The following is a 60,948-nucleotide window of genomic DNA, read 5'->3' as shown; positions in this document are numbered from 1 at the left end:
GTTGGGAGCGCTGTCAATTGGCTGCTGTGCTCCTTTAGACATACCTCATTGTAAGTTTTTTTTAAATATATTTTTTTCTCTTGAGCACTTCCTTATTCTCTGTACTATCGATATTTGGTATTTCTTGAATATTTCCTGTCCTAGTCGAACACTCAGACATTTCTTCTATATGTTTTAGTTATTCTGATCACAGTATGTAATAGAAACCAACATCTGAAACTAAGTTGCTTAGGATTCTCTTCTTGTTAAGGACAATCTTCCTCACTAGGTTGGTTAGCAGACTGTTGACTAAGTGGCATTTGCAGCAATGTCTCATAATTGTGCTCCCAAATGAATTCTCCTTTTTCCATTGTAGTCAAAATTTAGCTTAGCATATAGTCCTCCATAATAAAGAGCTCATTCCCCAGCCTCCCTTGCAGCTAAATGTGGCCAAATGACTAAATGCTGGGGTCAAAAATAAATCAGTGGAAGTATCATCCAGGAACATTCCTTGAGAACCTCTTCCTTAGAGACCACTCCTTTTATTCTGTCTTCATTGATCCCCCCCCACCCCCATACTTCATACAAGAATTCCTACTGACCATCCTGGAAAGTGAGGAAGAATGATGAGTTTGGTAACTGAACCCTCTTTACAGTCTGGCTCAACAAGGTTCTATACTTTCACATGGTAGAGAAATGAATGGCTGCCACTTGTAGCTTACCCTAATATTGTTCCATTGGCTGAGTGAGTCACATGGCTATATTTCTATAGGAGTCAGGATCTCCTTGTAGGGCACTCCTGGGACAAAGTACACTGCTTAGCCATAACTGCACAAAATCAGGTGAATTACAGGAGAGCAGAGAGATGGATAACTATTGATGAGAATCCAACTCTGCCTATGTTGACAAGTGCATAGAGAAGTGGCACTTATAGAGCTGGACTGGGACTTATGTAATCTATAATATGTAAATATATAAGTGGTGTAAGGAAATCTGTTGTGATTACCTCAGGGCAAGGGGTGTAGAGATCTAATTTATTGTTACAAGAAATAAAACATTAACAGGGTAGTTCAGATTTTGTTTTTGGTTTTGGGTCCGGTTGTGGGGCCTGAACTCTGGGCCTGGGCACTGTCCCTCAGCTCTTCAGCTCAAGGCTAGCGCTCTACCACTTGAGCCACAGCACCACTTCCGGCTTTTTTTCTTTTTGCTTATGGGGTGCTGAGGAATCAAACCCAGGGCTTCAGGCATGCAAGGCAAACACTCTACCACTGAACCAACTTCCCAGCCCCGGGTAGATCAGATTTTAAAATACCACTATGCTTCTATACACAAAAAAGTCATTTCTGGATTATTATTATTATTATTGTGTGTGTGCATGTATGTGTGCCTGCCTGCCTGCCTGTTTGCCTGTCTGTCTGTCTGTCTGTGCTGGTATGGGGACTGGAACTTAAGGCCAAAGCACACTCACTTAGCTTTTTTTTGCTAAAGGCTGTCATTCTACCACTTAAGCCAAATCCTCACTTCCAGCTTTTTGCAGGTTAACTAAAGATAAGAATCACACAGACTTTTCAGCCCAGGCTGGCTTTGAACCAAAATCCTTAGATCTTATCTCTTGAGTAGCTAAGATTACAGGGATGAGAATTTCTACTGTTTGGAATACATAGGAAGTTTTCTGAGTATGTGCTATATGGTTTATCCCTGCCAAAACTCATGTTGAAATTTAATTGCCAGTGTAACAGTGTTGAGTAGGGCCTGGTAAGGGTGTTTGGGCTGTGGGAGCTCCAAGTTCTTGAAGGGATTGAGGTGTTTCCCTCCAGCATCATTTTTTTGTTGTTGTTAATAAGCTACCGCCTCCACTGTCTCCTGTCCTGTCTCCTGCCCTCCCACATTGCCCATCCAGAAGCCAATCAGATTCCAGCACCAAGCTCTTGAACTTCCCAACCTCAGGACCATAAACAAAATCTTTTTTTCTTTGTAAATTATTCTGTATTTCAGTACAGCAACAGCAAATAAGGTAAAATGCAAAACTTGATAATCAATGAATGGAATTGCTATAAAAATACTGAAAATGGCAAAATAATGTTTATCAAAATGAACTCCAAGAAATAGAAATGTGTTTTTTTTCTTTTTTGCTGTTTTCTTTTCTTTTTGTCTTGTTTGTTCTTTTTTCTGTCCTTGGAAGGGTAAAGGGATACAGAAATGGGGGGGGGATGATGAACAAATGTAGCAGTAGTACTTACTAGACAGTATGTGGAAAATGAACTTTACAACTTGTATGTGGGAATGAGAGGGAAAGCGGGAAGAAAGCAAGGGAAAAGGTGATATTGTTCAAAAAGAAATGTACCTATTACCTGACATGTAACTGTAACTCTTCTGCATATCATCTTTATAATAACAATTTTTTATCAGAAAAAAATACCTAAAATGTGGGAGTGACTTTGGAACTGGAAAATGGCAGAAGTTAGGACAGTTTGGAGGAGCAGCTAGGAAAGATGGAGATTTCTGTGAGTGGCCTATGAAGGACAATGTTGGTGTGAGCTCAGAAGACAAAACTAGCAAAGACTGGAGCTTCTCAGCAATTACTTCAGTGGCTGTGATCAGAATGCAGATAGAAATATGTACATAAAGACAATTCTAATTAGGTCCCATATACAAATGAAGAATCACTTACTGGGAGCTGGAATTAAAGTTATCCTTGTTGAACAGCTGCAAAATTTTTGGCTGCATCATATCTGTGCCTTAGGGCTTTATGGAAGGTGGAATTTAAGAGTGAGGATTGCTTCAATCCTCTAATGAATTAGGTAAGAAATTTCTAAGCCAAATATAGAAGGGCTTTGCTTTTTTTTTTTTTTTTGCCAGGGCCTGGGGCCTAGGTGCTGTCCCTCAGCTCTTCAGCTCAAGACTAGCGCTCTACCACTTGAGCCACTTCCAGTTTTTTCTGCTTAGATGGAGGAATGGAACCTAGGGCCTCATGCATGCAAGGCAAGCACTCTACCACTGAACCACCTTCCCAGCCCCTTTTTGGTTATTTTTAATCATTTATGCTGATGTGTTCAAACAAAAGAATGACCTAAAGAGAGAATTTACAGCTAAAAGAAGCAGATCAAGATGCATTATACTCATTAATTGATGTGTTGGATTAAAACCCCTTTGTACAACTACTTAAAGATTTTAAATAATTAATTAGAAAGTTTTTAGCCTTCTCATGTAAGAAGTGGGAAAGATATTCAAAGAGACTAAGAATGTACAAGTTATTGTTTGTTAAAGAGATTGGCATAAGTACAAGAAAGCACAAAAGAGTGGGTGCTGTTCATCAGGACAATTAGAAAAACCCCAAAGGCACTTCAGGTATTTTCAAGGTGGTTCTTCCGGTCTCAGGTTCAGAATAATCAGCCCTAAAGGGCAGAAAAGACTCACTGATCACTGCTCAGGGCTACCTTGGGCTCCTACTCCCCAGATTCCAGTCATGACTGGGCAGCCCCAGGTGCAGGTGCAAACAGAGGACACGCAAAAACCAAGTGCTGCAGAGGCACAGTGACCTCCACCTAGATGTCAGAGGACATACTGAACTATTTGGGAGCACAGACCACCAAAGCATGCCACCAAAGAAGAACCAACAGATATACCCAAAAAGGTAAGACTATCACTGAGACCCTAAAATGGTCATGCTACCAATGGGGTACAACACCTATCTAAGAAAGCTGCAGACACCAGGATGAAAACTCCAGCCCGAGAGTAGCCAGATAATATCTGCCTAGCAAAGCCACTAGGCAGATTTGCCTGAGGCCTTGCAGGCCCAACCCCTGCAGCAGTGTACAGGAGGCATCCAAAGACTGGATGACTCCCAGATTGAAGACTCAGTGTCTGGCTCACTGGGTTTCGGACTTGCTGTGGGCTACTACTGCTTTGTTCCTGCCTTTTGGTCTGGAGGGAGCTGAGGCTTGAACTTACGTCTTTGCGTTTAGTGCTTTACTACTTGAGCCATACTTACAGTCCTTTCAGGTTTGAAATAAACACACTATTGCTGTCCCTGTGTCTCATCTTGGAGATAGATTACTCAGTTTAGTTTTACAGGCTCACAGATGACACCTTGAACTTTGGAGTTTTGATGGGTTACAGGAATGAGTCAAGAGTTTGGAACTTCAGAGATGAAATAATTAAACTTTGAATTTAGGGGCCCAAGTGATGGAATGCTATGGTTTGGAAGTTGTCCTTGAACAAAACTCATGTTGAAACTTAATTGCCAGTGTAACAATACTGGGGGTGGGGGGGAGGCTTTAAGAAGTGTTTGTGTCATTTGAGCTCCACCCTTGTGGAAGGATTCATGCTTTTCCTCCAACAGGTTGTTACACAGCCACCCTTTGTTTCCTACTGTCCTCCACATACTTCCCCTTGCCCTTCTACAAGGAGGCCCTCATGAACAGCTGAGCAGATGCTGGCACCATGTTCTTGAGCCTCCCAGCTTCCAAGAGCATAAGCCAAAACAAACCTCATTTCTTTATAAATTGCTTCATCTCAATTAGTCTGTTATAGCAACAAAGAAACACACTAGCAGTGTAGAAAGAGGCATTGGTGACAAGGTTTCTAACAGAGTTGCCTTTAATTCTCTATGATTTCTTTAATTCTTTAATGCTTTCATTTCTTTAATTCTAATTCTTTCATCAGTTACTAGTACATAAACTTCTTTAAATTTTATTTATTGTATCTAGATGCAGATGAGTCATACTAATCCTAGCTACTCAGGAGGCTGAGATCAGAGGATCTCAGTTTTAAGTCAGCCTAGACTTCACCAATTAGCCAATAAAAAGCCACGCTGGAGGTGTGGCTCAAGTTAAAGAACACCTTCAGCTATGAACAATAAAGCTGACTAAATATGAGAACCTGACTTCAGTCACTAATACTGGCACAAAGAAAAAATTCCATTTGCTCCATATTTTTCATGTAAGACATATTTCTAATAGAAAATATGGAAAACATATTTCTGCAATTTTAATGCATTGATATTTCATATACATTTTAAGATAGGTTTTAGGTATTTGAGTTTTGTTCTGTGCATACACTTTTATGTTATTCTTTTTTAACTTAATATGTAAAAGTACTTTCACTTATTTTTGCATATATAGGTGCATATATGTACACATATATGTATATACTTATATATGTTGAAAGGTTTGGATGAGGTCATGAGGATGGGGGTCTGTGATGTTATTTGTGGCTTTATAAAAAGAAGAGAAGAGACTTGAGTTAGCCTACTTACTCTTCATGTGATGCCCTCTGCCATGTTGTGATTTAGAACGTGGCCCTCCTCAGATGCCAGCGGATGCCAACACCATACTCTGGGACCTCCCAACCTCTAGAACTGTAAACCAAATGAATTTCACTTTTAAAAATTAGAGAATACTTCATTGGTTTCTGTAATTAAACCCATGTAGTTACATATTTTATACAGTGAGTTACCCCTGTACAAATGAAAAGGAATTAAGTTTGACATTTCTACACAAATAAGGTTATTAATTTCTATTCTTCATGAATTTCTCAGCCTCCAGTATTTTGTTATAACAGTGGACTAGGCAATTCCAAATGGATCAAAGACCTTGAGGTAAAAGCAGATACCCTGAAATTATTACAGGAAGGAATAGGTAAAACACTGGGGCTCCTTGGTACAGGTCCAACCTTCCTTAATAAAGACCAAGAAACACAACAAATCAAAGAAAGGTTGGAGAGAGGGGCTGGGAAGTTGGCTCAGTGGTAGAGCACTTGCCTTGCACGCCTGAGGTCCTGGGTTCGATTCCTCAGCACCACATAAGCAAAAAGAAAAAAGCCAGAAGTGGCGCTATGGCTCAAGTGGTAGAGCGCTAACCTTGAGCTGAAGAGCTGAGGGACACCGCCCAGGCCCAGAGTTCAGGCCCCAGGACCGGACCCCCCCCCCACAAAAAAAATGAAAGGTTGGATAGATGGGATTGCAATAAACTGCAGAGTTTCTGTATGACAAAGGACATAGCTGGCAAGATAAACAGAAAGCCCACAGAGTGGGAGAAGATCTTCACTAGCCATACAATAGACAAGGGCCTTATATCTAAAATATACTTAGAGTTCAAAAATAAAAAAATAAAACAAAACAAATACCCAAAGAAACAACCACCTATTAACAAGTGGGCTATAGACTTAAAGAGAGACTTCTCTGAAGAGGAAATAAGAATGGCCAGGGGCTGGGAAGGCGGCTCAGTGGTAGAGTGCTTGCCTTGCATGCATGAGGCCCTGGGTTCAATTCCTCAGCACCACATAAGCAGAAAAAGCCAGAAGTGGTGCTATGGTTCAAGTGGTAGGGCTCTAGCCTTGAGCTGAAGAACTGAGGGACAGCGTCCAGGCCCAGAGATCAAGCCCCACGACTGACAAAAAAGAAGAAGAAGAAGAAGAAGAAGGAGAAGGAGAGTACAAAGTAATTGATCAAAACTAAGTAGGAAATCTAAATGATTTATACGATATTAGTTCACTAGTTTTATTAGCATTCATAATTCTTTGGGTCAGAAGTTTGAGAAGGGCTACATGAGAGTTTCTATAGTGAAGGCAACTGAACAAATTCAGTGCTTTTCTGCTGACAGCTAGCAGTTCAGAGCATTTAAAAAAGCTTTTATCTCACAAGTGTTGCTTCGGTTGTAGCAATTGAAACGTCAAGTGGGCCTCTTCCTGTCCACTAGGTTTTTCAGCAAGAAGGTCAGTCCTCTCCTTAGGTGCTCAGGGTTTGAGACTAACCATTTTTTTATGACTTAACTGCAAATGTCCATGAACAGAATAGTCTGTCAAAATATCCACATACTACCTGGCACTGATGGATCACACCTGTAATCCTAGCAATTCAGGAGTCTGAGACTTGAGAATAATGACTTGAATCTAGCCAGTGGAAGGAATGTCTGTGAAACTCTCATCTACAATTAAACACACACAAAAGAAGCTAGTAATTGAGCCATTGGTCAAGTGGTAGAGCAGGGCTAGACTTGATGGATAAAAAAAGAAAAACCCTTGGCTGGGAAGGTGGCTCAGTGGTAGAGTGCTTGCCTTGCTTGCATGCCCAAGGCCCTGGGTTCCATTCCTCAGCACCAGATAAGCAGAAAAAGCTGAAAGTGGGGCTGAGGTTCAAGTGGTAGAGTGCTAGCCTACAGCTGAAGAGCTGAGGGGCAGAGCCCAGGCCCAGAGTTCAGGCCCCAGGACCGACCAAAAAAAAAAAAAAAAAAGAATGGCCAATAGATACATGAAGAAATTCTTAATATTTCTGGCCATAAGAGAAATGCAAATCAAAGCAGCATTGAAATTCCACCTTACCCAAGTTAGAATGGCCATTATCAAGAAATCTAATAACAATGGATACTGGTGGGGATGTGGCCAAAAGGGAATGCTACTACACTGTTGATGGGAATGCAAGCTTGTTCAGCCACTCTGGAAAGCAGTATGGAGGTTCCTCAAAAGACTAAACATAGAGCTCCCCAGCAATCCTACTCCTGGATTTTTATCCAAACAAACACAAACAAGGCCATACTAAAGCTACCAGTGCTTCATTGTAGTATTATTTACCATAGTTAAGATATGGAACCACCCCAGATTCCCCTCAGGAGAAGAATGAATCAAGAAGATGTGGTGTATATACACAATGGAGTTCTATTCTTCCATCAGAAAGAATGATATTGCCCCATTCATAAGGAAATATAAAGAACTGGAAAATTTATATTAAGCAAAGTAAGTCAGGTCCAAAGAAAAGTAGGTTGCCTGGTTTCCCTCATTTGTAGTAACTAGAATATGTCTATGATATTCTTTACAGGAGATCACAAAAGCCCAATTGCTAAGTGCATAGGACCATATATAATGAAGCAAATCAACATAGACTCCAAGAATTGGAAACAAGAAGTTTCTTATTATGTCCTCTATGCAGTTATTTCTATTTTTTTCTGTTATAGTTTTCTGTACCCTTTGTCTTGTATATGTTTATCTGACCTGATCAGTGGAAGGGAAAGGGAATCACATAAACAGCAGGATAGAGGATGAACTAATTGCAACAATGATACTCACTTGACACTATGTTGGAAATGAACTATTCAGCTTGTCAGGGGTTGGGGTGGATAGTAGGGAGGGGTAAGTGGGAGAACATAAAGGGGGGAGAGGTTAACAGTTTAAAAAGAAATGTACTCATTACCTTACTTATATAACTGTAACCCCAATTCATCAACTTTACAATAAAAATAAAGAACAATACCAACCAATGGATTAGGGCACTCTCCCTAACAGAAGACTGCAACTAATAATTATAAAAGGAATGGTGGAGTTAGGAAATCCATAATGGATATTCTCATGAATGGGTAAAAGGATTTTTTTTAAATGAGAAGCAAGATGTTTACCCTCAAAGTTTCTCATCCCAAATTAGTAATTGCAAGGGAACATATTGAGGAATCCTGTAAACAACATATTTACAAAACTAGCAAATACATGCCATCTGCAGCTGAAGCTTCCAGAAGCTACTTGCTGAAATGTCCTCAGAGAACAATCTATGCCCTAGCTGTACTCAGCAACTTGTATGCAATATTTTGTTTATTCTTTTTTAATGACAGTTGGGGAAAAGATTAGGGTTTCAGCTCAGGGCCTGGTGCTAGCTAGTCTATCACCTGAACCATGTCCCAGCCCTTTTTACTTTCATTTTTCAGAGTCAGTCTGGACTGTGATTCTTCTATTCATGTGTCCTGCATAACCAGAACCACAGATGTACACCACAAGATCCACCTTTTTTACTGGTTGAAATGGGGCTTGTCGCCTTTTTTTTTTTCTCCTCCTGGGGCTTGCTTTGCACTGCAATCCTTCCACTGCTACGAGGAATTAAGACTAACGTCTACATACTCATACGTGTACATTCCCAGCCTCTATTGATAATAGTGCCAATAATTCAAATGTTGTACTTAACTCCTTAGCAAGAAAAAGAAACAACCAATTATAACATGAATGAATTTCAAAGGCATTTCTGATAGCTTAAGGAAGCTCTTTAAAAATTATACCTATCACAATTCCATTCATAGGAAATTCTAGTAAAAGCAAAATGTATAGCCAGAGCTGGGCACTGGTGACTCATGCCTGTAATCCTACCTACTCAGGAGGTTAAGATCTGAGGATCATGATTGGAAACCAGCCAGGGCAGGAAAGTCTGTGAGACTCTTATCTCCAATTAACTACCCAAAGGTTGGAAGTAGAGGTGTGACTCAAGTGGTATAATGCCAGCCTTGTGCATAAAATCTAAGGGACAGGTCCCAGGCACTGAGTTCAAATCCCAGCACCAGCACCAGCACCAGAAACAAAAACATGATAGCCAGGGGCCAATGGATGTCCTGTAGAGGGGCAGATGGGAACTCTTGGCGGTGAAGGGACTATTCTTTCATCAGTGTGAGGTAGGCTTAATGATGTGTGATTACATTACCACATAACATGGACAAATGTGTACTTTAAACTTCAATTTAACAAAAATAATAGAATATCTACATTACACAGTTGTGTTGATACGTAGAGTGATATCTATTCAACCCCAATTCAATGCTGGCCCCGAGAGGCATCCTAAAATGACGTTCTTGCCCATATGCCCAGGGCCAGGGTGCAGGCCTGCGCCCCTTCATCTGCCAGGCCCTCAGGTGAGTAACTAGTGACGCCCGCCGGGTGAACGGTGAACAGGGCAGGTGCCGGGAAGCCTGCCCCGCCCCGCTCCCTCCACCCGGAGGGAAAAGGGCAGCAGCACGTCCTAGAGTCTGAGGCTCCTCCTCCTCGTCCACATTCAAATCTAGCAGCCAGCCCTAGCCCTCACCACTCCCGCCCAGCCGGCGGTGGTAAAGTCCAGCCGGTCCGCCCCACCGCCCGAGGAGGTGGGGCGCCCGCAGAGCCAGGCGTCCAGGCTGGGAGGACCCCGCCCCGCCCCTCCCCAGGAGGCTGCTTTGGGGAGTTCTGATCCCCCCCATTAAACAAGTGCACCAGGAGAAGCTTGGAAGGGGAGGTTGGGGAACGGAGAGGAAAAGTCAGGGAAAGACAGCAGACCTCACTGCTGCAGCAAGAAATTGCATTTTATTTACGTGTGTTATGTCTCATTGCTCAGCAACCAGAGCTCGCCTGGCGCGGCGGCCGGGAGGAGGGTCTCCTCCGCCGAGGCTGCGGTGACTCATCGCTGGGCCCAGGTTAACAGACATACTCACGGGGTTCTGGGCAAGGCCAGTCCCTCCTGGCCTGGAATTCCTGGCTGGGACGGTGCCAGCTCCCAGCTTCTCACCTGGCTGTCAGGGAAGGCTGAAGGAACGTGGCTCCTAGCTGTACCCATGCCAGCTGTCACATCACCTTTCTGCCTCCTGCCTCCTTGTTTTGTAAAAAGTCATTTTTGAAGCCTTATGATACTTAAAGTGTACTTATTTCTTCACACAACCTCTTTTCCCCTCCCTTTGACAATCAGGACCAAGTTAAACTTCCCCCAAAGTCCCCTGACTTGTGCTTAGAAGCATGTTGTCTAACCAAGAGCCTTGTCAGTCATTTTACCCTTACAACCCGCCTAAGGGACTTGGAGCACCTACCTTGCTTATCTGTGGGGTTCAGACCTGAGTTCTTGGTGGGATTCTGCAGACCAAGCTCTGGGGGAGGGTGTCTAATGTGAGGGTCTGGTCTTCCTTTTAGAATGGCCTGGAAGGTCCCAGCACAGGTGAGTTGCTGCCCTCCTGCCCTCAGCTTGTCTGCTCAGACCACTCATTGGAAACCCCAGTGGCCCTCTTGTAGCTTGGAGTCTCTCAACGAATGTTGTCCAGTCACCACATGGTGTCAGATTTTGACTATAGTTTCCCAGTGGCTACAGGTATTGAGTAACCCCATTGATCCAGATCTGACTGTGCCATGCCCCTACTCTCCCCAGAGGACAGCCCTTGCTATCTGTTACTCATAGGGTTCTTCTTCCCTTGCTCCCCTCCCCCTCCTATTTCCTTCACTCCCTCCCTTCCCTCTTCTTCTATCTCTCTCTCTCTCCTTCCTTCCTTCCTTTCTTCCTTCCTTCCTGCCTTCCTTCCCTCCTCCTTCCTTCTTTTTCATGTGTGTTCCAGGATGTACTAGGAAAGTACTCAGCTTCCACTGCTACCATGGCCCTAGAGGACTGAATTTAAATTCTGAATTGTGGCAGGCAAACACAACCACCCTTTGGGGCCTCTTAGTCCTTAGCTCCTCTTGTCATTCTCACTAGCTCCTCACGAGTTCCTTGAATCCTGTCAGGCCTAGTCTACTGTTGAACACTGGTCCTCTCCTACTCTTCTTACAGACCTCTGTACCAAGCTCTCTGAAGACCCCCACTCTACCATTACTGCTCACTACAACTCAAGAACCACTCACAATACCCATTGTATGGGAAGGAAACCAAGGCTAAGGAAGATAGCTTTCCTAAAGTCATTATTATAACAAAATGCCCGAGGCAGAGTGATTTGAAAAGAGGTTAATTTTGGCTTATGTCTCTGTTGAAGTTCTAGGAGCCCTATCTGGTGATGCTGTCCTTCCTGTATTGTGTGGTTCAGGGCACTACATGGTAAGAGGGGTAGCAATGAGTGTTTAGGCATAAATTCTCTTTTCTTTTGTGGGTTGGTCCTGGGGTTTGAACTCCTGAGCTTTTGCTCAGGGATAGCACTCTATCACTTGAGCCACAGATGTACTTTCAGCTTTTTGGTGTTTAATTGAGGATGAGTCTGTAAGACTTCCTATTCCAGCTGGCTTTGAACTGTGATCCTCAGATCTCAACTTCCTGAGTACCTAGGATTACGGGCATGAACCATTAGTGCCAGGCTGAAACCTGACTTTCCTAAAAGAGCCACCAGGATTCAGTCATGGGGACTTCCCCTGGTGACCTTCTCCAATCTTCAGCTCCTCCCAGAGGCTTACTTACCTCCAGATACCACAGTCAGATGCGCTATACTTACATATACTTATATACTTTAGTACCTCACAGTGAAGCTTAAGCTCCAATATGTGAGCCTTAGGGGCTACTCCAACCAGACCCAAACCCTACCAGTCACACTCCTGCTTTTTACACTACCTTGTATATCCACACTGTACACATCTTGTAGGGTCCTCACATCCCCAGGGCTGAGGGGACCTCCAGGGAATCTCTGCCTTCTTCAATTCTGCCTCCATCTAAGGGTACTACCTCCATCTAAGGGTAAGTACAGGAAGGAAGGGCAAAAGATAAGACATTTATTCCATTTATTTATTTATTCATTCATTCATTCATTTATTTTGTTGTTCATGGTGCCTGAACTCTGGGCCTGGGCGCTGTCCCTGGGCTCTTCAGCTCAAGGCTAGCGCTCTACCACTTGAGCCACAGCGCCACTTCCAGCTTTTTCTGCTTATGTGGTTCTGAGGAATGGAATCCAGGGCCTCATGCATGCAAGGCAAGCATTCTACCTCTGAGTCACCTTCCCAGCCCTATTTATTCCATATTGAAGAGCCTCAAGTCTATCAAATTTGTTTGCTCCAACTTTGAACCAGGATCCTCCGATCCCAGCCTATTGCATAGCTAGGATTATAGGTATGAACCACTAACTCTTGGCAACAGTACTATTTAAAAAATCATAGGTGCTTGTAGTTAGAAGCCCCAGGAGCTCCCAAAGTGTGCATGAAGCCCCTGAAGCAGGGGTGCAGCTGTATCAACTCCACACTCACAGCCACACTGTCCTTGCACAGTGTGTGCAGACACTACTCCCTGCCAGCCAGCTTGGATCTGCTTTTTAAAAATTATTTTTATTTTATTATTTACCAAGTCTGACTAGCACCTCATCTCACTTTTTCAAAATCATCCTGCAATAACAGGCTGGTTCCAGGGCTGGGGTGGGACAAGGACTAAGGGAGGCAGGGGCTTTGCTTTGGGTTTTGCAGGGGTTGGGAGGGTACTGGGGTTTGAACTCAGAGTCTCACAGATGTGCTATCTTTTTTTTTGCCATGCCTCAGGCATCTTGCGCCAGACAACAAACAAAAGCGAAAAGAAGGACTGAATGGGTCCAGCAGCAGGCTCGCAAGAGCCAGGTCTGGTACAATGTGAGGAAAAAAATCAAATAGTAGTGGATTCTGAGCCATAGCAGGAAAGAAATAGCCAGAAGTCCATACAGACCTCCTAAGAAATTAAAAACAAAAACAAACAAACAAACAAATCAGGCACTGGTGGCTCATGTTTATAATCTAAGCCTGTAATTCCAGCCTCCTGATATCTGAGGATTCAAAGCCAGTCTGGTCAGGAAAGTCCATGACTGTTTAGTTAGCCTCTAAAAAGACGGAAATAGAATGATAGCTCAAATGGTAGAGCATTAGCCTTGAGCAAAAAAGCTCAGGGACATTGCCCAGGACCTGAGTTCAAGCCCAAGTACTGGCACAAAGATTAAAATGGAATAAATGGGGAAAGAGATAGTTATTTTCTACAGAAGGATTACAATTAAATATTGTAGGAAGAATGATATAAATAGAAAATCCTCATTTGGTAAAAATCACAGTAACAGTCATTGCAGACAACAATCAACAGATGCTAAAATTAGTGTATAAAAATGCTATAAAAATAGTCATAAAGCAGCTCTCCACAGGACATCCATGAACTAGTAAGGAAAATAGTAAGTTTACAACATAGAAAGCTCAAAAAGATACTGCTTAAACAAAGTAACCACAGTTCACATGACCTACCCACTGGTACAGTATCCTGAGCAAGACCCAGCACCACATTGTGATGTTTTTGCCACAACCTCAACATAGTTAAGAGAAATCATCTAACGTGTCACTGTGGCAAGGACAAACCAAGGAACTGACCCAGACGGTGAGGTGTAAAAGCCAGTTGAGATTCTCAATGGCATCCTGGGCTAGACATCAGTAGAAGACGAGAGGAAATGGGACAGAGAGATACATGTCCTACTTGGGACAGGCCCCACCTTGGAATTGTGCTTTCTTTCCCAGATGCCCTCAGAATTACAACTTATCATGTTTTCACTCATCCAGATTTGAGACCTGAAAAATTTAATGGTAACGAGTCAGGCATTGGTGGCTCACAACTGGCATTCAAGCTCGATCCAAGCTTCAGAAGGATGGCAGTTCCAGGCCTGCCCGGGCAGAAAAATCTATGTGAGTCCATTACAACTGATGAAACTTAATGTGGTGGCCTGTACTTGTTATTACCGCTACAATGGGAATCCTAAAACGGTACATCTCAGTTCAAGGCAGGCAGAAAGTGAGATCTTATCTCAAAAATAACCAGCATCGTGGGGGTGGATGGGATGTAGTTGAGGTGGGAGGGAAGGGATGGTAGGGGAAAAACAAGGGAGGAGGCCACAATGCTTGATAAGAAATGTACTTATTACCTTACTCATGTAACTGTAACCCCTCTGCACAGTATTTTTACAATAAAAAACGTATTTAAAAAAATAACCAGCATCAAGAAAAGGATGGAGATGTTGTGCAGTACAAAGAAAGGGAGAGAGATGTGGCTTAGCAGTAGAGCATCAGCCTAATAAACATAAAGCCAGGATTTCAAATCCCACTACTTCCAAAAATAATAATGATAATATGACATGATTGTAAAAAAAAAAAAAAAGACTGTTTTTGAAAGAAGCCCACAGGGGTAAAGAAAGGAGAGGGTGATATGAAGCACATTTTGATCAAAATTTACTATATGTTGTAAATATCACAGCAATTGTAATGTATGATTTGTGATTATGTTAATAATCTTATGTTATTTTTTTTTGTCCGGTCGTGGGGCCTGAACTCTGGGTCTGGGCGCTGTCCCTCAGCTCTTCAGCTCAAGGCTAGCGCTCACTTCCAGTTTTTTTCTTTTCTGCTTATGTGGTGCTGAGGAATTGAACCCAGGGCCTCATGCATGTGAGGCAAGCACTCTACCACTGAGCCACCTTCCCAGCCCTCTTAAAATTCTTATTAGCATAAATTGAGTGTACAAATAACATAAGATGGGCTGGGAAGGTGGCTCAGTGGTAGAGTGCTTGCCTTGCATGCATGAGGCCCTGGATTTGATTCCTCAGCACCACATAATAGAAAAAGCTGGAAGTAGCACTGTAGCCTCTACAAATTACAGGAGAGCCTCTGTGAACAGAGGAACAGGCTTGGGGTCAGTATGATCCAGCAACCCTGGTGTTCTTTGCTTTCTTCCAGATAGTCAAATGGTTATAGAAATTTCAGGCTCTACATCTGCTTACCATAGTGGATGAGAGTAGGGTCTTTCTGGTGGCTGCTTATTTAAAGAATAAGAAAGAACACTTGTTCCCAGAAGGTTCTAAACTTGTCCTCATATTCCATTGGCCTGAATTTAATTACAAGCCTAGTCCTGAAGTAATCTGTGCTCCAGGAAAAGCCAGACTCACATTGGCCAGAGCAATGGAATCCTTCTCTGATATATCAGATTCCACAAACTCCACTCAGGAACTGCAGGCAAGGGCTGGGCTTCCCTGACGCACATGTGCAGGGAGGGATGCCTGGACAAAATCAGGGTGCTGTTAAGAGAGAAAGAAGAACACTGCAAAAGCAGTGTTCACAACTCCAAGTAATGTTCTCATTTGTAATAGTTGCCTTCCCTGGTGCAGTTTCCTATAGAGCAGAGAATGTATCTGGCAAAGATGATGCTTACTGTTCCTCCTGACGTATTTCTTGTTGTCAAGGAGCCAAAGGCATAAATCCTGTTTATACAGTAGGCTCTCAGCATTGATGAAGGCCAAGACAGGTCTATGAGAGCCCTGACAGCATTAGGTATTTCCTTCAGGGATCCATAGTAGCACCCGCAAATTGGAGATTTTTCAGGCTCTATGTCCTGAAGGAGACACCTACTCTGTCAGCTTCTCTGAGGAGGATACTGTAAGGATCCTGATGACTAAACACTTCCACCTGACAAATTAGCACTCTCACTTCTGCTACTTTGCATTGGTCTCTAACTTCCTTAGCATTTTCTTCAGGACATCTAACCCCCATCTAATTGCCTTGGGATTTTAGTGTGTTGTCTCCCCCATGGAACCTTAAATGCTGTGTAGATAGGAATTAAAGAGGCCCTGGGAGACAGCTCCCTGGAACTCAATCAGATCTGCGTCTAACCAGATGCCCTGGCCACAGCGGTTCTGAGGGTGTTTAATCCTTCAGTCTTTCTGTGATACTCTGGGGGCTGCTAAACAGCATCAGAGAACAGTCTGCAGGATCACAAACCACAACTCTCCCTCCCTCCCTCCCTCCCTCCCTCCCTTCCTTCCACCTACCCTTCCTCCATCCTTCCTTCCTCCCTTCTCCCCCTCTATCTTTGTGCCTGTACTGAGGCTTGAACTCAGGGCCTGGGTGCTATCCTTAACTTTTTTGTGCAAGGTTAGCACTCTGTCACTTGAGCCACAGCTTCATTTCCGTTTTTTTTTTGGTAGTTAACTGGGGGTAAGAGTCTCACAGACTTTCCTGGCTCAGCTGGCTTCAAACCAAGATCCTCAGATCTCAGCCTCCTAAGTAGTTAGGATTCCAGGCTGGAGCCACCTGTTCCTGGCTTAATTTAAACATTTAATGTTGCTCAGCGATGGTGGCTCATGCTTGCAATCTTAGCTACCCAGGAGGCCGAGAGCTGAGGATCCTGGTTTGAAGCCAGCCCAGGCAGAAAAGCCCCCGTGAGACTCCGATCTCCCATTAACCACTGAAAAACCGAAAATGGCACTGTGGCTGAAGTGGTAGAGTGCTAGCCTTGAGCGCAAAGAGGCTCAGGGAGGGACAGCGCTCAGGCCCTGAGTTCAAGCCTCACTACCAACAACATAAAAAAGTTTAATGTATTAGTGACCAAATATCATATGGCAACAAGATCCTCCCCACCCATATAATCACTTATGCATCAAGGTCCAAAAGACACATAACAGATGTTTATTGCTGGATGAGGGGAGGGGCCAAAAGAAGGGCCAATCTAGCTCAAGTTCTAAGGGGTTAAAGTAAATCGTGGAGAATGAGCACAAGCAGCTGCTAGATGTCTAGGAGGCTGCTTCTGCTGAGAACCATCTTAGTTACAAAGACATAGTTGTTGACTGCAGGTTGGAACTTATTAGGTGGTGACATCAATTAGTGCTTCATGACTATTACCAAAAAGGAGAAAGAAAGATAGAAAGAGGAGGAGGAAGAGGGGGAGAGGGGAGGAGAAGGAAGAGAGGAAGGGAGGAGGAGGGGTGTGGAGGAGGAGGGGGATGGAGGAGGAGGAGGAATAAAGAAAGGAAGAAGGAGGGGGAGGAAGGGAAGGCAGAGAGGAAGGGGAAAGGAGGAAGACAGGAAGGGAGTGTATCACCATAATAAGGTAAGGTGTTGTGTTTTGGAGTGGGGTTGTGATGTACAATGTATGTCTTACGAAGGGTTCCGCTTCAAAGGAAAAACAGGCTTTGTAAAGCATCGCCCTGAGCCTCAGCGCAGGTTCTGCCAGGGCTTGGCGCGTTCCTGCCATCGGCGTCAGGCCTGACTTCCGCGAAGCTTCCTGCGCTGCCACTGGCCCCTGGCGGGTGAATGGCCAACCTCCTCCGGTCCCTTCGGTCCCCTCCGGCGGGACGCGGCGCAGTCCGGGCGCTGACTCACCGCTGACTCAGCGGGCGCCGGGCGGGCTCCCGGCCCGGCTGCTGGCACGGGACGCGGCGGGCACCGCGAGGGCACCAGGCGGCCCCCGCCCCTCCGCATGCCATCGCGGGGGCCTCGCCAGGCCGGGGCCTCGGGGAAGCGGCCGCCGCGTTCTCCGGGAGGCCGGGACTCGCCTAGGGTCTGCAGCCCAGCGACCGCACCTGGGACCATGGCAGGGTGGGGCCGCTCTCCCATCTGGAGCCGCCAGGTCCCCTCCTCCGGGAAGGCCTCTCGGGAGAGCGCTGAGAGCCCCTTCCGCCCTGCGTCCTGTCTGCTTAGGCTCTGGCTTGTAGCCGAACCGAACCCGAGCGCGCCCGCCTGCAGCCCCGGGCGGGAGGGACCGCGCGCTGGCAGAGGAGACGGGCACGTGTTCAGGGACAGGGGAGGTTACAGATTCTACCCAGATTGTCACTCAGGCCCGAACCCCCAACGTCACGTTCAGATTGTAACGCGGTGAAAATTGTGTATTTTAAATCATACATGATCAAGGGCATTAAAGCTTGAGAAACTGGTGTTTACACGACATTACATACACGGTGTTCTTTTTTTGCTAAATGGGATGACTTACATAATAGGATTAGTTCACAATGCCAATGGGTAATATTTAGTAGGATTAATAAAACAATGTGAGAAAAACATGATTGGTGTTTCCTCCTCTGTGATAAGGCACCTTATTTTATCTCAGTATTCACTTTATACTAAGGCATGGTGGTGGCCTGGCCCTGTAGTCCTAGCAACGGGGAGGCTAAAGGCTAAGGTGGGAGATTTGTTTGAGCTCAAGCAAGGTCAGCCTGGGCACATGATGGGACATTCTTTAAAAAAAAGGGGGGGGGGAGGTGGAAGAGAAAAATGGGAGGTGTTCCCTGATCAAGATGTCGTTGTACTCATTAATTGACATATTGAACTGAAACCTCTTAAGCCTGTTATCCTAGCTACCCAAGATAGAAGGATTGCAGTTTGAAGACAGCAAGGTAGGAAAGTCTGTGAGATTCTGAATCCCAAGATGCTGGAAGTGGAACTGTGGCTTAAGTGGTAGAACACCAGACTTCAGTGGAAAAACCCAACTGAGCATGCCCAGGCCCCAAGATCAGGCCTCAGGACCAGTACACACACACAAAAGTATTCTATTCTTTTACATTTATTTTTTATTTTACTTTTTGTTCTGGTCCTGAGGCTTTTTAAATTAAGACTTTTCTGGATTTTAGGAATATACAGGGTAACCAATCATACCAGTTTACCTGCCATTGTCTTAATTTTAGCAGTAAAAGTCCTACATCTGTTAAACACCATCTTGCGATGACAAATTCCTGGATTTCTAAGATAGATGGTGAGGGATAGGGAAGCAAGGTAAACTGGTTGCAGTGATACATGTTTATAATCCTAGCAACTGGGAAACCAAGGCAGGATTGTAAGTTTAAGACCAATTTGAACTACATAGGGAGACCCTACCTCAAAAGAAAAAAAAGGGGCTGGGAAGGTGGCTGAGTGGTAGAGCGCTTGCCTTGCATTCATGAGACCCTGGGTTCAATTCCTCAGCACCACATAAGCAAAAAGAAAAAGCCAGAAGTGGCACTGTGGCTCAAGTGGTAGAGCGCTAGCCTTGAGCTGAAGAGCTGAGGACAGCACCCAGACCCAGAGTTCAGGCCCTATGACCAGACCCTCCCCCCCAAAAAAAAAAGAAAAAAAGAAAAAAAGGAGACAGAGTGAGGGCAAGTTAAAGAGAAAGAAAGAGGAGAAAGAGATAGGAAGATAGGAAAAGAAGGGAGGAAGAAAAAAGGGATGGAGGATGGAAGGAAGGAAGAAGGGAGGGAGGTGGGGAGGAAGGAAGAAAGGAAGGAAGGAAGGAAGGAAGAAAAAGAGAGGGGGTGTTATTATGGGTTTCATTTTAAAGATGTAGAAAGACTTAGGATGTTAAACAAACCAACGAGGAAGGAATTAAGTTGAGACTTAAACTTCTCGCAGCCTGCCTGTAAAGATGAGGCTTTCAAAGTACCCCACTGCTAGTGCCATTTGAGCATTTTGACCACTACCACCACCCTTCATTACTTTTTATTTCTTTACATGAGTACTTAGTCATACTGTGTTCTCGATCTTAATATGTCCTTCTGCCCTTGAGACTAGAGGGCCTTAGCTGCTCAAGTCCTGCTCTGGTATTTAGGGTTGGCCTGGCTGAATTCGGGGGACCCATCTGGCCAGACAAGACCAATTAGTCCTGTTCTTGAAGCCGCTGAGAATCCATTTGGGACTGCAGCGGGCGCCCTCTGCTGGAAGCCTGCAGGTAAACGGGGCGGGGCGAGAGCGGGCCCTTCGATTCCAGGAGGTGCTGCCTGCAAAGCTCCGGAACTCAGGCATGGCTAGTTGCTTACACCTACCCTTCCGGGGAAGATGGCGTGGGGAACCGGAGTTTTGCGCTGCACACCGATGACATAGTCCGTGGTGCAGAACCCCAATTGGCCGACATCTTCCTCGTGAAAGAAAGTCCTGGAAACTCCTCTGGGCAGCCTGCCAGACATTGCAATTTCCTAGCACTAGTCATTTGGAAACATTGCAGCAGCTCTAGTGAGCAGGGGTGTTAGGGCTCTGAGCATCCGGGCTTCTTTGGGCGTGTCCTCAGATACAACTCACTATTCAGGTTTAGGATCCATACCTGCCAAGGTAGACTTGACATGGAATTGATCACATGCTAAGTTGGGCAACAAGGCAGAGAGGAAGCAGCCCCTGATGAATACCCACAACACCTTGTTCTTGGTAGGTAGGGCAGCTAAAGGACGGCTGTAGACTTGTAGGGGAGGACACCTGGGATGAGAACATGGACAGGAGGCATTTTTACAAGATCCTAGGAAGTTAGGGTGAAGCTCAGGGCTAGAGCATTTACCGAGTGAATAGATGAAATTAGTTCAGAAAAATAGTCAGGGCTTTGGACCCCTGGAAAAGCCTTCCAATATAAAAGTACTGTTAACCTAACAAACCAAGACTAGACCTCAGAAATTGTAAGTTTACTTCAAAAACTACAGCAGCAGGGAATTGAATATCCTCCCTTCATTAATCCTAATTAGCTTCCCCATGATCCTGTGGGAAATACAGCAGGATGGACTTGATTGAGGACCACAGTTTAAAGCACCAATTGACGTCACAAGTCTCTTCTTAGTTGTCTTATATCTCCTTTGCACAGGGTACAATCAATTAGCCTAATATATATATGCATATAGGTTATATATATATATATATTATACACAGCCACTTCATTAGCAATGTTCTATCGGAACCCATCTCATCCAAGGAGAGCTCTATTTCTTCTTACCTGAATAAATTCCAGACCTTCATATTTACCCTTTCTTGTCCATAGATGCTGTTATTTGAGTTTATGAACAAAAGCCCAAGAAGAATCAGTGGTGTACTGCTGTAGAGATGTAACTCTAGCAAATGTTGCCTGCTGCAGACCAGTAGTGCAACAGGCTTTATAGAGATCACTGTTTTTTATTACTAGTGACCAAGCACTGCAAAAACTAATCAAAAAGTTCCTCAAGCATCTACAAGTTCTTGTGTATTTCTGGTACCCTTGGCCTTCATGCTTCCCCCCTGAGTTGCCAGGAACTCATTCTCCCTTCTCCAGGCAGCCCTTTACAAACTGCTATTGGCTGTCCATGTTTTACAGGCTCAATTCTAATTACTACATCCTTCATCTCCCTCCTATCATCACCTACCCAACACTTCTCCAGTACCTGTCTTCAGAGTTTCTGAACCTGGTGTGAGAACAAACTTACCTCTGGGCCCTGGCTTCAAACTTTTGCATCGAGCACTTACAGAGCAGCAAGGGAGCAAGGAAGGCTCTACTCCTAGGGACTGCAGGACACAAGCAATGACTCTAACTTGGACCTTTCTTTTCTGCCATTCTCCTCTCTGACCTCCCATCTGTGGACTCCTACAGCTTTTCTCAGTTCTGTTTTTCTTTTCTTGCTTGCTCACACAGAAGCCAAGTACTGCCAGAAGTTTAGAGTTCTTTCTGATGTATATCTGCCACAGGCCAGCTCACTGAATTTGAGCAAGTGACATTGATATTGGTCTTTTGTTTCTATGGTCTCAAAGAATGAATCTATGAACACAGGGGGAGAAATAAAATGGCAAAGATATATTGAAGAAAAGATAAGTAGAGCTCCCATTAGCCAGGAGTCCCAAAGGAGGGTACTGCCTAGGGTGTGTGGCTCAGTGTTAATAAGGTGTCTTAAAGAGAAAGCTACAGACCATGGATCATATCAGTCCCAAGACCTAATCAGAGGCTCTGTGCAGTCAGCATGAGCTCACCATGTGTAGATTAGCCCCTCTTACCAGGTACCATTCTGGTGCACACTTCTGTAATCCAATCAATTCACTGCTCATGTGTCATTCAGGGCAATGGGCCATGGTATTATGCCCATAGGCCCACCTATTGATATCTAGGGGCCTGCACAGAAGACTGTTCAAGGCCTCCAAAGGACCTCCATAGGAGGAGGCCTTTGTCCTGATAACCCAGCCAGGCCCTTTTTCTGTTCTCAACATAAAACACTCATTAGAGTGTCCTCATCAGCAAAGTAGCCAGTGCAGTGGGTGCAGGGGTCACTCAAGTAATTAGAGTTGAGGGTCCAACCCAGTGTCCACACAAATGTGGTTGGAACCCATGTTAGCAATTGCAATGGTATGTCATTGTGTAATCAACACATGTGTTGATTTTTTTAAAGAAAACCCATAATGTGTTTTTATATAATGGCACATAAATAAGTGTGTTTTATAATTAACAGCATCCTAGATTTGACAAGATTGCTATACTAATCATGGACAAACCAATTATCTTGGGTAGAAATATCCCCGCCTGCAAAATAGTAGCAATATCTTCCCTACTAGCAATCATTATGAGACTAAAACAAGACCCATTATGCCAGTGATTTTGAGTGGGTCCAAACCTTACTTCCCTCCTTGCTGATCAGCTTCCATGGTGAGCAGAGATGAGCTTTGGCAAATGAACTCATTAGGAGCCAAGATCAGGAATGTCATCAGCACCATTTGTTTGTCTGGGGAGAGGGAGACTCAACACTGAGGGCCAAGCAAATATTTGTGGTTACGGATTAACCCAACTTCCAGGCTGTCATGGCGGCAGGAGGGCGAACTTGCAGTTTCTCTACGGCTCACCACTGTAAGTCCCCCTTCAAGGCAACACTGTGAGAGAGTTTGGAGGGAGGAGGAGAGAGCTGATCAGGTAAAGGGGTGAAATTCTTGAACAAGGTTCTCCCAGTCATCTAGAGCTCAGGGTCAAAGGAAATGAGGGCCCTGACACTGGTTAGGCCAAGATGTGGATTGGCACTTACAGGCACAAGTAGCATAGTCTAAGGGTCCTCCTTTCCAGACTGTGGGTCAAGTAGAAGTCAGCCGGGGGTTCCCACCAGCCCTTGGCTATCCCCACAGGCATCTTGGAACCAAGACCTTCTATCCCCACTTTACCCCCACTTCTAAACACAGGATATCTGATTTAAAAGTCTGATTGAACGTCACACTGACCTTGAGGAAGTTGACAAAGGGAGAAAGTGAGGCCAGGCAGCGTATAGCTGGGGTAGTGAGGCCTGCCCATCCAGTCTTGGGGATAAATCGGTTTCCAAAGGTAGAGTAGCCTCTGTGGCCTTGCAGGGCAGGGCATCCAGCAGTTTGGGGAAGAGGTTAAAGTTCCAGGTCTGGAGCCACATAAATGTACAGACCTGGCTTGAGTCCTAGATCTGCAGATCTGCCTCCTCTTGTTTGTGGACTTGACCTCTTCTCTTCTCTTTTCTCTTCTCTTCTTTCCTTTTCTTTCCTTCTACCCTCTATTCATCCCTCCCTCCTTCCCTCCCTCCCTCCTTCTCTTCCTTCCTTCCTTCCTTCCTTCCTTCCTTCCTTCCTTCCTTCCTTCCTTCCTTCCTTCCTTCCTTCCTTCTTTCCTTTCCTTCCTTCCTTCTCTCTTTCTCTTTCTTTCTTCCCTGAGTCTCACTATGTAGCTCAGGCTTCCCTCTTTAAGGCAGACCATAGACTATGCATTTTACAAAGGAGGAAGCAGATGCCCAAGCAGATGCGCTTCTTATCACTGCCATAGAAAATGCATAGAAAATTTCCCTAGGTCATCTAGTTTCATGGCTTGCACTGAGTTGTGTGCCGTCAGTATCTACTAGTATTTCTAGTAGCTCAGTTATCAGACCAACAAAGGCATAGATACCCTACCCTGCCACCATCACCCCCCCCAAAAAAAAGAAGGGGCACATCTCATTTCTCCACTTGGCCTTTTGAACTGAGTCCTTGATCTTCACAAGGACTCTGCAGCCTTTTTTCTTTATCAAGTGCTGTGACCCTAGCCCATACAGAGAAGGAGATGGAAAGCCAGATAGCTGTCTAGTGAACAAGCAAAGATGCCCAAAGGAAACTTCCACCCTGACAGTGATCCTAGAGAGCTAACCATTTCATTCAACTTCCTGGTTTTTTTTTTGGGGGGGGGGTGGGCATAGCAGCACTGGGGCTGCCAGAAACTTAGACGTTCTCTCAGACAGGTGTCAGCAACTCCAGAATGTGGCAGCTCACAAGCCTTCTGCTGTTCGTGGCTACCTGGGAAATTTCTGGCATGCCAGCCTCTACTGGTAAGGCCATCCTCACTCCATCATGGAACTCTCAAAGCCTGCATAAAGCCTTACTAGAACCTTCCACCTTACCCATCAACTCTGAGCCTTGGTAGGATTTGGAACAGGCAGGAATGGCATGAATCAATTACCAAGGCCTAGATTGGCCAGCTGTGGGGCAGATGGCTGGTGATGTTATGGTTTGGGCTGTGTAACAGGGTGTCCTGGGCATTCCTATTCTACCCACTTCCTCCCTCAACAGTGAAGGGCCTAGCTACAATGCCTTTCTTTCTACAATGTACATCTGTACCTCCCTGCCCTGCCCCATGCACTTCCTGCACCCTCATGGCAATAGAAAGCAGCAGATGTCTTCTAAGATGAGACTGATGGTCTGTGCTAGAGCCACTCCAGATTGCTCTTGCATATGTGATTTCTTTGTGCTGCTTGTCTGCCTAACATGCCATTTCTTGCTCCCCTACCCTGCCCATATCTATGTCTTCTTCCTTAGTTGGCTCAGCTAGGTACATCTTCTGGTTGCTTTTCCCCCCAGTCCTTTACTCTTCTAATGTGATCCTTTCCTCTAGTCATCTCCCTAACCAATATGGACATGTTTCAGAGTCTAGATGATACTTAGTGATACACAATACACACTGGATAACAGAATTCAGTCCTCCAGGTGTTGCTGCTCAAGGGGAAGTGAAGGGAGAGAGGACCAAGTGACAAGGAAATAGAGGGTTGTAGAGTGAACTAGGAAAACAAATAGGGCCAGTTAAACTCTACAGACTCAGCAGCAGCAATTGGGATTTGTCACTATGGGCTTTCACAGTCATCTCGCCTCCAGTTTCAGATGAGTAAACAGGTATAGAGAGCTGAAGTTAGAGGTCAGTTGGTGTTCAAAGAGAAGTCTGTCTCAGAGCTCTTGCTTGGAATGGTATAAGCTCCTGTCCTTCAGTGAACATCTTTCTTGTGTGGAGAGACAGAATCAGGGCCAAGTATTATAATCAGGAATTACAATTAGTCCTTATAGGCCAGAGACAAAGCCTCAAAGGCTTTCTCTAGCTCAGCTTCCTTAGATCCTCTCATGGCCCCTCTCAATTCTCTCTACCACAATGAGCCCCCTTATCCCCATCCAGACTCAGTGTTCTCCAGCAGTGAGCATGCCCACCAGGTGCTGCGGATCCAAAAACGCTCTAACTCCTTCCTGGAGGAGGTCCGGCCAGGCAACCTGGAGCGGGAATGCATGGAGGAGGTCTGTGACTTCGAGGAGGCCAACGAGATTTTCCAAGATGTGGACAAAACAGTAAGGCCACCACTGGGGCCAGAGGATGAGGCTCAGGGGTGGGCTGCTGGCCAGCTAGGACCTGGAGGAGCAGGTGGGCACCACTGCTGAGGCCCTCTTTGGAATCTGGAGTAGGGTGGGCACCAACCTGTTCTCTTCCTAGCTTGTTGTGGGGATGTAGACACTTGTTCTATGGTTTTTGTCAAGGCACACAGGAGTTTAAGACAGAACTCTGCTATGAGCTTCAGGAAAAGCAGAATTCACAGCTCTAGACTGAGATCTCATCTATCTACATCAACCAGCTCTAGACTCAGTTCTAGGCTGAAATACTATTTACCTACTGTGTAAGAAGTTCCCTCCAATGTTTACCACTGTCTTCCCTCTCTGGCTCTTTCTCTATGTGGCTAAAAGGCCATAATCCATTATTTCTGACCATGTACCTGCTGGTCAGGATAATAAGTATGACTGAAACACCCATGACCACTTACTCAGTACCTCCATTCAGAATCTTGGAGAGTTGGAGTAGAAAGTTCTGGCACCTCCAGTCTGGAGGTCAGAGCCAACAGTAGTGCTGGCAGCTGGGTCCTAGTTAGAAGTATGCTGCCCCAGACTTTCTGAGCCAGCTATCCATGTCTTATCAACTCTGAGAACACTGGCTTGGGGAAGACTGGGTACTTGATGGGTCCCCCAAAGCCAGGAGGGCTAGCAAAAGATAAAGCAATTGAAGGAGGGTGGGGAGTTGTGGTCCCTTGCTGCAAAAGCTACTGTGGCATAGCCCAGAGAGCATGAGGTGTGTGTGTGTGTGGGGGGAGGAAACTGTTGTGGGGTAAAGGTAAGGGGCAGGGCAGGTCGAGAGGGGAGCAAGGAGGAAACCTACTGCTTGGAAGCTCTCTCTGCTCATTTGTACTCTCCTGCCACACCCAGGAGGGAGATGCTTGTGGAATCCTCTTTGAATTTGGGTTAACCCCCTCACTCATCCCCTCTCTTTGCAGCTGTCTTTCTGGACCAAGTACTTTGGTGAGTGCATGCTACACCTTTGGCTGGGCTGCACCCTTTGGGTATTTGGGCCACTGGCAAGATTGGTGGGGGGGGGAGCAAAGAGCTGGTATCACCCATATTCTCCATCCTTTACCTGGCCATCTGCAGACGGTGACCAGTGCAAGGCTCCACCCTTGGACCACCAGTGTGACGACGCGTGTTGTGAGCATGGCCAGTGCATCGACGGCATGGGCGGCTTCAGCTGCAACTGCATGGAGGGCTGGGAGGGCAAGTTCTGCCAGCAGGGTAAAGGGGGTACCCGATGGGCGGGAGGGCAGAAGGGTGGTGAGACCCCAGCGCCCTGCACCATCGCCGATCTCCGCCCCATCCTGTCGGAGCAGAGGTGCTCTTCTCCCACTGTGGGGTCGACAATGGAGGCTGCGCACACTACTGCCAGGAAGAGGGGGATGGGCGCCGCTGCAGCTGTGCGCCAGGCTACGAGCTGGACGACGACCAACGGCAGTGCAAGCCTAAAGGTGAGCAGCCTGGAGGGACCCTCGCTTCAGGAAGCTCCTAGGGAGTGGATGGTGAGCCTTAGGGTTACAGCAGGTATTCTACCCCAACCTTGTTGCTGTTTCTGCTGTTGGTGCTAGCTACCAGAGATGGGAGAGATCCTTCAGGCCAGTTTTCTGCTAAGTCTCTGTCTCTCTGTCTTTGTCTCTGTCTCTGTCTCCATCTCTATTTTATTTTTTAAAACTATTTTTTTTTAAATGAAGGGCACCAGCCAGGAGTTAAAAAGTTGAAGAACACTGCCCAGGCCAAGTTCAAGCCCCAGTACACACACACACACACACACACACACACACACACACACACACACACACACACACACACACACACACACACACAGAAAGAGAGAGTGCAACAGAATCATTAAGTAGTTGTACAAAGAGATTTAATGGCAATTTATGAGTACAATACATCTTGATCAATGTCACCCCTCCCATTATTCTCCTCCTCTGCTGAGTCTCTTGCTTGCCTGCCTGTCTCCAGGAGTCCCTGTTCAGTTATGGGCACCTCCTGGTACACATTCATCTTCCCAGTCTCAGGCCACCAGCATCCTCTTCCTCCATCCAATCTGAATGCTCTTATTGTCTTAGGCCACACTGCTGAACACCTGTCCTACTTCCATAATTATTCTTGCCTCTCAAGAATGAGCTGGATTCTACCTTCTTTTATGAGTTTTAATTTTGGGGGGGGGGGTCCGGTCATGGGGTCTGAACTCTGGGCCTGGGCGCTATCCCTCAGCTCTTCAGCTCAAGGCTAGCACTCTACCACTTGAGCCACAGCACCACTTCCAGATTTTTTCTTTTTTTTGTTTATGTGGTGCTGAGGAATTGAACCCAGGGCCTCCTATATGCAAGGCAAACGCTCTACCACTGAGCCACCTTCCAAGCCCATGAGTTTTAATTTTTGTGCAATTTATTTATATATAGTTTAAGAAGTCAGACTTTTACAATGTGTGCATGTGCGCGCAGGGGTGCTGCTATTGGGGTTTAAACTTATGGCTTTGTGCTCTTGCTTGACGTTTCAGCTCAAGAATGGCATTCTGTCACTTGAGCCACATCCCCACTTCTGCCCTTTTGCTGGTATATTGGAGATAACCATCTCATATTTGTCTGCCTGGCTTTGAACTTTGATCCTCAAGTCTCAGCTTCCTGAGTGGCATGAGACACTGGCGCCAGGAACTTTTTTTAAGTTGTAGTTTTATTACCTTTAAGTAGTTGTATAAGGGAGTTTAACATTCAACATATCAATTTATGGGTACAATGAATCTTGACTGATGTCCCCTTTTTCTTATTTTCTCCCATTATTCCCAACCCAACCCCTCCCCTAATTTTTCTTAATTTCATAAAGTATGAATTGAATATTATGACTTCATACTTCCCCCCTCCCTCTCTCATGTCTGCTCTCTTCCCTTTGAGCTCCCCACACACCTTTTAAATGCCATTTTTCTAGCATTCATTTTAGTGGGCTGTGAGTTCATTTTTCTAAGGAATTAGACCATTTGAATTCTCCCCTGCTAGTACCATACATTGGTACACTTGCATACAACCCCACATTTGTGTTTTCTTGTACATTATAAATGAGTTTTAGCTTCCATATGTCAGAGAAGACATGCTTCCTTTGTCTCTCTGGGCATGATTTACTTCACTTCACATCACCCCCTAGGTTCCATACATTTCTTTGCAAATGATACCATACTATCCTTCCTAATGGATGAGTAAAATTCCATTGTATATACATACCCCATTTTCTTGATCCATTTGTCCATCAAGGGGCATCTAGGCTGATTTTATACCTTAGCTATGGTGAATAGTGCAGCAATAGACATTGTTGTGCAAATGGCTTTACCCTATCCTGATTGGCAAACTTTTGGATAAATGTCCAAGAGTGGCATTGCTGGATCATAGGATCATTCTATGTTTAGTTTTTTGAGGAATCTCCAAACTGCTTTCCAGAATGGTTGAACAAGTTTACATTCCCATCAACACTGTGCTTGGGTTCCTTTTCTCTCACATCCATGCCAGCATCTGTTGTGTTTGTATTCTTGATGATCGCCATTGTAACTCAGGTGGGCTGGTCCTAGGGCTTGAACCCAGGGTCTGGGTGCTGTCCTTGAGCTATTTTGTTCAAGGCTAGTACTATACAACTTGAGCCACAGCGCTACTTCTGGCTTTTTTTGGTGATTAATTGGACATAAGAGTCTCACAGAGTTTCCTGCCTGGGCTGGCTTCTAATTTAAATTCTCAGATCTCATCCTCCTGACTAGTTAGGATGATAGGCATGAGCCACCAGCACCTGGCTCAATGTATTAGTTTGATTTGTGTTTCCTTTATGGCCAGAGGTGTTGAGCATTTGTTCCTGTGTCTACTGATTGGCCTTGTTTACTTCTTCCAAGAGGTCTCATTAGCTTATTTGCCCATTTACTGATTTTTTTGAGGGGGGTATCACCGGGATTTGAACTCAGGTCCTTGAGCTTACCAGTCAAGTGTTGTACTGCTGGACCACATCTCCAGCCCTTGACAATTTTTACTATGATTTTCAGCACATTTTTTATGGTGTGGGTCTTTTTTGTTATTGCTCATACAGTGCCCCTAGTTTACCCTTTCAAAGGGGATGATTTGTTAAATGCTGGTGGCTCACTCCTGTAATCCTAGCTACTCAGGAGACTGAAATCTGTGGGTCACAGTTTGAGGCCAGCCTAGGCAGGATAGTCTGTGAGACTTTTATCTCCAATAGACTGCCAAAAGGCTGAACATGGACACATGGCTCAAGTGGTAGAGTGCTATTCTTGAGTAAAAATTTCAGGGATAATGCCCAGGCCCTGCATTTAAGCCCCAGGACTAACACAGAAAAAAAAAAAATCGTTGGCAATCTCCCCTTTCTTTTCTTTATTCTTTTTCTGGACCTCTCATAATTCCTCTCTTTTCTCTTGCTTTGGGTTCTCTCTTCTATTTTCTGTCTCTTTGACTTTCGTTTCTTCAGAGAGGTTTTTACAACTTTATATTCCAGTGGTTTTACTGGAAAATGTTTTTTAAGCTTTGTATTTTTAAATGGTTAGAGTTTTGCAGGACTTTTTGAAGAAGTGCCTGGTGCACGTGGCGGCAACTGTCTTGTAAGGTTATCAGAAGACCAGGGGCACCTTTGTGGGGTGCAAATGCTTAGGGCTTTCTCTTTAGGTGGGTTGTGTAGTAAACTCTGGAAGGCTGTTGGAGCTTTCCTATACCAACTTCTTTGGAGCAGGGTGGGCAGAAGAACTGGCTTCTGACTCCCAATGGACAGCCAAGCATGCTACCCTGGTAGAGCAACCAACAGTCCTCAGATCATAGCCTCTAATGTACCCTGTGTGAGGGAGGGAGAGCCAAGCCATGGAGGAGAGTTCTAGCAGTCTGTCTCTAGATTTCTCTTGCTCCCACAACCCTGATATTTTGTTTACCTGAGACAGGATCCTACAATGTAGCCAGGCTAACCTTGAACCCCAGACATTCCTGCCTTTACTTACTGAGTGCTGAAATTATAATCACACAACACCACAGGCAGCTACTGCAGTTTCTCTTGCCAAATCTCACCAGGCCACCATGCATAGTGGTACTTGCAGTGCTCTTCCTAAGGGGCTGTGGTGCAAAAAAGCTTCTGAACACCCTGTCATGGGCAGCAGCATGGACTGCATTCTCAGTCTATTAAGTCTGTTACCATGTCCATCTGTTGTCTAGCTTCTGGACCTTTGTTGCTGCTGTCTCCTTTCCATTTTATCCTTGTATCTTTGCCTGCTGATGGTGTCCCACAGTTTTGTACTAGATCCTCCAACCTGGTATTCAAGGCCCATTAAGAGCAGACCCTGAGACCAGTCAGTCCTTGTTTTATTTTTTATTTCATTTTATTTTTTGTCGCTTGTGGGGCCTGAACTCTGGACCTAAGTGCTGTCCCTGAGCTCTTCACCTCAAGGCTAGTGCTTTACCACTTGAGCCACAGTGACACTTCCGGCCTTTTCTGCTTATGTGGTACTGAGGAATCGAACCCAGGGCCTCATGCATGCAAGGCAAGCACTCTACCACTGAGCCACCTTTCCAGTCCCAGTCCTTGGTTCTTTATAATGTGCTCTCACCTCTGGGAAGACAGACTTCATAGTTGTGCTCAAGGCTTCTCCTAAGAATGTCTTCCCTCTGTCAGGACCCTGTCAGCACCCCAGCAGGAAGCCTTGCTGACATGTAGCTGACATGTAACAATAATCTGAGAAGTTTTAACAACCTATACAAGGGCATAATTATGTGGTACTGCTTCTTGGTCATTAGGTGGCACTGTTTGTTGTCTGACTGACCACAGTGGATTACCTGCAAATACTAGGTACCCTAAGCATTACTTATCCATGGGCTGCTTCAATGTGGTAAACTAGTTTACTGCAGGAAAAGGACCCAAAGAGGAGGGAATAGTATCTGACTCACCCCTTAACATCTCCCTCTTTCTTCAGTAAGTTTCCCATGTGGGAAGCTGGGGAAACGAGTAGAGAAAAAGCGCACTAATGTAAAACGGGACACAGACCAAGTGGACTTACTGGACCCAAGGATTGTCAACGGGACATTGACCAAACAGGGCGACAGCCCCTGGCAGGTGAGATGAAAGGCCATGAATATCTCCTCATTTGTTGAGGCAGGGGTGAATAAATCCTCCTTGGGGTTCCTGTCAGGATGTAGAAGTGGGGAAGGAAACACTACTGTTCCTTGGGCAACAGGGCAGGCGGGGGTGGGGGTGGGGACTGAGAAGGCTAGATGGGCCTTGGGAAAGACAGATGACCAGATATGAGGGGAACAGGCAGAGCAGGGTCAGTGAGCTGTGCTACCATGGAAGGGAACTTGAAGGAAGGAGAGTTGTTGCATTCTAAAAGAGCTGGAGGGCTGGGAAGGTGGCTCAGTGGTAGAGCGCTTGCCTTCCATGCATGAGTGCCTTCCATGCATGAGGCCCTAGGTTTGATTCCTCAGCACCACATCAGCAGAAAAAAGCTGGAAGTGGAGCTCTGGCTCAAGTGGTAGAGCACCAGCCTTGAGCTGAAGAGCTGAGAGATAGCACCCAGGCCCAGTGTTCAGGCCCCACAACTGACCCCTCCTCCCCAAATAAAAGGGCTGGATACGCAGAAGGCTGACATTTGAGGATCACAGTTCAAATCCAGTGCTGGCAGATAAGCCCATGAGACTCTTATATCAAAGTAAAGCTGAAAGTGGAGCTGTGGCTCAAGTGTTACAAAGTATCATTCTTGAGTAAAAAACAGCCAAGGAGGAGGGTGAGGTCCGGAGTTAAAGCCCCAGTAGCACCCTGTCCCCAGCACACACACCAAAAACAAAAACACAAACAAAAACTGGAAAGATGAAACTTTGGGGGTGGAGGAAGGGCTCAAGAAGCCTTGCTAATGTCCTATGTCCTGCATAGAACAGGGCCAGGAGGCTGAGCACCTCTCCAGCCTGAACTGGCACGTTTTTTACTCTCCTCTATCAAAGCACTGGGCTGGGAACAAATAGAAACTGACAGCTGCCCTTGGGGAATATAAGGACCCTAAACATTGGGCAGCCCTTGGGATCACAGACAGGAGGGCCATCAGAAAATAAGCTGAGAGAGATCCATGGGGCACACCCAAGACAGCCTGGGTACCACAAATCTTCCCAGAGGCTGCAGATCCTGGTCCGAATGTCCTAGGGCGGAGAAACACTGTGTGGTGTTATTGTGCTGATGACCACAGGAACAACAAGGCAGGGAGATGGTCCAAGGCAGGCTGCCTAACACTGTACAATGTGCTAAGCAGAAAATGCCAGAAAAAGACTTTAAGTCTGTGTATGTCAATTTGACCAGTGGCATCAGAAACATCCCTGTGATGTCACCACTTCACCCCACTCCAGGTGATCCTGCTGGACTCGAAGAAAAAGCTGGCCTGTGGGGGAGTGCTCATTCATACCTCCTGGGTGCTGACTGCGGCCCACTGCATGGATGAGTCCAAGAAGCTCTCTGTCAGACTTGGTGCGGGTTGGTGCCATGAGGGAGGGGATGCCAAAAGGCTTGTGGTGGGGTGGGGAAACCTAGTAGACCATCCAGGTTTAGGGACTAAACCTTGAGATCTATAGAAGGTGATTTAGGAAAGAGGCTTATGTACATGTACCCTGCCTACCCTATGATTCCAGGAAGCCAGAAGATTCTCCGATGTTCTCCTTAAGTTTGGGCATCCATGTAAGCGAGGAGTCACACATGTCATTGTTTCCTAACTCACCTTCAAGTGGAGCAGGCTGTGTGTGCTCTAACTAGTTCCCTGCAGTCCATAGACCCACAATGACTTGACCTCAGAGCAAGACTTCATGTAGACTGTTGCGGCTGAGGCCTTGCCAACATCCTCCTCAGCTGTCTGGGAGTTTCTACACCTAAGCCCTCCTCTATGACAGTTTCAGAAGGGATCCTTATTTGACTCGATGCAAAAAGAAGGAAGAGGTTTATTGAGAATGAATGAAAAAATTAATGCTCCTTACCTTGACATGGTAGTTGCCCCCAGTGGGGCTTAGTGTGAGACTACCAGGTCCTGAGTTCGCTCACCTGATGTTCTTCTCTTCTGGTATAATGTGCTCTTGGTCCTCCTATTCGGCTTTTGCTGCCCCTGAACTTCTCTCAGCTACAGTTGTTACACATTCCATTTGGAATTCAAGTGTGACCACGAGTCTCTGGGGGCCTTGGGCTTCCCTGATCTTCATGTAAGTCCCCAATCCAGATCAGAATTTTGACCCCTTAGGATTTAATACTTGTGGGCCATTCTTTCTGGCAGGAAAAGTCATTCAATGTACAGACAGGTAGCCCCATGACAAAGCCTGGAACAGATGGTGAACTATCCCCAGATATGGACCCATTTCAGGCCCACGCTCAGGCTGACCACAGTCTTGTGGACTCCTCTAAGGGTCCCCATCCTGTCAATGCCCTCTTTCCTGCAGGAGAGTATGACCTACGGCGCAGGGACAAGTGGGAGGTGGACATAGACATCAAGGAGATCCTTGTCCACCCCAATTATACCCGACGCACCAGTGACAATGACATCGCTCTGATCCACCTGGCTCAGCCTGTCACTCTCTCCAAGACTATAGTGCCCATATGTCTCCCAGACATTGGCCTTGCAGAGCGTGAGCTCACTCAGGCTGGCCAGGAGACAGTGGTGACAGGTTGGGGCTATCAAAATGGCCGAGAAAAGGATGTCAAGAGAAACCGAACCTTCATCCTCACCTTCATCAAGATTCCCGTGGCCCCTCGCAATGAGTGCATCGAAGCCATGAACAGTGTGGTCTCAGAGAACATGCTGTGTGCAGGGATCCTGGGGGACAGGCGGGATGCCTGTGATGGTGACAGTGGAGGGCCCATGGTTGCTCTTTCCCGAGGCACCTGGTTCCTGGTGGGCCTGGTGAGCTGGGGTGAGGGCTGTGGGCTTCTTAACAACTATGGTGTCTATACCAAAGTCAGCCGCTACCTCGACTGGATCCACAGCCACATGCGGGACAAAGATGCCTCCTTCACAACCTAGACACTATAGCACCCCCTCTCCAACCACCTCTGCTCCCTCGAGGCCACTCTTGGAGTGGAGCTGGGCTGCTGAATGGCAGACAATGGCACATTAAAGGGGCATGTCACAAACATACCAGCTTGTAGTTCAGTCTGTCCTCCTATCCCTTTTCTGGGCTAAAGTGAGATAGCCTATATTCACTGTCTACTAGATGTTACGTGCTTTATGAGCAGGATCTTATTTAGTTCCACAAGCAATTATGTACAGTGAAAAAGAGTAGTGATCGGAGGTGGCTCTGCCTTCCTTCTTTCTTGGCCCCTTCAGGAAAGCCAAAGACTGAGGTTACCATGTCTAAACTGTTGGAGAAGGGGGACATCAGCTAATGTGTTCTGACACTGTGGAAAAATTCAGCTATAGGAGATGATGACAATGGTCACAACCCAATGGTGGGGCTGAAGGCTGAGCCTTGCTTCCTGAAGACTAACTCACCCAATTCAGCCCAAGGGGAAAAGATATGGGAAGGAGAGATGTGAATGTGCTAATGAATGAGATCGGACAAGTTCGGGAGTGCTGAGGGACTGTAGAAGTTGTAGGCAGGCCAAGACTTCAGGGGAGGCCAAGAAGCCCTTGAAGGCACCACTCTGTGTGGAAAGAGCTGTGTGGCAGAGGTTGCAGAGGTGCTGTGCTGGGCACTTTCACTGCAGGTATAAACTAGACACTTGGCCCATGGTGACCACTGTCCTCTTGTTGCTACCAGATGGCCTCCGTTCATTATGATGATGGGGAAAGAGACTTAAAGGAGTTCCCCCATTTGCCTCAGTGGGAAAGTCTGGGTGGGAATGTGGCAGGCTTCAAAGTCCCTGCTGTGTCCTGTGACAAGGATCCAGAGGGCAGGAGAGTAGAACAGAGGCATACGCTTGGGCAGTGGTGGGTCCTGGACTCTGTCAATATTTGGATGGCTCAATCATTAGCCAGACTTAGCCTTGTCCCCCAGCAGGCTTCCCTGGGCTATGTGGGCTACAGTTCAGCACTGCTGAAAGATTTCTGGAGCTTAGGCAGGACTGGCTATGCATGGTGAGACACATGTCAGCCCCTGGCCTCTCTGTTCAGAAGATCTCTCCACATAAGAAGCAGTTCTGTCTTAGGGACTGAACAAGCAAGCACTAGAACACTATATAGTTGTAGAAAAGGAGTTTTGAAAGCAAACTGTCAAGACATTGAGGTATGCTTCATGAGCAAACTTAGTGTTTTTGTTTCTTTGTTGCCAGCACCAGGGTTTGAACTCATGGCCTCATGCTTTCTAGACTTACATTCTTGACTGGTGCTCTATCAGTTGAACCATGCCTCCAACCCTAGTTTTTGATGATTATTTTGGAGTTGGAGTCTCAAGGATTAATTTGTTTTCTTTTCTTGAACTTTGGTCCTCTGGATTTCAGTCTCCTGAGTAGCTGGGATTATAGTGTCTGGTGGCTCTGTTGTTTGTTTTTGTTTTTGGTGTATGTGTGTGTGTGTGTGTGTGTGTTCATGTGTACTAGGGCTTGACTTCAGAGCCCCATATCTGGCTTTTTACTGGTTAACCGTAGATAAGAGTTTCATGGATTTGTCTGCTTAGGATGTTTTCAAAGCTCGAATCTCAGATCTGTCTCTATTAGAATTATAGGTATAAGCCACCCGCATTCAGCCAAAGATAGGTTTTTGGTAGACTTCATTATACTTATTTTGCTTTGCTACTATTTTTATTATATTTGCTTTGTATACACAAGGCCCAGAATCTCAAGGAAACAAAGTAGATTACCTTTTACTACACATTGCTCTTGTTTTTAGTTTTTTCTTTCTATACTTTTTTTTAACCTTCTCTGGTTTTAACTGAACATTTATACTATTCCCTTTTTACAGCTCCTTGACATATTATTTATACTTTTTTCATTTCCCTTGAGTTTGCACTACTCATTCAGAGCTAATTCACATCCTCTTGTAAACAACATTATACCACTTACTTACGGACAGAACAAGAACCATATAAGACTTCTCTGTCTCATCTTTATAGCATGGCTGCATGCACTTCTCTTATCCATAACCCTATTTGCTATGAACAACAATAAGCTATTGCCTGTTAGATAAGCTAAGATAAAGAATTAAAAATTCTTTTACTCTCAGTTTTTTTTTCTTTTCTAGTACATGTCTTTTCTTAATGCAAATCTGAGTTTCTAATCTATGTAATATTTCCCCTTCTGAAGATTTTTTTGTTAGTGTATATTAATTGCCCAAGGAGGGTTTCATTGTGACATATCCACATATGCTTACAATATATTTCAGTCAATCTTGCAGCCTCCATCAGTCTCCCTTAACTCCTCTTCTCTTCCCAATGCAACCTTCACTAGCTTCATTGCTCTATGTTCATAGATGCAAACAAGCTATTTCAAGGATATTCATCATGATTCACCCTCTCAGTTAGTTTAACCCCCTTCTGGTGATAACTATGCCTCTAACAGAGCCTATCTTTCCTTGCATTCCAACCCTATTGTGAATAGCTATCATTGATATGCTTTATCCCACAATTATACAGGGTTGAGTTGTATTGCAAAATTATTCACCTCCATCCTTCATTTTTCCCTTTCCTCTTCCCCTCATTCTCTTAAGCAGTCCCCTAGTTAGATACATGTACTATGGATTTATATATACACGCTTTATGTATACAAGCATATATATGTATGTACATGCCTATGAGTATGTGTATCTTCTAGGTCTAGCTTCCACATATGATAAAACAATGGTATTTGGCGTTTGAGCTTGGCTTATCTCAATCAATCTCCAGTTCTATCCATTTTCCTGTGAATGGCATGATGGTATTTTTCTTTTATGTCTGTGCAATATTCCATAGCATATGTATATCTAGCTCATCAATATCTATATCTATATCACTTATATCTAACTTCATCTATCCCAATTTCTTTATGCATTCATCTGTTGTTGGGTAGTTCAACTGATTCCATTGTTTGTGAACAGAGGTGCAATAAACATAGTTATGCATATATCCTTTCTATTAATTTACAATCCTTTAAGTATATGCCTAATTGTGGTATAATGGGTTTATAGGGAGGTCTATTTTTAGTTTTTTGAGGAATCTCCATATTGATTTTTATAGTGGTTGCAGTAGTCAGAATCCTATTAAGAACATATGAAGGTCCTCCCATCCTCACCAGCATTGCCATTGTTTTCTTGATGGCTGCCACTCTGACTGAGGTGAGATGGAATCAGTGTGGTTTGTATTTACATTTTCTCAGGGCCAAGGATGTCGAATATTTCCTGTATCTTTTAGCCATTTATTTTTGCATGTGTGCCAGACTTAGGCTTTGAATCAGGGCCTGGGCACTGTCTCTGACTGAGCTTTTATGCCCAAGACTAGCACCCTACTACCTGAGCCACAGGTCCACTTCTGGCTTTTTGGTGGTTAATTGGAAATAAGAGTCTCACAAACTTTCTTGCCCAGTCTAGCTTTGAACCACAATCTTCAGATCTCAGCCTCCCAAGTAGCTAGGATTGTAGGCGTGAGCCAGCACCCAGATCCCATTAGTCATTTGTATTCTTTGGAGAACTATCTGTTCACTTTGCTTTGTTCTATTTAGCATGCTAGGTTTAAAGTTGTAGATCTTTCTTTGAGTTCTTTGATCCGTTTGGAGTTGATTTTAATACAAGATGAGAGAGAGTAGTCAAGTTTCATTCTCCTGCAGGTGGGTACCCACTTGCCCCAGCATCCTTTGCTGAAGAGTTCATCCTTTCTCCATTGTATGTTTTGGAATCTTCTGGTACTTCTGTGTTTTCTGTGCTGTTTCATTAGTCTTTTGGTCTGCATTTGTTCCAGCAGCAATCTGTTTTTAAATTTACTTGGCCTAAAGCCAAGAAAGCAACATTTATACCATGTTTTACCTTCCAAAATTCATAATATAGGTAAGAAACATGTGAAATTAAAAGAGGAGAAAGAGCAGTGTAAGTCCAAGTATTCTGGAGGAACTAGAGGCTCCTGTGAGCCTCGGGGGTGTCTTATTTATCTCCTGGGAGAATGAGGAAGGAATTCCACTTGTTAGAAAGGGTAGAGACCCTTTGTTGCTCAGAGAGTAAACAGGAGGTACCCTGGAGCTTCTCCTAAATATTCTAATGGGTGTTGGTGCATTTATCTACCCTGTTCTGAAACAGATTTTAGTTTGTTGGTTGAATTTTGAGACAATGTCTCAAGCTCAAGCTGACCTCTAACTCCTGATCCTCCTACCACACCTGGTCAATTATACTGACCTTTCATTTCATAGTATACAATTTCTCTGTTGTACAAGGTTTCTCCTCCACCACTTCCTAGGTATTGCACTTGCTTACACCATTCATGTATTTACTGCACTAGAGTGTAGATGTTTACCAGAGTCTCCTGATTCATTTTTCTTTCATTTCTGGTACTTGAAAAATAGAAGGTTCTGTGTGGCAATTCTTTAAATGACTGTCCTGTCTCCTATTACCAATGCTCACTTTCGCTTTTCAGAGAGTTCCCTTTAAGTTCAAGGTCTTGGGTTCAAAAACATCTTGTGTGATCAGTCATCCTGTACCTGCGCTACAGAGAGTCAGGCATCCAAGTCCCAGCTTATAATGTTTGAGTACCACAGGGACCCTGCAGCTGGCCTCATCACCATCATCTGACTCACACTTGCAAACCCATATTTGAACCACCCTCACTAGTACTATTAGCAGAATTCTTTTAGCCTACCTTGTAAGGTAGATCTAATGATGTGATGATTTTTGTTTCTCTGAAGAAATGTTTATTTCTCCTTCATTTTTTGAGCATTAGTTTGCTGGATTCCAGGTTTCTGAAAGACATTTCCCTCCATTCTCTTCTTGTTCACAGTTTCTGGAGTGAAATATGATATAATTCTGATTCTTTTTCTTCTGTTATCAGATTTCTTTGCCCTCTAGCTTCTTTTTCCTGTTGTCTTTGATATCTGCAGGTTGAATATGATATCCCAAGGGTAGATTTTGAAGTATCTGCTTGGCTTTCTCTGAAATTCCTGGATCTGTGGTTTAGTTTTTGTCATTAATTTTGGAAAATTGTCAGTCATTATTTCAAAAAAAAAATTTTTTTTGGTGCCAATACTGGGGCTTGAACTGTAGGCCCAGGCATTGTCTCTTAAATTGGTTACTCAAGATTGGTAATCTACACTTGAGCCACAGCTCTATTTTCACTTAAAAATTTCTTCTTCTTATTTTTTTTTGGTCGGTTGTGGGGCTTGAACTCTGGGCTTGGGCGCTTTCCTTGTGCTCTTCAGCTCAAGGTGAGTGCTCTACCACTTGAGCCACAGCACCACTTCTGGTTCTCTAGTGGTTTATTGGAGATAAGAGTCTCACGGACTTTCCTGCCCAGGCTGGCTTTGAACCGTGATCCTCAGATCTCAGACTCCTGAGTAGCTAGGATTACAGGCGTGAGCCACCGACGCCCGGCTTTAAAAATTTTTTTTAGATAGTTATTGGACATAAGAATCTCATACATTTTTCTGCCTGGGCTGACTTCAAACTGTGATTATCAGATCTCAGCCCCCTGAGTAGTTAGGATTACAGGTATAAGCTACCAGTGCTTACATTCAAATGCTGTTTCTTTGTCTCATCTCCTTGTGGTATTTCTATTATGCATATATTTCCTATTTAGATTAACCAGCTCTCTCTCTCTCTCTTTTTTTTTTTTTTGCCAGTCATGGGGCTTGAACTCAGGGCCTGGGTGCTGTCCCTGAGCTTTTGTTGCTCAAGCCTAGCACTCTACCACTCGAGCCACAGTACCACTTCCAGCTTTTTCTGTTTATGTGGTACTGAGGAATCGAATCCAGGGCTTCATGCATGCTAGTCACACACTTTCCCAATGAGCCACATTCCCAGATCCCAGTTCTATCTTTTAATTATTATTTTCCTTTTTGGAATTTCAGATTTGGAAGTTTCTCCTCCCATCTTGTCAGCTCACTGAATTTTCCTTGTTTATGTGTTCATTAAAGGTTCTCTTCCTTTCTATTACAGTGGGCTTCAAACTTTCCTATAATCTTTGTTGATCCTCTCTAGAGCCCTCACCATGTAGCCCATATTTTCTTGCACATTCTCTACTTTCCTCTGACCTATAATGGCTTTAGCTTATCCATTGTAGTTGCAATTCAATTCTGTCTGATTCAAATGTCGCCATATCAAGAGTTTCATTCCGATTGCTTGGTCAGTGTGTTCAGTGCTGTCTACTTCATATACTTTCTACTTTTTGTTGTTAAAATACAGCATAATATGTTAGGTAAGAGGCACTAAAGTAAATGGTCTTTTGGTGAACTTTTATGATTTTAGGTTGTGTTAACTGCTTATTAGGTTTGTAGGCATTAGAGAACAAATTTTTTGTTGTGTCTGGGATTCCCTAGAATCTTCTTAAATTTGGTATGATATACAGTTCTTTCTATTGTATCCTGTTATTACAGAGGAGCCCCATTGATATGGTATTGAGGTATGGAGGACGGGTAGTATTCTATAGTACTGTGATTAATTCTCAGTCCTGTAATGGGCTCCTGAGCTGTGGCCATCATAAGCAGTGCTCTTACTGGTGAGCCTCCTCTTTAAGTTGGCAGGATGTCTAGAGGAGGCTGGAGTGGGTTGTTTGCAATCCTTTAAGTCAGCTGGGCTCTAGTAAAGTCATTTTCCCAGGGCAAGCCTTGGTAAGAACAAAATCTCTGGACTGTTCTCCTCCTGGCCAAAGCATTAGATTTGATTTTCCTCTGATCCTTACCCAGGGAAGTTGGTAGGTTTCCTGGAGGGAAACACACCAGTGCATGGAAATGTTTAAGACTGGGTTCTCCATGTGTTCACAGAGAGCTCCAACAAATCACCAATTACAGTTTAGGTTGTCCTTCCCCAGTACTTGCTCTCATGGAGCTTCCTGTTTCTGTGCATTTATTTCAAGAAGTTGTGGTTGTGACTAATAATTATAATAATAATGTTGTACCTTCCTCTGTCTTGCTTAGCGAGGGAAAGAAGCTATTCATCCTCAAATCTCTCATGGATCTTAGAATGGTTTTCAGTTTGTTTCAGTTTTTGCTGTTGTTCTTTTGTGTCAGTACTAGGGCTTGAACTCAGGGCCTACTTGAGCCACAGCTCAACTTCTGTCTTTTTGCTAGTTAATTGAAGATAAGAGTCTCATGGACTTTCTTGGTGGGCTGACTCTGAGCTGTAATCCACAGATCTCAGCCTCCTGAGAAGATCGGATTATAGATATGAGCACTGGTACCTGGTTTGTGTTACTGTTTTTTCATTATGAAATTGAAGGTGATTTTTAGGCTTCTTATAAGTTGACTGAAAATTAACAGTTTCTTCTTTTCCTTCCCTCCTTCCTTTCTTCCCTTCCCTTCTGTCCTTTCTTCCAGCCTTCCTTGCTCTTCCTCTCATCTTCTTATTTTTCTTTGTTTTGATATGGGGTCTGACTTGTTGCCCAGGCAACAAGTGTTATTATGTGACTTTCCTAGAGAGGTATAAAAGAATCATAGGCCTCCAAAGTAGGAGGCTGAAAGGCTTGAAAATTGCTCATAGAAATCAGTTTGATGAATAAATACGTTTAATAGGTATTAAAGAGAGGTGGAAAACTACTGAGGGCTGCATTTCCCCAAAGTTACCCACGTTGCCACCACCATGCCTATCAAAGCCTTGTTTTATGTGGCACTAAGTCTATGGCAGAAACCTGGGCTTACATCACCACCTAGTGTCTATACCTTAGAAATAACCACAGCCTCAAACCAAGAGAGACAAAACCAGACCATGGGGAAATTACATGTTTTATGTGTCACTTGCCCTTTTCAGGGATATTGCTGTTTTTGGCAAACACCATGAACGGTGGGAAGGATGGCTTGGCTGGTGAAGTCTGGCATACAGAGCTGCTAAATGTTAGCTTGCTGCAAGATAGAATCACTGTGGCTGTGATTTGGGAGATAGTTTCACTACATGGCTTCCTGAATAGCTGGGACTGTGGACATGTGTCATACCTTAATATATTTTAAAGATCCAAAATTTCAAAATGCATTTTATTTTCTATTTTTACATTTCCTGGAGTTCATTTTGATGAATATTATGTTATATGACCACAGGCACAGAGGCATTGCACCTTTGTGATCCTCTCCTGAGAGTGTCCTCCTTTGGTCTCACTGTGTGTGACTGACTGGAGTCCTGCATAATTTATCATGCTCCAGTGTATTTTAGATCTAGCTTCCACATTCAAAATGTATTTAAAAATGTATCTATAAGGGCTGGGAAGGTGACTCAGTGGTAGAGCGCTAGCCTTGCATGCATGAGGTCCTGGGTTCGATTCCTCATCACCACATAAGCAAAAAGAAAAAAGTTGGAAGTGGCGCTGTGGCTCAAGTGGTAAAGCAATAGCCTTGAGCTGAAGAGCTGAGGGACAGTGCCCAGGCCCAGAGTTCAGGCCCCATGACCGGACCCCCCAAAAATATATATCTATAAAATGTATCTTAACAATTCAAGCCAGTGTCATTGGTTCATGCCTATAATCCTAGTTACATAAAAGACAAAAAAAAATCTATCAAAAGAGGTATGAAAGTCATAGCTGCTCACTAAAAACCTGATGCAGATACTCTCCCATTGTGTTGCTGGGCAACATCCTCTGGGAACATTATATCTCCTTTTCAATCCTCCTTCTTCAGAGTATCCCACAGTTCTTGGCTGGAGTGTCTGGATGGATTCAGTCTGTGAAGGACCTTCTCTTCCCCCTACTACCTTGCCAGTATTCCCCAAACATATACACTTTATGATTTACTACCTATAGTCAGTTTGTTCCCTTAAACTTACTAGTAGAGGAGATAGAATGAAATGCTTAAGAAATTGATGTGGGCCAGGCATGGGTGACTCATGCCTATAAGGCTAGCTACTTAAGAGGCTGAGATCTAAGGACCCTGGTTTGAAGCCAACCTGGGCAGGAAAGTCCATGAGACATCTCTAACCATCAAAATGTTGGAAGTGAGGCTATGATCCACCTTGAGTGAAAAAACTAAGGGACAGAGCCCAGCTCCTGAGTTCAAACCCTAATGCTAGCACACACACGTACAGAAAAAAAGAAAAGAAAAGAAATTGATGTAGGGTCTACTGTATCAGTCTGACTTTGATGGCAAAGTAATCCTGGGTAGCTAGAAGTGGTTTGGGGCTCACCCTGAAACATTTCCCATTTAGTTTGGTGTAGCATTGCTCTGTTTGTAACACATTGCACTTTTTGGTGAGACTCATAAGCTTGGGCAAGTGTTAGCACCAGTATGTGAGTGAACTTAACCACTGGAACTGATTCTTGAGATCAGAGGTGCTAAGACACCGAGGAGAGAGATCAGACCACGCATTGGGGATTGTATTGGGCAGGTGTTGCACATAATAAGGAGTGTCAGGAATGGACCACCTCTGGCTCCTTAAAAGGCTCCATGCAAGTATTATCCAGGGCCAGCTGGTGATTTGGGGGAATTCTAAGATGAGAAGATGCCTGTTGGCAGGCAGAATGAGGAGCAGAAATGGCAGACCACGGCTGGTCTCTGAAGTGTAGTTCTTAGGAGCTAAAGCATCAGTTAAAATGATTAAGCAAAAAGGTTTTGTTCCTGCCCCTCCCAGAACTCTAGAGGTGGCTGTCCTATCAACAGGTGCTCCATGCCTTAGGCTGGGTAGGAGAGGAGGCCAGGAATTCCCAAAGAAGAGAAGAAGGGCATTGTTGCAGAGACCTGACAACCTCTAGAGAAAAAGGCATGCACTACCACCACTGCAAGAGTCATGATGAACATACTTCACTCTCTGCTTTGCTCCTGACTACACAAAATAATATACATAAAGAAGATGAAGGGGAAGGACAAAGAAGGGGCTGGTTCTTTCTTGCGAGAAGAAAAGCATCCTAACTCATTCTGAGACCTAGTCTCTCCTAAGCCAGACACCATAGAAAATACATCCTATTTGTATGGATGTATCTAGTGGGGAGTAAGCTCCAAATAATAGGGGCTGGTTGCCACAATATAAGATAGAAAACATGAGATAGCTCTCTGCAAAAGAACCCTGCACAATTAATAAAGAGAATGGAAAGAAACTCCAGAGGAGACTTGGATTCTGAGCTATATCTTGATTTTTTTTTATGGTTAGAAGAGATGGGAAAGCTAACGCTGTATGAGGCCTAATAAAGGCCTGGGCAGACAGTCAACGAAAAATGGTAGCCAAAGCCAAAGATCTTATGGTTCTGCTGTAGATGTTGTAGTCGGCTTATCAGACAACAGATGGAATATAATATGACTACTTGGCAAGCCTGGAGATCTCCTGACATCATCAGGTATCTCTCAGATGAACCTGGACAAAGTCCTCTTTATTAGCAATGATGGCTAATGCTAAAACAATTCCAGACCATTGATTCCCTGGATTTAGTGAAAATTTGTGAAAGACAAACAGAATCAATTGCTGCCTTTTCATTCTGTAACAGACTTAGAGGCTGCTTTAGATAAAAAGCACTAACTGGGCTGGCAAGGTGGCTCAGTGGTAGCGTGCTTGCCTTGCATGCATGAGGCCCTGGGTTTGATTCCTCAGCACCACATAAGCAGAAAAAGCTGGAAGTGGTGCTGTGGTTCAAGTGGTAGGGTGCTAGCCTTGAGCTGAAGAGCCGAGGGACGGGCATCCTGGCCCAGAATTCAGGCCCCATGACCAGCAAAAAAAAAAAAAAAAAAGCACTGACTCTTCAGATTTCAGATATAAATGAATAGATGAAAGCAGAATGAAGTCTGACATCTTTGCCTTTATTTTGCACCTGTCTCCTTTGTCTTGAAACTGGTTCAGATTTCTGCTTAGCTCCACCATAGATATGTTCAGGAATGTTTGTTGAAAAACTGGTGATACAAAGTTAATTAGCCCTAAATATAGCTAACCAATCTCACCATCCCTCCAGGCACCAAGGTAAGAGTAACTATTTGCTTTTGCAGTGTCCTGTTCCAGTCAGTGCTGAGAAGTCTCCAGTCATTGCCCCAAATGTGCAGTTAACCTGGATTCCAGAAATAGTGAGCCTTGTAGACAGATCACCCAGTGATGAGACTGTCCGCTATTAGGAAAATGGAGGAGAAAGGAAAAAGGAATAGATCGGACCTGATTCTCAACAGGCTAGAACTGAGGCCTAACAGTGAGGGACAGCAACCTTCCCGTGGGATTGGAGGTTGTGTGAGGAGGTGGGGTTGGAGCTGGGTTTTTATGGGGTCTGAGCAAGGAGGCAGAGGTTAATGAAAATACTATTAGGTCTAGGGAGGTGGAGGCTTTTCAGTTGGGCCTACAATGGAATGTTTACAGCCAGGCTTAGGTAGATTGCCCTGTCTGCATCAAGCAATCTGCGCATATCTGGTGGCTTGCCTGACCTCTGTTTGAACCTAGGATAATAGGGTGGGGTCAATCCTGCATTCCTCTCCTTTAGAGGGAGTGTTCATATTATGGGAACCAAATTACCCTCTCAAGTGAGTGGGTGACAGCAATGGTGACTTCTTCAGAGCCATCACATAGAAACAGAATTGAGGTAATGATCAAGCAGACTACAGTCTGAGCATTCTCAAGGCTGGCACTTTACAACTTTAGGAACTCCTCCTCTGTTGGCTTTTTGGTGACTATTTGGAGATAAAAGTCTCATGGACTTTTCTGTTGAGGTTGGCATCCAACTGTAATTCTCAAATCTCAGTCTCCTGAGTAGCTAGGATTACAGGGATGAGTCATCAATGACTGAAAGTTGTTTTCTGTATCTATATATGTCCTAAGCCATGGTTGGGGTTCAGTGATATACTAAAGCATTTCTTCAGCTGTCAGAATCAGGCTGCAGCTTTATTCAAAGAAGAAGCAAAGTTCATGACTATGAATAAACCAGTGAAGAGCTTTATTTGAAGGATTTAATACGACATTATTAGAAAACAATCAGGGATGGTAGTGTATTGTGATATATGTCTTAAGAGCAGGGGTGGGGAAGGTGGGGAACCTTTTATTCAGTCAAGGACCATGTGGATATTTGTAACATTCCCAATATAGACACATGATGAGATGATGAAAACTATAGGAACCTGCCCTGTCATGCATGAAATGACTGTAGGCTTTGCATGACCCTTGGGCTGGATGTTCCCCACCCCTGTGTAGAGTCTCTAAACACTTCCTTGCAATCACATTAGAAAATTAGAAACAATTTTACCAGACCATGACTGTCAGTAAAGAATAAAACTAGTAGTTTTCAAGATTTCAACAGAATCAGGTTTCTATTTGTTCTGCTCGCATTAGATTTAAGATAATTCTGCAAAGAAATATAATTTAAGAAATTTTATACTTTTTCTGTCATCCTATTGGAGGATATCATTAAATATTTTCCCAAAAATATCAGTACAGGGCTGGGAAGGTGGCTCAGTGGTAGAGCGCTTGCCTTGCATGCATGAGGCCCTGGGTTCGATTCCTCAGCACCACATAAACAAAAAGAAAAAAAGCCAAAAGTGGCGCTGTGGCTCAAGTGGTAGAGTGTTAGCCTTGAGCTGAAGAGCTGAGGGACAGCACCCAGGCCCAGAGTTCAGGCCCCACTACCGGACCAAAAAAAAAAAAAAAAATCAGTACATAGCATGAGTGTCATTCCAATAAAAGGAAAAAAGCTTATTTACTATAACAAAATACTTCTTCAGGTGCACAACCATAGTAGGCAATAAGTTAGTTTGTTCAATGCTGGCTTAAAAAATTATTTAATTGTCTATCTTCTAAATAAGAGAAAAAAGACAAAATTTTTTAAAACACAAAGTTATTAATTATGAATTGTAGCTACTATAATTCTGAACTTTAAAAGTAAAGCAGCAGGGCTGGGAAGGTGGCTCTGGGGTAGAATGTTTGCCTTGTGTGCATGAGGCCCTGGATTTGATTCCTCAGCACCATATAAGCAGAAAAGTCTGGAAGTGGTACTATGGCTCAAATGGTAGAGCACTAGCCTTGAGCTGAAGAGCTGAGGGACAGTGCCCAGGCCCAGAGCTCAGACCCCACGACTGAGGAAAAAAAAAAAAAAAGAAAAGAAAAGAAAAGAAAAGTAAAGCAGCAACTTCTCAAAGAAATGATCAGATTCTCCTAGAAGGAAGGGAAGTTTTTCAGTTTAACACCTATCTCTGTATTGTCTGTCAATCACATCCACAAAACTATTACAATGGTTACTTTTAAAAAGACAAGTTGAGAAGCACAATTTTAATCTAAAATATTGGCATAACTAAGGTTTTCACAAAGTTCACTTGAGGGAAAGTGATAGCTAGGCAATTCTGGTTTCTTGATCATGAGTAATCTTCCAGGTGCAAGACTTATATGATATAGTACCAAAGCAGAGTTTCAATATTTACTTAGGCAATAAAACAGAAAAGTTTTTTTAATTATGAAAAATGACAAAATTCTTTAAATATAGAATATATCTGTCGGGGCTGGGAAGGTGGCTCAGTGGTAGAGCACTTGCCTTGCATGCTCGAGGCCCTGGGTTCGATTCCTCAGCACCACATAAGAAAAAAAGCCGGAAGTGGCGCTGTGTGGCTCAAGTGGTAGAGCGCTAGCCTTGAGCTAAAGAGCTGAGGGACAGCGTCCAGACCCAGAGTTCAGGCCCCACGACCGGACCCAAAAAAAAAAAAAAAAAAAAAAAAAGAATATATCTGTCATGTTCGAGTAATCAAACACACAGGGCCACCCTTATTTTGGCTAGATCTCTCCCACTTTTGAGTTGTTTGGAAATAAATCTCATACAGTTACACTTCAGCAAGGCTTAAACGATTTTTAGAATTAAAGTTTAACCAATTTTTACAATTAGGTAGCATTTTTTATATTGGGGAGTGGGGAATTCCACTCATTTTGTCATAGTTGATTTCTAGTTTTATTGGTTTAGGGAACATATTCTATACAGTTTCAATGGTTTGAACATTGTATTGAGATTTATTTTATGGTTTTGTAAATATTTTATCTTGGTAAATGTTCTATTTGCAGATGAAAGGGATGTCTATTTTCTACTTACTGATGTAGAACGGTCTGTAAATGTCAACTAAGCCATCTGCTGTTTGGATCTACATATTTATACCTTTCTTTTTATTTAATTGTATTCATTCTGAGAGGCTCAGAGGAAGCTTTTTAAAAGTATGACAGAATATAGCCTTTCTAGAATCAATTTCTCAAATTTTGTTTAGTGTGGTTAGAATAAAATCCAAGCTTCAAATCAAATCCTATAAGACATAGTATGACCCAGCCAATGACCTCTCCTTGGGTCTTATTGTCTGGCACTCTAGTCTCTTATTCATCCTACACACTAATTTCACACTGATCATTTCAAACATTTTTCTCTCTACGCTCTAAGCATATTCCATATTCTTTCTAGTAGGATTTTTTAATGCAATGAGTTGGTTGTAGTCTCTTGATCAGGGATGAGACTGACCCATTATTCTCTATCAATTTTTATATATGAATAAATATCGAACTTGAGGATATGAGAAAATCAATTCCCACATAAAACTAGCAAAGCTATGTAGCTAAAAATGTTTGTTTCAGCCTGGTGTGGTAGTACGTGGCCAAAATGTCAGCTATATGGAAGGTGAAGGTGGAGATCATAGCCTGAGGACTGCATAAAAGCAGGGCACTAAAATATAGAATAGTTATTTTTTCAGTTCTGGGGCTTGAACTCAGGGCCTGGACAATGTCCCTGAGAGTTTTTGTTTTGTTCAAGGCTAGCATTTTACCACCACATCCATAGCCCCACTTCAGCGTTTTGGTGGTTAATTGGAGATAAGTATCTATGGATTTGTTTGCCTGGCCTGGCGATCCTCAGATCTCTGCTTCCTGAGTAGCTAGCATCATAGGAGCAAGCTACCAGTGCTTGGCTACAAATGTGTTTTCATACATTTGAGTTGAAAACCCAGTGATAATACTCATGTCACAAATGATGTGGAAGAGCTGCTGAAGATTACACTATAAGGGTCTGTGACCTCTAGAGGGTAAGCCTGGAGGTTGCCCTAGTTACCTGGCCTGGTTTGGTCTAGCCAACTCCAAGTTTCACAATATTATGTCCCACCTTGGCTCTGAGCCCCAAGCTTTACCTGCTTAGATGCCCAGGGAGGAAATAGATCATCTTAAAAAAGAGTGAAGAGCCAGTCAGTGTTGGGGTGACTGGCTTCCAGACTACACAACGCCCTTGAGGACACAAGGACTTCTGGGCCAAAGCCAGGTCCCTGCACTGTTGGTCCACATTTAGATGTCCATACAGCTATGCAAGTCAGTGAGTCAATGAGCAATAGAATAAGCAGCTCCTGTGGAGTGTCCCAAATTTCAGGAGAAGATGTTTGGTTTTGTATATCTCCCATTCTGTTTTACAATTCTTAACTTTTAAAAAAATTAAACATATTGTTATTAAAAAGGTGATGTACAGAGGGGTTACAGTTTCAGATGGAGAATATTTCTTTGGGGATAATGTAATCCCTTCCTTTTTCTCTCCCATTTTTTTTTCACCACCCACAACTTATATAGCTTATTTTCAATATTGTTTCTATTGAGTACCACTGCTGCACCTTTTTGTTTTATTCCCTTTTCCCCCTGCAAAGGTAGTCATTTAACAGTAGAGCCACAAATCCAGTTCCAGCTTTTTTGGGGGGCAATTCATAAGAGATAATAGGAAATTCCTGTCAAGGCTGGCTTAATAGAGCTGGCCAAACAGTTTATCCAACTGACCTTCTACAATTACAGGCATGAGCCATCAGTGCTCAGGATAGAAAAGGTTTTTGGAGATTAGTCCTAGTTATCTCTAGCTAGTCAGGAGGGTGACAGCTGAAGGACTCCTAAGAGGGTAGCTCAAGCTCATTTACAGGAAAATGGAATACTCAAAAGGCAAATAAAACTACAAGAGTATCAGTTTGGAGGGACAGCTTAGATGGTAGAGAGCCAATCAATGAGCTTGAGTGTTAGGTGCCACGCCTCAGATAAGGTCTCAGAAAACAAACCTAAACAAAAGCGATCATAACTTTGGAAATTTCTTCCACACATATTAAACCTATATAAAAAAAAAAGTTCTTAAAAGGGAGGCCAGATTCAAGCCTGCTTGGGGTGTTTCTTTTCTCAAACAAAAAGTTTTTCAGTAGAAACACTATGCACCATGCTAACCACCAAAGAATCACAATGTTCACCATGGACAAGAAGGCCAGTATTAAAATAAATAAATTGATTAATAAGAAGGCCAGTATTGTATTTGGATCCCATTCTCCATTGAGATACTCTCAGTGGGGAATGAATCTGTAGTCGATAAAGGACTTAAAATTTCACAAATGGAGAGGCAGGATGATCCCCTCTGGTATGAGCACTTACTCCTTGGTTCTCACTGGGAAGGAAACGTGGGTCTTCTGACACATGATAGTAAAAACATATAGCTTTATATGGGAAGTTGAAAATTTATTGCTAAAGACATTGATATGTGCCATTTTCTGAAAGCATGAAGGTCAAAGCCATGATCCTGTTTCTTCATGTCAGTGTCCAACACTTCTCCCTCAGACTCCTCAATTCGACAGTCTATGTCATAATGACCACTATAGCGGCCACCTGAAACTCCAAGGTGTACCTGATTGCCTAGCAGACATCTTCCTAGGAGCCCTAATTGGCACGTTCAGGCAGGATGATTTTGGTGGGGTGCTTGATGTGTGTGTGTGTGTGAGAGTGGGGCGTACAGGCAGCCATAGTTGCAGAAGCAGCAGTGGCTATAGGGGTGGCAGCTCCAGGGGCCTTCTATAAAGGGAGCAATCAGTGGTCAGTGTAGGCCTAGGAAACATTGAGCCTGCTGTTGGCAGAGCAGGAGGGCTTGGAGAATCTGGGCAATCCAAACCTTCAGAAAGGACCTCTATGTTGTCGGCACCATGACAGCAGAGGCCTGGGAGCCCTGGCAGCTGGGCTGAAAGTTGGCCAGAATATTGGTTCCCACAACGGAAAGTCAGGTCCAGATAAATGTCATTCAACACATGTATAATTTGACCTGGATGACCAGTTTATTGACGTTGTTAAATTGTCAGTGAATCTGGATCCACCCATGCAGTTTAATACACAGCTAGGAACAGAGGCAAGAGCCTCCAGCACCCAATTTAGAAAAGCTTTTGCATTGGGGCCCTAATTGTCCCTCTCTCCTCAGGAGGCTGAGAGCTGGAGTCTTGGGAGTGTCACGCACCCCCTCCTGAACAGTGTACTCATGTACACATGAATGAGAGTAGCACACTCAAGTGGCCAATAAGACCCCAGAAGGGGGTGGGAAGGTGGCTCAATGGTAGAGCGCTTGCCTTGCATGCATGAGGCCCTGGGTTTGATTCCTCAGCACCACATAAGCAAAAAGAAAAAAGCCGAAGTGGCGCTGTGGCTCAAGTGGTAGAGTGCTAGCCTTGAGCTGAAGAGCTGAGGGACAGCGCCCAGGACCAGAGTTCAGGCCCTACAACCAGACCTCCCCCCAAAAAAGACCCCAGAAGGTGGGGTTGGAGGCGTGGATCGGTTGGTAGACTGCTAGCCAATGAGCAAAAGCAGTCTCATGTACCCAGTTCTAAGCCTGTTCTCTGGACCTAGAAAAAAACATAGAAGAGATCTGGGAATATGGCTTAGTGGTAGAGTGCTTGCCTAGCATGCATGAAGTCCTGGGTTCAATTCCTCAGTACCACATACACAGAAAAAGCTGGAAGTAGAACTGTGGTTCAAGTGTTAGAGTGCTTACCTTGAGCAAAAGAAGCTCAGGGACAGCACTCAGGTGCTGAGTTCAAGGGGGGAAAAAAAAGAAAAAAGAAAGAAGAAAAGGAAAGAAAAAAAAAGGAACAAAATAACTAACCCTTTTGCCCACTTGTTCTTACTTATATTCCATTTGCCTTCATAGGACATACATCTATCTCTATATAGGCTTGAGTATTAAGTTATACCCCTTTGCTAGTCTATTTTACTACTTTGGGGGACTATTGGTCTTAAAAATTCAGGACTTCATCTTCTGCTTTGTTTCTTTCTTGGATTTTGTTTCTTTATTCCAGTCTTAGGACTTGAATTCAGTGCCTTGCTCTGTCCCTAAGCTCTTTTGCTCAAAACTAACACTCTACCATTTCAGCTACATCTCCATTTCTAGCTCTGAATGTAAAGACTTAGGAAGTTCAAAGTTGTGCCACAAGATAGGAAAGTCTAACAGGATAAAATATTCCACATGACCTTGTAGGGAGGCAGAAAGAGCATTGCTCAGCATTTACCTGCTGATAGGTAGTCTTCAAATCTATATAAGATTGCTGTCTAAACCTAAAGAGAAACTTAAAGTTATCAGCCCAAGTCCTCATTACAGTGCATACCAGGTAAGATGCTTCTCCTATGGAGCAGGAAGCTGGTCTTGTATTTAGATCCTGCGTTGGGCTTGGGCCTAGTATCCAGTAAAGGATACTGGATAAAGGATAGCAAATGAATGTTAAAACAGGTGAAAAATATGAAGGCAGATATCAGAGGGTACAAAGTTATTGTCTTTAAGTTATAAGGAAGTTATAAGAAATACATTGACTTTTTTTTTTTTCAGTGAAAGAATCAGGCTGCCAACAATAGCTCACCTACAAAATCTAGCCATTAATGTATCGACACAGAAATAAGGAGCCTTTTGATACAAGGCAGAGTGAAGTCCACACATCACCATTAAATATTCTTTTTTTTTTTGGGGGGGGGGGGTCCAGTAGTGGGGCCTGAACTCTGGGCCTGGGCGCTGTCCCTCAGCTCTTCAGCTCAAGGCTAGCACTCTACCACTTGAGCCACAGCGCCACTTCTGGCTTTTTTCTTTTTGCTTATGTGGTGCTGAGGAATCGAACCCAGGGCCTCAGGTATGCAAGGCAAGCGCTCTACCACTGAGCCAATTTCCCAGCCCCATCATTAAATATTCTTATGCAAACAGTGAGACTTCAGTTTGATGCTCTGTTTTTAAGGTGTGCCAGGAAGAGAGGCATTTGTTGGAACAGCACCAATAGAATATCAGAAGAGCCCTGGAACACAAGAACTTGTGAAGGACAACGAATATTTCTTCTGCAATGCAGACAGGTGCCATGTGATGTGAAAAAGCATAAATAAAAAGTATGTAAGCCTGGTCTTAATTCCAACTTAAGCAGAGCTATAAAGGACATTTTTATCTGAACACCATTGGCTGGCTAGGAGTAATCTTAGTTACTCAGGAGGCTGAGTTGAATCATAGGACAACCTGGGCAGGAAAGTTTCAAGACCCTATCTCAAAAATAAGCAGGGTTAGAGGAATGGCTCAAATTAAATAGTGCCAGCTTAACAAGCACAAGGGTCTGAGTTCATTATACACCTAAAAGGTCAGTTGTGAGACAATTAGTGAAATGCATGCTAAATATGATACAAGGGAATTCCTTTTAATTGACTAGGAATGATGAAGAATAGTAAAGTTATATTACAAAAATGTCCTTGTTTCTTAGAGATTTATACTGAAGTGTTAGGAGTAAATATTCGTAAAATTCTTTAGCTAGAAACAGGGAAAAAAAGGATAGGAAGAAGTAGAATAACAGTTTATCATTGTTGAATGAGCCTGGTGAAAATGTGGGAGCTAAGATTCCTTCTATGAATTTTTTCTACTTTTGCTTATGACTAACATGAGAATGTAAACAACTTCAAATTACCAGAAGAGCTAGAAAACAGACTAAGACTGTTCACGGTGCAGAGCCAGTGGCACAACACTAAGAATAGGGCTCCACATCTTCTCTCTCACTGGTCTCAAGAAGCTACTACTGATGCTGTAGTGCCAGGTGAAGACACCTCAGCTGGCACTGCCACCAGCACCTGTTAGGCACCATCATTAGGAATACTTCATCACAGCTGACATTTTGCCAGGCTGGAGTCCAGGTGGTCCCCACCTGCACCCTAGTTACAAGGAAAGCTGGAAAGTACTTGTTCAACCTTTTCGATTATGTAGAATAAGTGAATATCCCCTAAGAATGAAGGGGTTTGGAAAGCCAAAAAGAATGGAAAATATAATACATAATAAACAAACATATATAATTCAGTGACACTGAGCCCTCAACTGTGGCCCAGTTCTTGGTACTAACAGTGAGTTGTTCAAAATTCCATGTTCAAAATCCTGGCACCTCTAGTACCTACTGGAAGTTACCCCAGTAATTAAACACAGAGCTGGGTAAAGCAAAGGGTCTCTGGCATGAAGCCTCATAAATATTGGCTTAGAAATTCATACCTCACTGAGAGAAGCTTCATAAGAAAGAGCCACCAAGGAAAAGTGAGACAAGCTGAACTTTGCTTTTTTTATTTTTATTTTTGGTGAACACACTGTACAGAGGGGTTACAATTACATGGGCAGGTTAATGCATACATTTCTTATCAGCAAGCTGAACTTTGAAGAGAAGAGAATGGAGTTAAAGAGGGAAAGAGAACCAGAGTAGAACATAGCTAAACTGACCATGTATCCTGGTTCTCGGAGTCCATCAGCTTGGGCTATTTTCCCAGAATATTAATAAGTTCCTCTTTCTCTTTGATTATCCAAACAACTCTGATTGGGACAATAAATAATACAAGCCATCCTAGAAACAATGGAAGCAAGAGTTTGGAGACAGGAGTGTGTGTGTAGTATGTACATATGTGTCAGGTGCCAGGCTTGATCAAACAGAGCTCAGAAGCCATGGAGAAAAGTTCTTTCTTCATCCTGTGTAAAGAAAGGAGTCCCTGATGATACATAAACAGGATAACCACAAGGCTAGGCAACTGCATCTTATAGCTCATCTTCTGAGCAATAAGAAAGAAAATATGCCAGTCAGGAAGTCAGATGTCAGAAGCCTGCTGGTACTGGAAGAAGTCCCACCAAAAGTAGTGGTATCAGATGCTGAGTATCTTCATGGGAGTCTAGAGAGGGTCCAGAGAGAAGGAAGGAGTCAAAATAAGTGACTGTTGTGAAGGAGTCACACTTATGGATGTTTCTAAATCAAGCCAGCTGCACTCCTGATTAACAGACACAACTGAAGGTTTTGTTTTTTTTTTTTTTTTGCCAGTCCTGGGGCTTGAACTCAGGGCCTAGGTGCTGTCCCTGAGCTGCTTTTGCTCAAGGCTAGAACTCTACTACTTGAGCCAAAGTACCACTTGCGGCTTTTTCTGTTTATGTGATACTGAGGAATCGAACCCAGGACTTCATGCATGTGAGGCAAGCACTCTATCCACTAAGCCACATTCCAAGTCCCACAAGTGAGTTTTGATACTCTAAAACTTGACGTTACAAAAAGATAGAGAAAAGCCCATGTAACAAAGTACTAAGAATTGTGTCTTTGATGTATGAGAATGACTAATGCCTTAGGATCCTTATACACAGACACTCCAGGGCTCAAGGGACACCTCTTTAATGACAAGTCTCTGAACATAGATTGCTCCTCACATTTCCATTTTGAGAGGCTTCTAAAAGTCTCAGATTAATTTTTAAGTTAGCCTTTTGAGACCTCAATTTATATGCATCATTGACCAGAGTCTGCAAACAATTTGATCCAAGGAGGGATAAGATCCTTAAGAAATTAATGTAGTACTTTCAGTTTATCCCCAGAAGAGCATGTTGATAGATGCTAGAAATTTCATTAATTCATTCACTCATTTATTCACTCAATGATACTGTAAAATCCCACTAATATTGAGCCCCACACATGACAGAATTGCTTATTCTTCTCCAAGAGAGAGTAGAATTTGAAACTGCAGAAATCTCAGGAAGATGAATGGAGCCATATGAAATAATCCTATATGAAGCTAGGAAGCTAAGAATGTTGAGATTCCAAGGACTACCAGGAAATGTGCACAGCTAGACAAGTTTAGGAAGGCATTATTTCCACAAAGAATATGGATCCTCTCAAATAAATTCATTTTAATCCATCAGTAAACCCAGGAACTTTTAATTCCACCTAACAAAAAGGCAAACAAAAATTTTGCGAAATGCCAAAAACATAAAGATAGTTGGAAGGGAAAAGCTATCCATTTGTTCATTCCGCGTTTAAAAATATCTGCTGAGATTTTACATGAACCTAAGCAGAGAACAAAATGAACACTGTCTCTACTCTGCCATACAGGATAATACATAGCAGAGGAAAAAGCCTTGAAAACACACAAGAAGACATAAAATAAAGAAGTAGAGTAGGGTAAGCATGAAGGTGCAAGCCTAACCCCCATAATTCCAGCTACTAAGGAGGTAGAGATAAAAAAAATCAGAATTGAAGGCCAGCTTGACATGCCATCTCAATAAGTTGGACATGGTGGTGCATGTATTTATTCCAGCTATACAGGAGACTATAGGTAGAAGGATGGCGATCCAGGCCTGCTAAAACACATGAGGCCCTATCCAAAAAAAGAACTAAAGCAAAAAAGAACTAAAGCAAAAATGTGGCTGAGCATGTACCTGTCTAGTAATCTCAAGGTCTTGAGCTCAAACTCAAATAAAATAAATAAAAAACAAGTAAATAATGTACATGGCACATGTACATGGAATGTACATGTAATATTAGGTAGATAATGTACATGGAATATTAGGTGATCGCCTGCTGGAGCAGGCAGTCTTAGTACTCAGGGGTCAAATGTGAACCAAACACAGGTCACAAAGCCAAGAGCTTCTACAGGGTTAAGGACAAGTAAGAAAGAAAGAAGAAAACAGCAAAACCTGGAGCAGCTCACTCATATGCACACCTGGGCCTCCTCTATGTTCAAATCGGCTTCTTCCAAAATCAGCTTCAGCCTCCCTGGAAATGAGCTCAAAGTGAAAACCCAGAAACAAGTGATACAGAGCAGCAGCTTGGAGTCTGTGGAGCCACAAAAGCATTCCCCAGGGCAAAACCCCAGTACCGTCCCATGAAATGGCCCTATCCCTAGCATCATGCTGCCCCTTTCTTCGCTACCCCTCTCACAGAGGCTGGCTCTACTTCCTCAGACAGAATTGCTCAGTGAGGATGTGAAGGGTAAACAAAGGAGGAGGCTGCAATGCTTTGTAAGAAATGTACGCATTATCCTGCCCATGTAATTGTAACTGTATGTTCACAAATAAAATTAAATTAAATTAAAAAAAAAAAAGAATTGCTCAGTGAGGCTTAGGATTGATACAGTGTTCTTTCCAGTCACACAGTGGAAAGGACTCATAGAGGGCAAGCTGCTCAGAAACTCAGAAACAAAAATGGCTAGCAGTGCTGAGAATAGCTCTCAGCAAGGCAGTATGAAATCATAGTTACATCTCTTCTTCCTTCTCTTCTCTGCCATATCAGGTATAAGCTAGCACAGCCCTGCATGGCCACGAGCCCACTGAAACTAATGGGCCAGTCTCTTTTCATCTCTTTCTCAAGTTCCTCAGCTATAGGAAAAATGTTTGACTATAATGGGGTAAGTTTCTGTTTCATTAATTGATTGATTCACTGGTTGTATTCCTGAAGCTTGATCTTAGACCCTCATACTTGCTAGGCAGCCACTCTACCACTTGTGCCATACTTCCTTGCCATCTTCCTGCTTATGCTTCCCATTCCTGGGGACTACAGGCATACACAACTGCACACAGCTAAAAATTTCACCACCTCCAAATAGCTCCTTAGGGTGGCAACAAAGTCTGTAACACATGGACCTTTGAGGACATTTCAAGTCCAAACTGCAAAGATATATCACATGACATCACAATAGCTGAATATATTTCACCACCATCAAATAAGAAATGATTCATCACTTACTTCAGGGAAGTAGTGACTCAGGGCAAAGCCTTTTACTCTCTATGACACTGTGACTACCCAGTCATATGTCAGCTCCTTGCCAGCACAGCTATTGCCTAAACATTTGAGCCTAGCTTTTCCTGCCCAAACCATGCAGAGAAGAGGTGAGATGAGCCACAGGCTGCCAGTCCTTTAACCTGTCAAGATTGCCAAATGGCACCTGGGTCCTGGACTCCTACCAAGAGCTGAATCCTTGCTAAATCATTCAAGACCACACTCAGCTCCCTTTCAGGAGTGGCTGAGTGTAAGAGCAAAGGAAAGTCTAGGTGCCTGCTAACCCTGTGATGTTGTCCCCTGAGATTACTTGTACTAACCATAGGAAAAGAGACTGGGGTGGCAGAGATAAAGGCTCTGGTTGTTGCTACCTCCTTACCTCAGAGATGCTGAGGTCACTCAGGAGTAAAAACCAGTCAGAACAAAGCTTCAGGTCTTCCTACTTCCCTGTCCCATGTCACTGCCCTGGAAACCAGCAGTTGCATTTCCAGGACTACATATTCAAGAAACAAGACCCACTGAGCCTTTACTCCAAAGGCCCCAGGTTAGGTAAAGTTCCTTCCAATGGTATAAACTTGGGTCTGGCTCACAAATGCCTTTCAAAGTGTTTCTCAATGGTGATTGAATCCTTTCCACCTAATACAAGTTGACTTCTCATTGCAATTCTTTGGTGTTCACAAGCATTTACCACTATTGACTTTTGTTTCTAGGTTAATTAAATTTAGTTTTGTCTGTTGAAATTGAACTGAGTTATCTTAGTTTTATTCTCACATCAATAATTCATTCAATAGTCATCTCCCACAAACGAAAAATAAAAATGTGAGCCAGGTGCTATTGGCTCACGCTGTAATCCTAGCTACTCAGGAGGAGGAGATCTGAGATTCAAAGCCAGCCTGGGCAGGAAAGTTGCTGAGACCTTATCTCCAATAAACCACTCAGAAAACCAAAAGTGGTGCTGTGGCTCAAGTGGTAAAGCACTAGCCTTCAGCTGAAGAGCTGAGGGACAGTACCCAGGCCCAGAGTTCAAGCCCCACAACAGACAAAAATAAAGAAGGAAGGAAGGAAGGAAGGAAAGAAAGAAAGGAAGGAAGGAAGGAAGGAAGGAAGGAAGGAAGGAAGGAAGGAAGGAAGAAAGAAAGAAAGAAAGAAAGAAAGAAAGAAAGAAAGAAAGAAAGAAAGAAAGAAAGAGAGAGAAAGAAAGAAGAAAAGAAAGATAAAAATGTCTAAGACCATGTTTCTAGTTGGGGCAAGGCCTCCACAGGAAGGTATCAATGTCATCTCTCTTTGATTTTATGCCTGAGTCCTCTCAGTCTGACCTAGACCTGTGCTAGAGAGCACATAAGATGTCCCTGGCTTGTCTGATGTCTCTGCCTTGTCTGACATTCCATTAGCCCCAACTGTTGGAAAACTCTGCCTGCTCTGATCACTGTCAGAGTGGAGTGGAGGCTATGACTCTGGCATCATGCTGTCTTTCCCTGCATTCAACTGTCATCAGGTGATTGTGATTCCATTTGAAGGCACTCAGAAGTCATCTCTGACCGTTATTTATTTATAATCCTCCTGTGACATCAGCAGCCAGTGAAGCCTCGCTAAACAGCACCAGTTTCTGCCTCTGATGCCAGGCAAGATATAGGCAGCTTCCAAGCTGAGCAAAATCTATCCATAAAAAAGATGTGCAATATCAGGTCAGCTTTCACAGCACTCCATGTCTGGGGACACAAGTGTACCTTTGAGAGAAAGGAGATTATAATTTGCAAGGTTACAGGCCAGGAAAGATGGATTCATTTGGTATTCCTCAACTCCATACCCCAATAACAACTGAAATGACTCTAATATCTGAAACGTTGTCCTTGTGGTCATGGGAAGGACAGAAAATCCCTAGCCTGACTGGGGCTGCGGCAACAGATTACTACAAACTGAGTAGCTTATAACAATAGAAAACTACTCTTTCCTAGTTCTAGAGCCAAGAAGTCTGAAAACTGAAGCATTATGGTTCAGGCAGGGACCCTACTGGAGCATCCATTCTTTGCCTCTTCCACTTGGGGGTAGCTGACAGACATGTGACCACATCGCACCAATTTCTGCTTCCTGGTCATGTAGCTGCCTCTTCTGCCAGGGTCTTTACCTCTCTACTGTATCAAACTTCCTTCAACCATTCTCATTTAATACAAACTTTATCTGTATTATCTTAGGGCCACTCAGATAATCTAGGATGGTCACTGCCCCTCAAAATCCGCAATTTATGACTGCAAAGACCTTTAGTTCCAAATAAGGAAACATCCACAGGAGCTAGGCATATAACCATATCTTTGAGAGGGTGTTTAGTTATTTCATGTGACTGTGACACAAATAACTGACTAGAAACATCACAAAGAAGGAAATAATCCATTTTGGCTTATGGTTCCAGAGAGTTTAGCCCATGGTCCATTGGCCCCATAGCTTTGGGCAGAATATCATGGCAATAGGGAAATGTGGTTGAGGAGCTTCTTCATCATAGACATGAACCAGAAAGAAATTAACTGGGACAAAGTATAACTTTTAAAGGCTGCCCCTGTGATCTAATTCCTATAACTGGGCCTACCTCCTAAAGTTTCTAGCACCTTC

The 60,948-nt window shown here is 43.9% G+C and overlaps 1 protein-coding gene across 1 annotated transcript; it reads left to right on the top strand.

The window, feature by feature from the left end:
* The first annotated feature begins 22,727 nt into the window (after positions 1 to 22,727).
* On the top strand, positions 22,728 to 34,628 carry Proc (protein C, inactivator of coagulation factors Va and VIIIa). Its single transcript, XM_042685180.1, has 9 exons — positions 22,728 to 22,780; positions 24,156 to 24,242; positions 25,355 to 25,521; positions 26,493 to 26,517; positions 26,647 to 26,784; positions 26,880 to 27,014; positions 31,511 to 31,650; positions 32,928 to 33,045; positions 33,999 to 34,628. The coding sequence occupies exons 1-9, from the start codon at positions 22,735 to 22,737 to the stop codon at positions 34,577 to 34,579; spliced, it is 1,437 nt and encodes a 478-aa protein (XP_042541114.1). The 5' UTR covers positions 22,728 to 22,734; the 3' UTR covers positions 34,580 to 34,628.
* The last annotated feature ends 26,320 nt before the right edge of the window (positions 34,629 to 60,948 follow it).

The sequence above is a fragment of the Dipodomys spectabilis genome, unplaced genomic scaffold (assembly GCF_019054845.1).
Source record: "Dipodomys spectabilis isolate Male_0828 unplaced genomic scaffold, ASM1905484v1 ptg000094l, whole genome shotgun sequence".
In the NCBI taxonomy this organism is placed as follows: domain Eukaryota; kingdom Metazoa; phylum Chordata; class Mammalia; order Rodentia; family Heteromyidae; genus Dipodomys; species Dipodomys spectabilis.
The sequence above is the reverse complement of the archived record's forward strand: the minus strand, read 5'-3'. Positions and strand labels throughout refer to the sequence as shown.

Bases quoted from the DNA above. Each gene is read 5' to 3' on its own strand.
- Proc (XM_042685180.1), top strand. From the start codon at position 22,735: ATGGCGGCAGGAGGGCGAACTTGCAGTTTCTCTACGGCTCACCACT. The intron at 24,243-25,354 runs GTAAGGCCATCC...ATCCCCATCCAG, and splicing joins TGGCATGCCAGCCTCTACTG to ACTCAGTGTTCTCCAGCAGT. The intron at 31,651-32,927 runs GTGAGATGAAAG...ACCCCACTCCAG, and splicing joins AGGGCGACAGCCCCTGGCAG to GTGATCCTGCTGGACTCGAA.